Source organism: Argopecten irradians, unplaced genomic scaffold (assembly GCF_041381155.1).
Source record: "Argopecten irradians isolate NY unplaced genomic scaffold, Ai_NY scaffold_0482, whole genome shotgun sequence".
NCBI classification, from domain to species: Eukaryota; Metazoa; Mollusca; class Bivalvia; order Pectinida; family Pectinidae; genus Argopecten; species Argopecten irradians.
Window position 1 is genome coordinate 1 of NW_027187949.1, and position 54921 is coordinate 54921.

General features: G+C 39.3%; 1 pseudogene; it reads right to left on the reverse strand.

The window, feature by feature from the left end:
• Positions 1 to 6231: 6231 nt before the first annotated feature.
• On the reverse strand, positions 6232 to 48541 carry LOC138312823 (uncharacterized; annotated as a pseudogene).
• Between the last annotated feature and the right edge of the window lie 6380 nt (positions 48542 to 54921).

Sequence of the window (54921 nt, forward strand, 5' to 3'; positions counted from 1 at the left end):
GATCGCTTCAAACAACCTCCAAATAAAACTACGCCCAATGACAAGCACTCTTGGTTTAGAAGTAGTCATGCATGCATAAAAGTTTGAAAATTTATACTTAAATGCCAATCTTAGAAGAATGCATTGTCCGTGAAAAATTCCACCATTAGATCCGTGTCCAGAGAAGTGGCCTTCGATTTTCGTGCATTTTTTTTTTACACTTTTAGGCAGTATCATGAACAACGAGGAACTAACGAAAGTATGTAGTATGATAGTATTAGCCACGCCACATCTACTGGAACTGTATAAATCATCACAAACTTTCAAAATTGTCCCATACACTTAAATTCGTTTTACACAAAGAATTTTGTCTTTCTTTTATAAATAATAGACAGAGAAATTTGCGCATGCGCCATCTAAACCTAGACCTAAATTTATTGGCCAATCAGAGTCTCCAGAATCATTTATATACCCAAAAAATATTGCTTATATTAAAGATGCTTACCCCACAAACCACTTTTAAAGCAACCCAAGTTTTTAAGATTCTTATAAAAAAACATTTCGACAACATGCCTACACGCAGGCAGGCGAATTATACGCTTCCTAAACATATTATTTAATGTTTTCTCATCTTATCTTATACTCATATCAACGCAACGCTCATCGTTCATCGACATTATGCATGAGTTTTCTTATGTGTTTTAGGCAAAACTATTTTATCCTATGCAACTCCTTTTATTAAATCAACATTTACAATTTTGTTTAAGTTTTTACTTGCCTTTTTCTTATCCTGATCTTTTAGATACAGTCCTTGTTTATATGCTAATCCCTGCCTTGGAGTTTGGCCCTAAATAACCTTAGTTGTCGATGGGCCGTAAAACTCAAACAAACAAAACAAACAAACAAATAAAGAAATGTTTATAAGCATTCTTAAGTTTTCGTAAACACAAATTAAGCTTATAAATTAGCTGCCTTCTATACACACTTGATGTCGAATTTTGAAGCAGAGAAATCATCCTTTCACCACGCAGGTGCAAATGTGTATAAACAAATACGGATACAATATCAGAAGGTACTACTAATGCTAGCATAGGTTATAATATACCTGTATAATGACACACCTCCTGTACTAACACACAGTATTCAGTGATAGATAGTTAATACTGATATTCATATGATGTGGAAACCCACGAGAAGATCATAGATAGGCAATTGGTCATTTGATTAAAATGCAAAACAGCACTCCTGATACTTTGCAAATATTTATGACCATCATCCAGTCATTGTAATTGTCAGCATTGTCAGTATAATGTCATACGGGTGGGGTGTGTTGCTTGGTGTCTAAGGCATAGGGAGCGGGGCGACATGCTTCAAGCTTCAGCGATATAGCACTATAAAACGGGCAAACAGTTCCACTATACAACGCAAAGACACAACACGTACATACCGCTGTCTCGCAACACACAAGAAGACACACTCGTTGCTCTTCACGCACATCGCTACACGCGACACTACATGCATGGGGAGGCCGTCCTTACATGACCCTGGCTGTTAATAGGACGTTTAAAATAATCGAACAAACAAACCCATCATCACATATACACTAAACGGACGCCATCCTGGGGGTCGAAGTGGGACAATTGCTTGGTTCTCAAAACCACGATGATGCCAGAATGAAATGCTTGAAGAACAATGTTCATTAGCCCCTGATTCCAACAACTGATTGTTGAGGTCATGCACCCTATCATTATATTGAGGTGACGTCGCCCAAGGCTGACGACGGAGCTGTCCAATAATAACATGATCAAATCCTATACCATGGCGGGGAAATACCGCACCGGACAGTATATCGAGACATAGTTTATGGGTTGAAAGTCTCTCATCGCATAAATGGCTAGTTGTAAAAATACTATGGAACACACCAGATTGGAAAGGAAAACTTGAACAAAGAAGAGTCGCGCAAAAGTTTATTCTTATACTTGCCTTGTAGTTTGGCCCTAAATGACCTTAGTTGTCGATGGGCCCGTAAAACTTAAACAAACAAAAAAATAGTTTACAAATGTTAAGACCACCCTTTAGCCCGAATCACATCAAAATCATTACTGACGTTAGATAAGTTGAACGGAACGGAGTGGTTAAAAGGATCTGTATTTCAATCAGTCCCAGTAGTAGAATGTCATATTTGTCACACATCTTGATCCCAAAAAAGAACTATGTGTTTAAATATACCGTAAACAAATACTATGTTTTTAAACACACAAGATGGCGCGCACCATCCATAACAAATGATCGAATTACGAACCCATAGAAGGTCTTAAAGGTCCAACAACAACCTGACAAATCTACAAAATTACTAAACCGTTGGATGTAAGAATTTCTCAAGCAAACTTCTTATCAATAACAAAAGACCTTCTCCAAAAACAGGCGCTTCTTTGTCTTAGTGTGTGATCTAATTATAGCTTGCTCGGGAGAGGCTAATATATATCGTTCAACGGTTTAAACCTCCGCTGTAGCAAGGGAAGAAACTCGTGTTGTCTAAAGTCAACAATCTTAGAAATAAATGAACAAAGATCACACAAAATTAATTATCTACGCTACGCTACATAGTTTTCATTTATCCCTAACCTCCACACTTCCTGGAATAGGCGAGACTCATACTTCCTTCACTGGTCGAAAGATAACTCCCAATGTATTCCATAGCGAAAAATGAAGTTTAGAAAAATATTATAATCACCGTAGTCCTCGCAGTTTGATCACCAATAACTTGGACCTCAAAAAACCTAGTAAACTGATCCATTACCAATATAATGTTATTATTCCTGTTTTTAGCACCGGAAATGGCCCTAATACATTCGTAGTGCTGGATGACAGGGGTTTCTTCTTTTCTTTTTATTTCATTGGTTTTCATGGGGAGTACAGGGTTCTGCAGTTTGATCGAAACGAATTCTACAAACCAATTTATAAAATAACAATTTGAGGCTAGGAATCGTTCAACCAGGTAGCAGAATTTGAGCTAACACACCGCCATATCCCTCCCGTATACCACACATTGTTTTGAACCGAAAGTGTTTTATAGGCTCCCTTGTTGATCGCTTCAAACAACCTCCGAATAAAACTATGCCCAATGACAAGCATTCCTGGTTTAGAAGTAGTCATGCATGCATAAAAAGTTTGTAAATTAATGCATTGTCCGTGAAAAGTCCCACCATTAGACCAGTATCCAGAGAAGTGGCCTTAGATTTTCGTGCATTTGTTTTTTAACAAGGGCAGGGCCGGTGAGCTTATGTCATGGCGCGGCGTCCGTCGTCCGTCGTCCGTCCGTCCGTCCGTCGTCCGTCGTCCGTCCGTCAACATTTCCTTTAAATCGCTACTAGTCATAGAGTTCTGCATAGATTGTAACCAAATTTGGCCACAAACATCCTTGGGGAAAGGGGAACAGAATGTATAAATTTTGGCTCTGACTCCCCGGGGGCAGGAGGGGCGGGGCCCAATAGGGAAAATAAAGGTAAATCCTATAAAACGCTACTTGTCCTAGAGTTCTGCATGAATTGTAACCACATTTGGCCACAAACATCCTTGGGGGAAGGGGAACAGAACTTGTATAAATTTTGGCTCTGACCCCCTGGGGGCAGGAGGGGCGGGGCCCAATAGGGGAAATAGAGGTAAATCCTATAAAATCGCTACTTGTCCTTGAGTTCTGCATGGATTGTAACCATATTTGGCCACAAACATCCTTGGCGGAAGGGGAACAGAACTTGTGTAAATTTAGGCTCTGACCCCCTGGGGGCAAGAGGGGCGGGGCCCAATAGGGGAAATAGAGGTAAATCCTATGAATCGCTACTTGTCCTACAGTTCTGCATGGATTGTAACCAAATATGGCCACAAACATCCTTAGGGGAAGGGGAACAGAACTTGTATAAATTTTGTTCTGACCCCCTGGGGGCAGGAGGGGCGGGGCCCAATAGGGGAAATAGAGGTAAATCCTATGAATCGCTACTTGACCTAGAGTTCTGCAGGGATTTTAACCAAATTTGGCCACAAACATCCTTGGGGGAAGGGGAACAGAACTTGTATAAATTTTTGCTCTGACCCCCTGGGGGCAGGAGGGGCGGGGCCCAATAGGGGAAATAGAGGTAAATCCTATAAAACGCTACTTGTCCTAGAGTTCTGCATGGATTGTAACCAAATTTGGCCACAAACATCCTTGGGGGAAGGGGAACAGAACTTGTATAAATTTTGGTCTGACCCCCTGGGGGCAGGAGGGGCGGGGCCCAATAGGGGAAATAGAGGTAAATCCTATAAATCGCTACTTGTCCTAGAGTTCTGCATGGATTGTAACCAAATTTGGCCACAAACATCCTTGGGGGAAGGGGAACAGAACTTGTATAAATTTTGGCTCTGACTCCCCCGGGGGCAGGACGGGCGGGGCCCAATAGGGGAAATAGAGGTAATCTTATAAATCGCTACTTATCCTAGAGTTCTGCATGGATTGTAACCAAATTTGACCAGAAACATCCTTGGGGAAGGGGAACATAACTTGTATAAATTTTGGCTCTGATCCCCTGGGGGCAAGAGGGATGGGGCCCAATAGGGGAAATAGAGGTAAATCCTATAAATCGCTACTTGTCCTAGAGTTCTGCATTGATTGTAACCAAATTTGGCTAGAAATGCATCCTTGGGCTAAGGAGAACAAAAAATTGTATAAATTTTTGGCTCTGACCCCCTGGGGGCAGGAGGGGCGGGGGCCCAATAGGGGAAATAGAGGTAAATCCGATAAATCGCTAATAGCCATATAGTTCTGCTTGGATTTTAACCAAATTTGGCCCAGAAATATCCTTGGGGTTAACAGAATTTGTATAAATTTTGGCTTTGACACCCTTGAGCAGAAAGAGTGGGGCCCAATAGGGGAAATTAGAGGTAAATATTCAAATTCCTTCAGAAAAGAAACAATGTAACTTGTTATTCAGAAACATTCCTAGGCAATTACAAACCAGGTGAGCGATACAGGCCCTCTAGGGCCTCTTGTTTAACAAAGGGCCGGTGAGCTTATGTCATGGCGCGGCATCCGTCGTCCGTCCGTCAACATTTCCTTTAAATCACTACTAGTCACAGAGTTCTGCATGGATTGTAACCAAATTTGGCCACAAACATCCTTGGGGGAAGGGGAACAGAACTTTTATAAATTTTTTGGCTCTGACCCCCCGGGGGCAGGAGGGGTGGGGCCCAATAGGGAAATTTGATGTGAATATTCAAATTCCTTCAGAAAAGAAACAATGAACCTGTATTCAGAACATTACTTTGCATTACAAACCAGGTGAGCGATACAGGCCCTCTGGGCCTCTTGTTTACATTTTACGACAGTATCGTGAACAACGAGGAACTGACACAAGTATGTTTTATGATAGTATTAGCCACGCCACATCCACTGGAACTGTATAAATCAGCACAAACTTACAAAATTGTCCCAAACACTAAAATTCGTTTTACAGAAAGAATTTTGTCTTTCTTTTATAAATATAGACAGAGAAATTTGCGCATGCGCCATCTAAACCTAAACCTAAATTTATTGACCAATCAGAGTCCTCCAGAATCATTTATATCCCCCAAAAATATATATATATATTTATTATCATGAAGAATCAAAACAATAACATGACGACATCAGAACAAATCGTTTTTCACTCAAAAAGTAATTTGAAACTACATTACCATTACCATAGCTGTTAATAGGACGTTAATAAATCAAACAAACAAACAAAACAAACAAACATTACCAAACACTATTACAATTGGCTCTAGTGGGGTTGTAAAAATCCGCCACAAAAGTGTGTATCTGCAACATAACAAGTTAGAATTACACTCAAAACATAACCCTGCTATTTATAACTGATGTAAATTTTAACTAGAAAGTCTGTAATAGGGGAGTATCCTGTGGAGAGATAGATTGTGTGTCAGGGAATACATACATCATTCTGTGTACCAAAGAACACATGAGAATTCTACATGACACGTATCTCCAATTATCTAAAGAGCACCCCTACAGGAAGACTTTAAGATATACCAAAGCAATCAGAAAAATGTGAAAAACGATTCGATTCAATAAGTTATAAACACTGCCTAAAGGAACATGAATATTCAAAGAACATGACACAAAATTGACCTAAGTTTGGACGTCTTGATGTCCCACTTAGTAAAAGTGTATTCTGCCGACCAATACCCTGAAAGACTACCGGCACAAGCAAGTGTTTTCCTTTAATGGCTGAGCAAGTTCCATTTCAACAAAATTAAAAAGACGACCTTAAAAGAGGAGCTTAAGTGACAAAATGACAGACATGGATGTAGTTTACGATCAAAATAAGACCTTGGAACGGGTTTTTTTGTTAAGGAGGCAAAAAAGGGGACCATCCCCTTCAGGTCTGAACTTCAAATAGGAAGACAGCGCTACAACCGCAGATACCTTGGTAGGTCCATGTGCGAAAGAAACAGCGTGACAGATGTGATCGATATTATGCTTGAAATCATAAAAACGAACCTGAACTTCAACTGTGTCGTGAGACGATATGAAAGACACATTTTGAAATTTAATCAAATTGGGTGACTGAAGTGGACCAGCTATTTCACCCAATCTTGTCAAGGCATTGAAGGCAAGAAGGAACATTGCCTGAAATAATGACTTTTCAAACACATTGTCAGATAGGTGAGTCAACGCCTCAATCAGTTTGTCCAATACAGGAACAGTGATTGGTAAACGCATATCAACTGCTGGCTGCAAACGGTAAGCCCCAGCAATCAGCTTCTTTACCAGAAAGAATTAGCTGAGTCAATGTTATGTATTAATTTGTAAACATATGACACTGCTGACAAATAAGTTGACATAGTTTAAGGAGAACAGCCTAGCTCATGCAAATGAGCAACAAACAATGCCATGTGATGAGGTGATATACACTGAGTAAAAGGTTGAAATTGGTATTGATATGCAAAATTACTAAATATCCCCATGCCTTCTTGTAGGTGCTTTTACTAGAGGGAGCTAGAGACGCATTTAGAGAAGTCTTTCAAAGTGTGGAAGAAGTTGACTGTAAGGAATTCCTGCGGTACAGTCATTGGTTCCTTCCGTGCCTCTGGTGCGAGCCTGTGAAAGGTTGGTACCTGTAAGCGAGAAAGAGAGTGCTAGAGTATTGGTAATACCTGGTCCATGTTTTGCCTTAAAGACTAAGTTCAATTTCAAGCACCGTAAAACGAGCCACCTTACCATTTAAAGTAGAGTGGTCTCCCGAGCAGTTTGCTTATTAATAACTGGAACCAATGAGGCATTATCTGTTAAAAATAGAATAGCATGATTTGCCCACATATGACCCCACACTGCAATGGCAAGTAGAATCGGATAAATTCCAGTTTTTAGGAAAGGGACCATTGAACCACATATCTCCATAAATGGCGCCGTAACCTAGGGAACCTGCTGCATCAGTGTGCAACCTGATCATGTCACTAGATAAAAACTTCAATAAAAAAAAAATAATAATAAAATAAAAAATGCTCTACCATTATGCTCGTCCAAAAATTTTAGCCATACTTTTAAGTCGGCTTTAGTATCAAGAGAAATACGTATGTGATGATAGGATTTCTGAACCCCGATTGTTAAATCGATTAAGCGGCGTAAAAATGGTCTACCTGGTACTATTGCCTTGCAAGCAAAATTAAGAAGTCCAATGAGAGACTGAAATTCTTGTAAAGTACATTTGTCCCTTTTCAAAAAGTTGGAAAGAGATGCTCTACATTTGGTCAACTTATCAAAGGGGAGTCTAGCTTCCAACTTAACTGTATCTAGTTCAATACCCAAAAATTCCATAACCTGAGAAGGGGCAAAAGTTTTATCCTGAGCAATTGGAATACCAATCTTTTCACAAGTAGCGATGAAACGAGCTAATGATGTCTCCGCTAAGCTTTGACTCTGTTCCACTAGTAGAAAATCATCGAGGATGTGTACTACATGAGAACAACCAAGTTTGTTACAAGCAATCCAATCTACTGCAGTAGAAAAGGTTTCAAAAATATTGCATGAGGAGGAGCAACCCATAGGTAAACAACTGTCATAGTAATACTTCCCTGCCCATTGTATGCCCAAAAGTTCATAGTCATCAGGATGAACTGGTATAATGCGAAACGCTGATTCTATATCAGTCTTAGCTAAAAATGATGCTTGACCGTATAATCTTATTTTTTTGATATAGCATCATCTACCGTACTGTATTTGCACAGTGGAAAAATCTGGGGATACACCCGAATTTACAGAAACCGAACCAGTTCTTTCAGGATATGAGAGATGATGAATTAAACGGAATTGTCCGGGTTGTTTTTTAAGGCACTAAACCTAGAGGACTGACTTTTAGATTAGGAAACGGCCTATTGTGAAAAGGGCCTCGTAATTCTGTTTTTACCTAATTTCTTTTGTACAAGGGTCTCCATGGGAAAAGTCTGGGTCCACGTACGAGACTGGGTGCACTGGTCGTCTTGCGTATGCACAACATACATTTTGGGCTGTTTCTGTTGTGTTGTGCCGTCCCGCGTGATATCAGGTGTAGCTGAAGGGCTTTCTACAGTAGCTCCAATTTGAGCCAACCTGTTTGCCGTTGGGTTGCATCTCGTATCCGGGGAGAAGAAGGTCCTGGTGGTTGAATAGTTATTGCCGTCTTTTTTCTTCCTTTTTTTACTGCTACTACACTACTTTGGTTTCAGACTCCGGTTAGACGAGAAAGGTAAGATATAGGCCCTGTATTTTTTTTTATCAATCGGCTGGGTCATGGCCGAGCACCTGGTCTGTATGATTTTCCATGAGAGGCGGTGGCTTGAGGGTCAATCGTTGAGTTTAATGTTGGATTGTCCTGATTCTGATCGGAGCGTTGTGGGTGTACCAATCTTGCGAGCGTGCTGTCGCCTGGCTTGATTTGAATTAATGTTCGTTCGAAATATCCTTCCGAGTATACTATCTGTGTATAACCCTGGCACTTTTGACACTGGATATCCATGTCATCATGAGTGTCCCCCTGTTTGGCTCCGAGTGTGGTGTGGGGCACAGCTAGCGAATAGTATAAACTCTTAAAGATGGCTTCCCAAAACAAACAAAATGAACTACATCCAAAATCTCCCCAAAAGGAATCAACCACAAATCAACAAACAAAAAGCGGTACAACAAACACATTCCCACAGTTTCTGGTCATGTCCTCTACACAGAGCGGCAAGACCACTGCAGGTTTATCACCCTTAATATTGCGAAAGGGCATCAAAGGCATTGCCGGCGATGTCAAATCTGTTAAGCCTTTGGGATCGGGTGATCTCCTAATAGAGGTTTTCCGCAAGCAACAAGCGGAGAACCTCCTTGGAACCACCAGTTTTGCCGGCCTCACTGTGTGTGTAAAACCACACTCATCATTAAATTGCAGCAAGGGGGTAATCAGGTGCCCAGCCTTGCGCAATGACAATGAGGCCGACATACTGTCATACTTCCAAGAGGAGTGCATTCCGGTCACGTACGTGAAGAGAATCATGACCAGAAAGAGTGGGAACTTGGTCCCAACACACACTTTCATATTGACGTTCGCAACACCAACGTTACCGCAGAGCGTAACTGTTGGTTACCAGCGTTATGCTGTTACTGTCTACATTCCAAATCCATTGAGGTGCCGTAACTGCCAGAGGTACGGCCATCATGAGAGCAATTGTAGACGGAAAATGGTATGTCAGTACTGTGGCCGTGAAGGTCACGATGAAAAAGACGAATGTGACATTGTCAACCGTCACTGCGTCAATTGCGGGGGTGACCATGCTGCGTCTGCTCGCACCTGTCCTGCCTGGACTCGGGAGAGGGAGATATTACGGGTCAAATATACCCAAGGTGTCTCTTTCCCCGAGGCTAGGAGGATAGTCGAGCGTTCAGACCTGAATGTGGCAACCTATGCTCAGATAACTCGCGCAAAGACGCCTGTTGACAGTGTCATCGTCAAACATGCATCAGTCCAGGCCTTGGTTGACGAGCCTAACTGGGACAATGATGTCCCAGATATGGCTGATGCTAAGACCTGCAAAATAATCATGGGGGACCCGAACAGGTTCAAGTCTGGTCCATCTAAGCCACAACACAAACCACAACAAAGACCACAACAAAAACCACCTGGAGCTAAAACGCCAATCCCACCGGCCTCTCCAGGACTTACACAATACCAAACACCGAACATTAGAAAAAAAGTTACCGCCGCTCGTCATAGACGTGCTATATCTTCACCGTCTATTGACGTAAAAAAACTCCCTGAGAAAGCCAAGCGACCAGCAAATACACCACCGCAGGAGCAACGCCAGACAAAAACCACCAAGGTAAAGCTGGCGAGGCTCCCTGCACTAAACAACAAACCCAGTAAGGGATCAGATGACCCTATCCTTGGACGGAACATCTATGATGTTCTATCGGACGACAGCGAGTTTGGTGACAACACATTTATCGCCACCAAACAACCTACTTCAAGTAGTCCTGTCGGTCCGACAAACTATCCTCAGGACCAACATAGAGACAAACACTATCATACAATGGAACATACGCGGATTTAAAGCGAACATAGAAGAATTAAAACATCTTATACAAACAAAAAACCCATCCATATTCTGCCTTCAAGAAATAATGCTGAAAGACACCATCAATCTCAGACAATTTACACTATACACCAAAACTCCAACAACAGGCGGCCGGGCATCAGGTGGTGTGGCGGTGGCGGTGCATGAAAACGTCCCCCACAGACACATCCAGCTCAATACCACCCTACAAGCTGTTGTCGATTATCTTCTAAAACTCAAATTACTTATCTCTGGATTCCCAGTCATGTGGGTATAAAGGGGAATGAACAGGCTGATGAAGCAGCTAAGACTGCTCTTCGCCTAGCAAAAACAGATTGGAAACTACCATACACCGACATCAAACCTTCAATTCAGTCAGCCATCAAACACCATTGGCAACAAAGGTGGTCTACCGAAACAAACAATAAACTGTTTAAAATTCAACCTACACTTAATCCTAAACTGTCCAGTCGGAGAGACCGCAGAGAGGAAGTTGTTCTCTCTCGGCTCCGAACTGGACACACACATTTTACACATTCCTATCTATTGAGAGGGGAGGATCCTCCTACATGCCATGCATGTGATTCTCCTCTCACAGTGGAGCATATTTTATTGCATTGTATTGATTTTAAACACATACGAGATAAATACTACGATGTCTCCGACGTGTACACTTTGTTTCATGCCGTGAGACATAATCGTATTTTTAATTATCTCAAAGAGATCGGTATTTTAAGCAAAATATGAACGTTTTCTCATCATACATCGTATCAACTCAACATTTCATCGTTTCATCAACATTGTGCATGAGTTTTCTCATGTGTTTTAGCCAAATTTATTTTATCCCATGCAAACCTTCTTTTTTTTATCAAATTAACGTTTACAATCTGTGTTTTAGTCCTTACTTGCTTTTTCTTACCCTGAACTTTTATCCTGATATTAATGCATGATTTGTAGTTTGGCCCTAAATGACCTTAGTTGTCGATGGGCCGTAAAACTCAAACAAACAAACAAACAAACTGTTGCCGTAAGTGCAACTCTTCACCGAAAAATAACAATCTGTTCTATATATTTACCTCCAAATACTCCATTTAGTTGTGATGAACTGAGTTACATCGTATCACAACTACCAGTGCCATATATTATCATGGGTGACTTTAACGGTCATAATAGCCTCTGGGGCTCCCCAGGTACTGATGATAGAGGTAGACGTATCGAAGAGTTTATTGATAAAAACAGCTTATGTCTTTTTATAACACCAATGCCCCAACATATTTACACTCTGCCTCTGGCTCGCTTACCCACATTGATCTATCGTTGTGCCATCCATCAATTCTTCTGGATTATAATTGGATGGTCAACGATGATCTTTGTGGGAGCGATCACTTTCCAATTATACTTAAAAACATAGGGTCACCAAAACTTGAGGAGCCTATTCCTCGTTGGAATCTACATAAGGCGGACTGGGTTCAATTTAAAAATTTGTGCGCAGAGGAGCTCATTGAGGATAAATTTTTGAACCTCGATGACCCCATTAAAATTTTCACAGAAGCGCTCACTTCTATCGCTACAAAAACCATACCAAAATCCGTGCCAAAACCTACAAAGTTTCGTCTCTCAAATGATTCATTTATCAATAGATCTGGTAGAAATTCCGCTCTGAGGCGGTACTTGGCTTCGCCAACCGTCTCAAACTATAACAATTTTAAAATTTGGAGAGCAAAAGCTCGAAGGTCTATCAAATCCGACAAGAAAAGTACTTGGAAAGAGTACGTCTCAAAAATTAATTCCAATACATCTTCGAAGAAGGTTTGGGAAATGATTGGTAAAATCAGTGGGAAAAGAAAAGCATCACCATCCTCCCACCTCATTAACAAAAATAAAATATTTTCTTCAAAATCCGAAATAGCTGACGCCTTTGCCAAAAATTTTGCTAAAAATTCATCCATCAAAAATCATTCCAAAAAATTTCAAAAATTTAAAAAGGAAAAGGAAAAGAGACGTCTTAATTTTAAATCCTCCAATAGTGAAAGTTACAATAGGCCTTTCGAGATACCAGAATTGCTCGAGTCCCTTGAGAAATCAAAGGACTCGGCAGCTGGACCAGACGAAATTCCATATATGTTTTTAAAACAATTACCAGACTCTTCACTAAAATGTCTTTTAACTATATTTAATCAAGTTTACTCTTCTGGCAAAATTCCCGAGTCTTGGAAGGAATCTACTATTATACCCCTTCCGAAGCCCGGGAAAGATGCTACTGATGCCAATAACTATCGTCCTATTTCATTGACGAGTTGTATTTGTAAAACTCTAGAACGTATGATAAATACTAGATTAGTTTGGTTCCTGGAATCAAACAATATTTTAAGTCCTTTGCAAAGCGGCTTTAGAAACCGCAGGGGAACGGTAGACCACTTAGTTAGACTAGAAACATTTATACGAGAAGCATTTGCCAAGAAAGAACATCTTGTGGCCGTATTCTTTGACCTTGAAAAGGCATACGACACAACTTGGCAATATGGAATCATGAACGATCTCCATGACATCGGTATACGTGGTAATTTGCCAAAGTTTATATCAAATTTTATATCTGACAGGCATTTCAAAGTTCGAACGGGTTCAACTTATTCAGAAACAGAAACACAGGAGATGGGCGTCCCTCAGGGTGGTATCCTTGTCCGTCACACTTTTTGGACTAAAAATTAACAGCATAACTAAATGTCTTGGCCAATCTACGGAAGGGTCTCTATTTGTGGATGATTTCTTGATCTGTTACAGATAAAAAAAACATGCACACTATAGAACGACAACTACAACAATGTTTAGGCAAATTACAAAATTGGGCTGACGAAAATGGCTTTAGATTTTCAAGATCAAAAACTGTCTGTATGCACTTCTGTCAAAAACGAAAACCACACAATGATCCTGACCTCACACTCAATGGAATTAAAATTCCAGTAGTTGAACAAACTAAATTTCTTGGACTAATATTTGATTCGAAACTGTCCTTTGTTCCACATATCAAACATCTGAAGGATAAGTGCTCGAAGGCGCTGAACATTCTACGTGTTCTGTCCCATTCTGATTGGGGTGCAGACCGTGAAATGCTTCTACGTATCTACCGGGCACTTATTAGATCAAAACTTGACTACGGCTCGATTGTCTATGGATCGGCTCGCAGCTCCTATCTACAGATGCTTGACCCTATCCAGAATCAGGGACTGCGTCTGGCACTTGGAGCTTTTCGAACAACACCTGTGAAGAGTCTCCATGTGGAAGCTAATGAGCCATCTCTAGACGATCGACGAAAGAAATTATCCTTACAGTATGCTGCCCAACTGAAATCCAATCCCAAAAACCCCGCATTCGATCTTGTATTTAATCCACAACACCAGGACATATTCAGACAAAATCAAAAGCTCATACCAACATTTGGCATCAGAATTTCAAAGTTTTTGCAGGAACTAAATATAAATTTCGACGCCATTGACGAGTACACCATATCGGATGTACCACCATGGCTCATTCAAACACCTGATATCAATTTATCTTTGCATGAGAGGGCAAAGTCCAGTGCATTACCCGAAGAACACAAATCCTCCTTTCGGGAGTGCATTAGGGCTTTCCCTGACCATGTTCAGATCTACACTGACGGATCAAAAGATGGTGATAATGTTGCAGCAGCATGCTGTACATCTAATCACTGTTCCTCTATCCGACTTCCAGATGTTGCCTCCATTTTCTCTGCGGAAGCTTGTGCTATCGGTCTGGCGCTTGACCACATCGAAGAACACCGCATTGAAAAGGCAATCATCTGTTCAGACTCTCTTTCGGTTCTTCAGGCTTTGAAATCAAGAAGCCCTAGAAATACTCTAATCCAAAATCTTTTAATCCGAACATTTCGATTATCTTCTAAAACTCAAATTACTTATCTCTGGATTCCCAGTCATGTGGGTATAAAGGGGAATGAACAGGCTGATAAAGCAGCTAAGACTGCTCTTCGCCTAGCACAAACAGATTTGAAACTACCATACACCGACATCAAACCTTCAATTCAGTCAGCCATCAAACACCATTGGCAACAAAGGTGGTCTACCGAAACAAACAATAAACTGTTTAAAATTCAACCTACACTTAATCCTAAACTGTCCAGTCGGAGAGACCGCAGAGAGGAAGTTGTTCTCTCTCGGCTCCGAACTGGACACACATATTTTACACATTCCTATCTATTGAGAGGGGAGGATCCTCCTACATGCCATGCATGTGATTCTCCTCTCACAGTGGAGCATATTTTATTGCATTGTATTGATTTTAAACACATACGAGATAAATACTACGATGTCTCCGACATGTACACTTTGTTTCATGCCGTGAGACATAATCGTATTTTCAATTATCTCAAAGAGATCGGTATTTTAAGCAAAATATGAACGTTTTCTCATCATACATCGTATCAACTCAACATTTCATCGTTTCATCAACATTGTGCATGAGTTTTCTCATGTGTTTTAGCCAAATTTATTTTATCCCATGCAAACCTTTTTTTTTTTTTATCAAATAAACGTTTACAATCTGTGTTTTAGTCCTTACTTGCTTTTTCTTACCCTGAACTTTTATACTGATATTAATGCATGACTTGTAGTTTGGCCCTAAATGACCTTAGTTGTCGATGGGCCGTAAAACTCAAACAAACAAACAAACAAACAAATAAACTATACCACTCAAAGCTTGACTACGGCTCGATTGTCTATGGATCGGCTCGCAGCTCCTATCTACAGATGCTTGACCCTATCCAGAATCAGGGACTGCGTCTGGCACTTGGAGCTTTTCGAACAACACCTGTGAAGAGTCTCCATGTGGAAGCTAATGAGCCATCTCTAGACGATCGAAGAAAGAAATTATCCATACAGTATGCTGCCCAACTGAAATCCAATCCCAAAAAACCCGCATTCGATCTTGTATTTAATCCACAACACCAGGACATATTCAGACAAAATCAAAAGCTCATACCAACATTTGGCATCAGAATTTCAAAGTTTTTGCAGGAACTAAATATAAATTTCGACGCCATTGACGAGTACACCATATCGGATGTACCACCATGGCTCATTCAAACACCTGATATCAATTTATCTTTGCATGAGAGGGCAAAGTCCAGTGCATTACCCGAAGAACATAAATCCTCCTTTCGGGAGTGCATCAGAGCTTTCCCTGATCATGTTAAGAGTAATCATTGGGGACCCGAACAGGTTCAAGTCGGGTCCATCTAAACCACAACAAAATCCACCTGCTGGGCCACCTGGAGCTAAAACGCCAATCCCACCGGCGTCTCCAGGACTTACACAACACCAAATTCAAACACCGAACATCAGAAAAAAAGTTACCGCTGCTCGTCATAGACGTGCTACATCTTCACCGTCTATTGACGTTAAAAAACTCCCCGATAAAGCAAAGCGTCCAGCAAATACACCACCGCAGGAGCAACGCCAGACCAAAACCACCAAGGTAAAGCTGGCGAGGCTCCCTGCACTAAACAACAAACCCAGTAAGGGATCAGATGACCCTATCCTTGGACGGAACATCTATGATGTTCTATCGGACGACAGCGAGTTTGTGACAACACGTTTATTGCCATCAAACAACCTGCTTCAAGTAGTCCTGTCGGTCCGACAAACTATCCTAAAGGATCAATATAGAGACAAACACTATCATACAATGGGAAACTTGACGCGGATTATTAAGCGAACATAGAAGAATAACAACAATCTTTATGACTAACAAAAAAACCCATCCATTTTCTTCCTTCCAAGAAAAATAATTCTAGAACAGACTCCACCCACATCACCGCCAAATAACACTAACCAACCAAAACACAAAACAACCGTGGCCGCCTCAACATTGTAGGAGATGCGGTTGGCTGTGCATAAAGAGAACGTTCCTCACAGGACCCAATTTCAACTAGAATACCACCATAGCAAGAGCAGAAGCTATATAAGAGCTACACTACAACGATAACATAACAGTATCGTATCTAATTATTTAACTACTAATACTCCGCCAATAGGTGTGTGATGAACTGAGTAAACTTCGCTATCTCAACTACCTGTGCGCATAATATAATCATTGGTTGACTTTAACGGTCATAATAGCCTCTGGGGCTCCCCAGGCACTGACGATAGAGGTAGACGTATCGAAGATTTTATTAATAAAAACAGCTTATGTCTTTATAACACCAATGCCCCAACATATTTGCACCCTGCCTCTGGCTCGCTTACCCACATTGATCTATCGTTGTGCCATCCATCAATACTTCTGGATTATGATTGGAGGGGTCAACGATGATCTTTGTGGAAGCGATCACTTTCCAATTATATTAAAAAACATAGGGTCACCAAAACTTGAGGAGCCTATTCCTCGTTGGAATTTACATAAGGCGGACTGGGTTCAATTTAAAAATTTGTGCGCAGAGGAGCTCATTGAGGATAAATTTTTGAACTTCGATGACCCCATTAAAATTTTCACAGAAGCGCTCACTTCTATCGCTACAAAAACCATACCAAAATCCGTGCCAAAACCAACAAAGTTTCATCTCTCAAATGATTCATTTATCAATAGATCTGGTAGAAATTGCGCTCTGAGGCGGTACTTGGCTTCGCCAACCGTCTCAAACTATAACAATTTTAAAAATTTGGAGAGCAAAAGCTCGAAGGTCTATCAAATCCGACAAGAAAAGTACTTGGAAAGAGTACGTCTCAAAAATTAATTCCAATACATCTTCGAAGAAAGTTTGGGAAATGATTGGTAAAATCAGTGGGAAAAGAAAAGCAACACCATTCTCCCACCTCATTAACAACAATAAAATATTTTCTTCAAAATCCGAAATAGCTGACGCCTTTGCCAAAAATTTTGCTAAAAATTCATCCATCAAAAATCATTCCAAAAAATTTCAAAAATTTAAAAAGGAAAAGGAAAAGAGACGTCTTAATTTTAAATCCTCCAATAGTGAAAGTTACAATAGGCCTTTCGAGATACCAGAATTGCTCGAGTCCCTTGAGAAATCAAAGGACTCGGCAGCTGGACCAGACGAAATTCCATATATGTTTTTAAAACAAATTACCAGACTCTTCACTAAAATGTCTTTTAACTATATTTAATCAAGTTTTACTCTTCTGGCAAAATTCCTGAGTCTTGGAAGGAATCGACTATTATTCCCCTTCCGAAGCCCGGGAAAGATGCTACTGATGCCAATAACTATCGTCCTATTTCATTGACGAGTTGTATTTGTAAAACTCTAGAACGTATGATAAATACCAGATTAGTTTGGTTCCTGGAATCAAACAATATTTTAAGTCCTTTGCAAAGCGGCTTAAGAAACCGCAGGGGAACGGTAGAACCACTTAGTTAGACTAGAAACATTTATACGAGAAGCATTTGCCAAGAAAGAACATCTTGTGGCCGTATTCTTTGACCTTGAAAAGGCATACGACACAACTTGGCAATATGGAATCATGAACGATCTCCTATGATATCGGTATACGTGGTAATTTGCCAAAGTTTATATCAAATTTTAATATCTGACAGGCATTTCAAAGTTCGAACGGTTTCAACTTATTCAGAAACAGAAAACACAGGGAGATGGGCCGTCCCCTCAGGGTGGTATCTTGTCCGTGACTCACTTTTTTGGACTAAAAAAAAAATTAAACAGCATAACCAAAATGTCTTGGCCAATCTACGGAAGGGTCTCTATTTGTGGATGATTTCCTTGATCTGTTACAGATCAAAAAACATTGCACACTATAGAACGGCAACTACAACAATGTTTAGGCAAATTACAAAATTGGGCTGACGAAAAATGGCTTTAGATTTTCAAGATCAAAAACTGTCTGTATGCACTTCTGTCAAAAACGAAAACCACACAATGATCCTGACCTCACACTCAATGGAATTAAAATTCCAGTAGTTGAACAAACTAAATTTCTTGGACTAATATTTGATTCGAAACTGTCCTTTGTTCCACATATCAAACATCTGAAGGATAAGTGCTCGAAGGCGCTGAACATTCTACGAGTTCTTTCCCATTCTGATTGGGGTGCAGACCGTGAAATGCTTCTACGTATCTATCGGGCACTTATAAGATCAAAACTTGACTACGGCTCTATTGTCTATGGATCGGCTCGCAGCTCCTATCTACAGATGCTTGACCCTATACAGAATCAGGGACTGCGTCTCGCACTTGGAGCTTTTCGAACAACACCTGTGAAGAGTCTCCATGTGGAAGCTAATGAGCCATCTCTAGACGATCGACGAAAGAAAATTATCCTAACAGTATGCTGCTCAACTGAAATTACAACCCCAAAAATTCCTGCTATTTAACCTTGTATTCAATCCACAATATCTAAAGAAATATTTTACACAAAATCAAAAGCTTCATACCAACATTTGGCATCTGAATTTCAAATTGTTGTTGGAAACTTAATATAACTTTCGACACCATTGGACGAGTACACCGTAATCGGATATTACCACATGGCTCATTCCAAACACCTGAATATCTTATTTTATCTCTACATGAGAGGGCAAAATCCAGTGCATTACCCGAAGAACACAAATCCTCCTTTCGGGAGTGCAATTAGGGCTTTCCCTGACCATGTTCAGATCTAATACACTGACGGATCAAAAGATGGGTGATATACGTTGCGGCAGGCATGCTGTTGCTTCTGGTCGCTGCTCCCTCTGTCCAGACTCCGGATGTTGCCTCCATTTTCTCTGCGGAGGCGTGTGCTGTCGGTCTGGCGCTTGACCATATCGAAGAACACCGCATTGAAAAGGCAATCATCTGTTCAGACTCTCTTTCGGTTCTTCAGGCTTTGAAATCAAGAAGCCCTAGAAATACTCTAATCCAAAATCTTTTAATCCGAACATTTCGATTATCTTCTAAAACTCAAATTACTTATCTCTGGATTCCCAGTCATGTGGGTATAAAGGGGAATGAACAGGCTGATAAAGCAGCTAAGACTGCTCTTCGCCTAGCACAAACAGATTTGAAACTACCATATACCGACATCAAACCTTCAATTCAGTCAGCCATCAAACACCATTGGCAACAAAGGTGGTCTACCGAAACAAACAATAAACTGTTTAAAATTCAACCTACACTTAATCCTAAACTGTCCAGTCGGAGAGACCGCAGAGAGGAAGTTGTTCTCTCTCGGCTCCGAACTGGACACACATATTTTTACACATTCCTATCTATTGAGAGGGGAGGATCCTCCTACATGCCATGCATGTGATTCTCCTCTCACAGTGGAGCATATTTTATTGCATTGTATTGATTTTAAACACATACGAGATAAATACTACGATGTCTCCGACATGTACACTTTGTTTCATGCCGTGAGACATAATCGTATTTTTAATTATCTCAAAGAGATCGGTATTTTAAGCAAAATATGAACGTTTTTCTCATCATACATCGTATCAACTCAACATTTCATCGTTTCATCAACATTGTGCATGAGTTTTCTCATGTGTTTTAGCCAAATTTATTTTATCCCATGCAAACCTTTTTTTTTTATCAAATTAACGTTTACAATCTGTGTTTTAGTCCATACTTGCTTTTTCTTACCCTGAACTTTTATCCTGATATTAATGCATGACTTGTAGTTTGGCCCTAAATGCGACCTTAGTTGTCGATGGCCGTAAAACTCAAACAAACAAACAAACAAACAATATTATGCATTAAACATTATATTCCAGTGTTCACCAACGATATGGGGAAAAAATAATGAAAAAAATAAAATAATAGAAAAAGTATTTCCGATCATTGTATACTATTTTATTTTATGGCGCATTTATAGTTTTTTTCCCTTCTACCTATAGAATCCCTGAAGTAAGACATGTACAGTTTACACTTTGACATTAAACCTTTTCTTTTCATTTCCATCATAATTTCTTCAGGAAGCATATCCCCAGGATGATTTGCAAGAATTTCCTCCAGATGTTTTCCTTCTTCTATCAAAGCTTCTCTGTTAACTGCAAAACATCATAGCTTATTATTAACAATCATGCATGACATTTCTTTTACAAACAAAAGTGCGTCTCACATCAATATCAAATAAATTAATAGACAAATATAAATGTGCTAAAGCGAGTGTTAATGTTAACCTACCCGAATCTATTTAAAGTTATATGTGCCGTAATTTTCATTACTCATGAATCAAGAAGAGCTTTTAATATGTTATTCACACCCAAATGTTACTAACATTTTGAGAATTACAATACTTATAATGCATAGGTTTTTAATTTTACACATATAAATAAGAGCTCAAAATGAATTTTGGCAGTACTGCCAAAAATCATGATATTTTCGTCGATAGTGCAGTGAAATGAGTGCATACGGTCTGATTATGAAGCCAAGTTGTTTGTCTACAATTTTTATTTCACATTTTTACAGTGTTTGTTAGTAATTGTTCAGTGACTTCTTCCGATATGTTGCCATATAAGTATACATAACGCATAAATACCTGAACTTTTTAAGTGTATAATTTCTGTGTTGTAAACTAACGTTTATGATGCAGCATGCATGTTTGTCTGTGCTTTTGAATGATTTTCAAAGCTTAATTCATCAAAACCTATTGTTTTCAATCGATTACTGAAGAAAAAATAGCATGTCAAAATTTTCGCGCAGTTACGGCACATATAGCTTTAAATATGCTTATTACACCAATCTAGTAATGCCCCATATTAACCAAATTACAACTTCAGACCAAATTTGAACCCATTTTTTTTTTAGTAAAACTTAAGAAAATGTCTATGAGCCCCAGCTTCCCTAAACCACTAGAATGTGAAAGGTATTCCCTTACTGTAATAACTTTGAAGTTTGATGAAAATCCATCATTCCATGAATGTGTTTAACACTGATTCAGGACACAACAGGACAGACAACATGGGAAACACTTATAATGACCCCCCTCCCAACACACACACTTTAATTCATGTTGATGGCATAAAAAACGAAGATATAGGCTATATTATTCACGAGTTATAAGCTTGCAAATCTGCCGTTGTCTTCCGTTAAAATCTCAGAGATGCCCTGCCTATAGGATATCTAAATTGACTAGAAAATAATTAGAATATAACTTTTAGGAATTTATATATATTCGTCCAAATACATAAAAAAGTTATGATAAGAGGTGAAAAAAGTTCTTTTATTTTTTTCCGAATTTTATGTAAAATATGTCATCAAGCACAAGATTTGGTTAAGAAATATTTAGATTTAGGTAAATTGTCCTGAATCTTAAACACATAGTTACCCAAACTTTTTTCTTTAACTAAATATTTCCCTAACAAATTTTCTTCGGAGAATAATCTGAGCAATAGAAATTAACGAAAACATTACCATCATGATCAGGAGCAACGAGGAATACTTTACTTGCAAACATGTCATATTTTTAAAAAAAAAAATTGTCCAGAGATGATGCAAAGAAAAAAACATTTGAAAAGATGTAAAAATGCATGAATATATATATCAGAACATGACATATTATACTCAATTTTATCTTTGATTCAGGACTCAGCGGCCGGGTTCGAGATTTTGCGCGATTAAATTTTCTTTACCAAAAAAAAATCGAATTCGTCATTCGCCATGATTCGGGACTTCTTTCAAAAATCTTATAACATAATATTGAACTCATCAAACATAATATCGGAACTCATCAGAATTTCAGAAATACTGGTATCGACTAATCGTATAAAATTACTATAAAAATCTCCGATCCCCCCATGGGACATAAAACGCCAATCCCACCGGCGTCTCCAGAACTTACACAACACCAAATACCGAACATTAGAAAAAAAGTTACCGCCGCTCGTCATAGACGTGCTACATCTTCACCGTCTATTGACGTAAAAAAACTCCCTGAGAAAGCCAAGCGACCAGCAAATACACCACCGCAGGAGCAACGCCAGACAAAAACCACCAAGGTAAAGCTGGCGAGGCTCCCTGCACTAAACAACAAACCCAGTAAGGATCAGATGACCCTATCCTTGGACGGAACAGCTATGATGTTCTATCGGACGACAGCGAGTTGGTGACAACACATTTATCGCCACCAAACAACCTACTTCAAGTAGTCCTGTCGGTCCGACAAACTATCCTCAGGGACCAACATAGAGACAAACACTATCATACAATGGAACATACGCGGATTTAAAGCGAACATAGAAGAATTAAAACATCTTATACAAACAAAAAACCCATCCATATTCTGCCTTCAAGAAATAATGCTGAAAGACACCATCAATCTCCGACAAAGGTCTCCATGAAAGCTGGGTCCACGTCCCGAGACTGGGTGCACTGGTCTCTTGCGGATGCACACCACTTTTGGGGGTGTGATGTGCGTCCGCGTGATATCAGTGTAGCTGAAGGCTTTCACAGTAGCTCCAATTTGAGCCAACCTGTTTGCCGTGGGTTGCATCTCGTATCCGGGGGAAGAAGGTCCTGGTGGTTGAATAGGTTTTGCTCTTTTTTCTTCCTTTTTTTACTGCTACACACTACTTTGGCTTCAGACTCCGGTTAGACGAGAGGTAATATGGGCCCTGTATTATCAATCGGCTGGTCATGCCGAGCCCTTGGTTCGTAGATTTCCAAGAAGGCGGTGGCTTAGGGTCAATCGTGAGTTTAATTTGGATTGTCCTGATTCTGATCGAGCTTGTGGTGTACAATCTTGCGAGCGTGCTGTCACAGGCTTGATTTGAATTATGTTCGTTCGAAATATCCTTCCGAGTATACTATCTGTGTAACCCTGGCACTTTGACATTGGATATCCATGTCATCATGAGTGTCCCCCTGTTGGGCTCCGAGGTGGGTGGGGGCACAGCTAGCGAATTGTAATTAACTCTAAAAGATGGCTTCCAAAAACAAACAAAATGAACTACAACCAAAATCTCCCCAAAAAGAATCAACCACAAATCAACAAACAAAAAGCGGTACAAACACATTCCCACAGTTTCTGGTCATGTCCTCTACACAGAGTGGCAAGACCACTGCAGGTTTATCACCCTTAATATTGCGAAAGGGCATCAGAGGCATTGCTGGAGATGTCAAATCTGTCAAGCCTTTGGGATCGGGTGATCTCCTAATAGAGGTTTTCCGCAAGCAACAAGCGGAGAACCTCCTTGGAACCACCAGTTTTTGCCGGCCTCACTGTGTGTGTAAAACCACACTCATCATTGAATTGCAGCAAGGGGGTAATCAGGTGCCCAGCCTTGCGCAATGACAATGAGGCTGACATACTGTCATACTTCCAAGAGGAGAACATTCCGGTCTCCATGTTAAACGCATCATGACGAGAAAAAGGGGGAGCTTGGTCCCAACACACACTTTTATCTTAACATTCGCTACACCAACATTACCACAGAGCGTAACTGTTGGATACCAACGTTACAATGTCACTGTCTACATCCCTAATCCATTGAGGTGCCGTAACTGCCAGAGGTACGGCCATCATGAGAGCAATTGTAGACGGAAAATGGTATGTCAGTACTGTGGCCGTGAAGGTCACGACGAAAAAGACGAATGTGACATTGTCAACCGTCACTGCGTCAATTGCGGGGGTGACCATGCTGCGTCTGCTCGCACCTGTCCTGCCTGGACTCGGGAGAGGGAGATATTACGGGTCAAATATACCCAAGGTGTCTCTTTCCCCGAGGCTAGGAGGATAGTCGAGCGTTCAGACCTGAATGTGGCAACCTATGCTCAGATCACCCGCGCAAAAACGCCTGTTGACAGTGTCACCGTCAAAACATGCGTCGGTCCAGGCCTTGGTTGACAAGCCTAACTGGGACAATGATGTCCCAGATATGGCTGATGCTAAGGCCTGTAAAGTAATCATTGGGGACCCGAACAGGTTCAAGTCGGGTCCATCTAAACCACAACAAAATCCACCTGCTGGGCCACCTGGAGCTAAAACGCCAATCCCACCGGCGTCTCCGGACTTACACAACACCAAATTCAAACACCGAACATCAGAAAAAAAGTTACCCGCCGCTCGTCATAGACGTGCTACATCTTCACCGTCTATTGACGTTAAAAAAACTCCCTGATAAAGCAAAGCGTCCAGCAAATACACCACCGCAGGAGCAACGCCAGACAAAAAACCACCAAGGTAAAGCTGGCGAGGCTCCCTGCACTAAACAACAAACCCAGTAAGGGATCAGATGACCCTATCCTTGGACGGAACATCTATGATGTTCTATCGGACGACAGCGAGTTTGGTGACAATACATTTATCGCCACCAAACAACCTGCTTCGAGCAGTCCTGTCGGTCCGACAAACTATCCTCAAGGATCAACATAGAGACAAACAAACACTATCATACAATGGAACATACGCGGATTTAAAGCGAACATAGAAGAATTAAAACATCTTATACAAACAAAAAACCCATCCATAGTCTGCCTTCAAGAATTAATGCTGAAAGACACCATCAATCTCCGACAATTTACACTATACACCAAAACTCCAACAACAGGTGGCCGCCCATCAGGTGGTGTGGCGGTGGCGGTGCATAAAAACGTTCCTCAGACACATTCAGCTAAATACCACCTTACAAGCTGTTGCTATAAGCGCAACTCTTCACCGAAAAATAACAGTCTGTTCTATATATTTACCTCCAAATACTCCATTTAGTTGTGATGAACTGAGTAACATCGTATCACAACTACCAGTGCCATATATTATCATGGGTGACTTTAACGGTCATAATAGCCTCTGGGGCTCCCCAGGCACTGACGATAGAGGTAGACGTATCGAAGATTTTATTAATAAAAACAGCTTATGTCTTTATAATACCAATGCCCCAACATATTTACACCCTGCCTCTGGCTCGCTTACCCACATTGATTTATCGTTGTGCCATCCATCAATTCTTCTGGATTATGATTGGATGGTCAACGGTGATCTCTGTGGGAGCGATCACTTTCCAATTATACTTAAAAACATAGGGTCACCAAAACTTGAGGAGCCTATTCCTCGTTGGAATCTACATAAGGCGGACTGGGTTCAATTTAAAAATTTGTGCGCAGAGGAGCTCATTGAGGATAAATTTTTGAACCTCGATGACCCCATTAAAATTTTCACAGAAGCGCTCACTTCTATCGCTACAAAAACCATACCAAAATCCGTGCCAAAACCTACAAAGTTTCGTCTCTCAAATGATTCAATTATCAATAGATCTGGTAGAAATTCCGCTCTGAGGCGGTACTTGGCTTCGCCAACCGTCTCAAACTATAATAATTTTCAAATTTGGAGAGCAAAAGCTCGAAGGTCTATCAAATCCGACAAGAAAAGTACTTGGAAAGAGTACGTCTCAAAAATTTATTCCAATACATCTTCGAAGAAAGTTTGGGAAATGATTGGAAAAATCAGTGGGAAAAGAAAAGCAACACCATCCTCCCACCTCATTAACAACAATAAAATATTTTCTTCAAAATCCGAAATAGCTGACGCCTTTGCCAAAAATTTTGCTAAAAATTCATCCATCAAAAATCATTCCAAAAAATTTCAAAAATTTAAAAAGGAAAAGGAAAAGAGACGTCTTAATTTTAAATTCTCCAATAGTGAAAGTTACAATAGGCCTTTCGAGATACCAGAATTGCTCGAGTCCCTTGAGAAATCAAAGGACTCGGCAGCTGGACCAGACGAAAATTCCATATATGTTTTTAAAACAATTACCAGACTCTTCACTAAAATGTCTTTTAACTATATTTAATCAAGTTTACTCTTCTGGCAAAATTCCTGAGTCTTGGAAGGAATCTACTATTATACCCCTTCCGAAGCCCGGGAAAGATGCTACTGATGCCAATAACTATCGTCCTATTTCATTGACGAGTTGTATTTGTAAAACTCTAGAACGTATGATAAATACCAGATTAGTTTGGTTCCTGGAATCAAACAATATTTTAAGTCCTTTGCAAAGCGGCTTTAGAAACCGCAGGGGAACGGTAGACCACTTAGTTAGACTAGAAACATTTATACGAGAAGCATTTGCCAAGAAAGAACATCTTGTGGCCGTATTCTTTGACCTTGAAAAGGCATACGACACAACTTGGCAATATGGAATCATGAACGATCTCCATGATATCGGTATACGTGGTAATTTGCCAAAGTTTATATCAAATTTTATATCTGACAGGCATTTCAAAGTTCGAACGGGTTCAACTTATTCAGAAACAGAAACACAGGAGATGGGCGTCCCTCAGGGTGGTATCTTGTCCGTCACACTTTTTGGACTAAAAATTAACAGCATAACCAAATGTCTTGGCCAATCTACGGAAGGGTCTCTATTTGTGGATGATTTCTTGATCTGTTACAGATCAAAAAAACATGCACACTATAGAACGACAACTACAACAATGTTTAGGCAAATTACAAAATTGGGCTGACGAAAATGGCTTCAGATTTTCAAGATCAAAAACTGTCTGTATGCACTTCTGTCAAAAACGAAAACCACACAATGATCCTGACCTCACACTCAATGGAATTAAAATTCCAGTAGTTTGAACAAACTAAAATTTCTTGGACTAATATTTGATTCGAAACTGTCCTTTGTTCCACATATCAAACATCTGAAGGATAAGTGCTCGAAGGCGCTGAACATTCTACGAGTTCTTTCCCATTTCTGATTGGGGTGCAGACCGTGAAATGCTTCTACGTATCTATCGGGCACTTATTAGATCAAAACTTGACTACGGCTCTATTGTCTATGGATCGGCTCGCAGCTCCTATCTACAGATGCTTGACCCTATACAGAATCAGGGACTGCGTCTGGCACTTGGAGCTTTTCGAACAACACATGTGAAGAGTCTCCATGTGGAAGCTAATGAGCCATCTCTAGACGATCGACGAAAGAAATTATCCTTACAGTATGCTGCTCAACTGAAATCCAACCCCAAAAATCCTGCATTTAACCTTGTATTCAATCCACAACACCAAGAAATATTTACGCAAAAATCAAAAGCTCATACCAACATTTGGCATCAGAATTTCAAAATTTTTGCTGGAACTTAATATAACTTTCGACACCATTGACGAGTACACCGTATCGGATGTACCACCATGGCTCATTCAAACACCTGATATCAATTTATCTCTACATGAGAGGGCAAAATCCAGTGCATTACCCGAAGAACACAAATCCTCCTTTCGGGAGTGCATTAGGGCTTTCCCTGACCATGTTCAGATCTACACTGACGGATCAAAAGATGGTGATAATGTTGCGGCAGCATGCTGTACATCTAATCACTGCTCCTCTATCCGACTCCCGGATATTGCCTCCATTTTCTCTGCGGAAGCATGTGCTATCAGTCTGGCGCTTGACCATATCGAAGAACACCGCATTGAAAAGGCAATCATCTGTTCAGACTCTCTTTCGGTTCTTCAGGCTTTGAAATCAAGAAGCCCTAGAAATACTCTAATCCAAAATCTTTTAATCCGAACATTTCGATTATCTTCTAAAACTCAAATTACTTATCTCTGGATTCCCAGTCATGTGGGTATAAAGGGGAATGAACAGGCTGATGAAGCAGCTAAGACTGCTCTTCGCCTAGCACAAACAGATTTGAAACTACCATACACCGACATCAAACCTTCAATTCAGTCAGCCATCAAACACCATTGGCAACAAAGGTGGTCTACCGAAACAAACAATAAACTGTTTAAAATTCAACCTACACTTAATCCTTAACTGTCCAGTCGGAGAGACTGCAGAGAGGAAGTTGTTCTCTCTCGGCTCCGAACTGGACACACATATTTTACACATTCCTATCTATTGAGAGGGGAGGATCCTCCTACATGCCATGCATGTGATTCTCCTCTCACAGTGGAGCATATTTTATTGCATTGTATTGATTTTAAACACATACGAGATAAATACTACGATGTCTCCGACATGTACACTTTGTTTCATGCCGTGAGACATAATCGTATTTTTAATTATCTGAAAGAGATCGGTATTTTAAGCAAAATATGAACGTTTTCTCATCATACATCGTATCAACTCAACATTTCATCGTTTCATCAACATTGTGCATGAGTTTTCTCATGTGTTTTAGCCAAATTTATTTTATCCCATGCAAACCTCCTTTTTTTTTTATCAAATTAACGTTTACAATCTGTGTTTTAGTCCTTACTTGCTTTTTCTTACCCTGAACTTTTATCCTGATATTAATGCATGACTTGTAGTTTGGCCCTAAATGACCTTAGTTGTCGATGGGCCGTAAAACTCAAACAAACAAACAAACAAACAATATTATGCATTAAACATTATATTCCAGTGTTCACCAACGATATGGGGAAAAATAATGAAAAAATAAAATAATAGAAAAAGTATTTCCGATCATTGTATACTATTTTATTTTATGGGCGCATTTATAGTTTTTCCCTTCTACCTATAGAATCCCTGAAGTAAGACATGTACAGTTTACACTTTGACATTACCTTTTCTTTTCATTTCCATCATAATTTCTTCAGGAAGCATATCCCCAGGATGATTTGCAAGAATTTCCTCCAGATGTTTTCCTTCTTCTATCAAAGCTTCTCTGTTAACTGCAAAACATCATAGCTTTATTATTAACAATCATGCATGACATTTCTTTTTTACAAACAAAAGTGCGTCTCACATCAATATCAAATAAATTAATAGACAAATATATAATGTGCTGAAAGCGAGTGTTAATGTTAACCTACCCGAATCTATTTAAAGTTATATGTGCCGTAATTTTCATACTCATGAATCAAGAAGAGCTTTTAATATGTTATTCACACCCAAATGTTACTAACATTTTGAGAATTACAATACTTATAATGCATAGGTTTTAATTTTACACATATAAATAAGAGCTCAAAATGAATTTTGGCAGTACTGCCAAAAATCATGATATTTTCGTCGATAGTGCAGTGAAATGAGTGCATACGGTCTGATTATGAAGCCAAGTTGTTGTCTACAATTTTATTTCACATTTTTACAGTGTTGTTAGTAATTGTTCAGTGACTTCTTCCGATATGTTGCCATATAAGTATACATAACGCATAAATACCTGAACTTTTTAAGTGTATAATTTCTGTGTTGTAACTAACGTTTATGATGCAGCATGCATGTTTGTCTGTGCTTTTGAATGATTTTTCAAAGCTTAATTCATCAAAACCTATTGTTTTCAATCGATTACTGAAGAAAAAATAGCATGTCAAAATTTTCGCGCAGTTACGGCACATATAGCTTTAAATATGCTTATTACACCAATCTAGTAATGCCCCATATTAACCAAATTACAACTTCAGACCAAATTTGAACCCATTTTTTTTTAGTAAAACTTAAGAAAATGTCTATGAGCCCCAGCTTCCCTAAACCACTAGAATGTGAAAGGTATTCCCTTACTGTAATAACTTTGAAGTTTGATGAAAATCCATCATTCCATGAATGTGTTTAACACTGATTCAGGACACAACAGGACAGACAACATGGGAAACACTTATAATGACACCCCTCCCAACACACACACACTTTAATTCATGTTGATGGCATAAAAACGAAGATATAGGCTATATTATTCACGAGTTATAAGCTTGCAAATCTGCCGTTGTCTTCCGTTAAAATCTCAGAGATGCCTGCCTATAGGATATCTAAATTGACTAGAAAATAATTAGAATATAACTTTTAGGAATTTATATATATTCGTCCAAATACATAAAAAAGTTATGATAAGAGGTGAAAAAAGTTCTTTTATTTTTTTTCCGAATTTTATGTAAAATATGTCATCAAGCACAAGATTTGGTTAAGAAATATTTAGATTTAGGTAAATTGTCCTGAATCTTAAACACATAGTTACCCAAACTTTTTTCTTTAACTAAATATTTCCCTAACAAATTTTCTTCGGAGAATAATCTGAGCAATAGAAATTAACGAAAACATTACCATCATGATCAGGAGCAACGAGGAATACTTTACTTGCAAACATGTCATTTTTAAAAAAAAAAATTGTCCAGAGATGATGCAAAGAAAAAAACATTTGAAAAGATGTAAAAATGCATGAATTATATATCAGAACATGACATATTATACTCAATTTTATCTTTGATTCAGGACTCAGCGGCCGGGGTTCGAGATTTTGCGCCAAAAAAAAAAGATTAAGATTTTCTTTACCAAATGAGAATGTTAAAATCGAATTCGTCATTCGCCATGATTCGGGGACTCATCTCACTTTCAAAAATCTTATAACATAATATTGGAACTCATCAGAACATAATATCGGAACTCATCAGAATTTCAGAAATACTGGTATCGACTAATCGTATAAAATTACTATAAAAATCTCCGATCCCTCCATGGGACATAAAACGCCAATCCCACCGGCGTCTCCAGAACTTACACAACACCAAATACCGAACATTAGAAAAAAAGTTACCGCCGCTCGTCATAGACGTGCTACATCTTCACCGTCTATTGACGTAAAAAAACTCCCTGAGAAAGCCAAGCGACCAGCAAATACACCACCGCAGGAGCAACGCCAGACAAAAACCACCAAGGTAAAGCTGGCGAGGCTCCCTGCACTAAACAACAAACCCAGTAAGGGATCAGATGACCCTATCCTTGGACGGAACAGCTATGATGTTCTATCGGACGACAGCGAGTTTGGTGACAACACATTTATCGCCACCAAACAACCTACTTCAAGTAGTCCTGTCGGTCCGACAAACTATCCTCAGGGACCAACATAGAGACAAACACTATCATACAATGGAACATACGCGGATTTAAAGCGAACATAGAAGAATTAAAACATCTTATACAAACAAAAAACCCATCCATATTCTGCCTTCAAGAAATAATGCTGAAAGACACCATCAATCTCCGACAAAGGTCTCCATGAAAGCTGGGTCCACGTCCCGAGACTGGGTGCACTGGTCTCTTGCGGATGCACACCACTTTTGGGGGTGTGATGTGCGTCCGCGTGATATCAGTGTAGCTGAAGGCTTTCACAGTAGCTCCAATTTGAGCCAACCTGTTTGCCGTGGGTTGCATCTCGTATCCGGGGGAAGAAGGTCCTGGTGGTTGAATAGGTTTTGCTCTTTTTTCTTCCTTTTTTTACTGCTACACACTACTTTGGCTTCAGACTCCGGTTAGACGAGAGGTAATATGGGCCCTGTATTATCAATCGGCTGGTCATGCCCGAGCCCTTGGTTCGTAGATTTCCAAGAAGGCGGTGGCTTAGGGTCAATCGTGAGTTTAATTTGGATTGTCCTGATTCTGATCGAGCTTGTGGGTGTACAATCTTGCGAGCGTGCTGTCACAGGCTTGATTTGAATTATGTTCGTTCGAAATATCCTTCCGAGTATACTATCTGTGTAACCCTGGCACTTTGACATTGGATATCCATGTCATCATGAGTGTCCCCCCTGTTGGGCTCCGAGGTGGGTGGGGGCACAGCTAGCGAATTGTAATTAACTCTAAAAGATGGCTTCCAAAAACAAACAAAATGAACTACAACCAAAATCCCCCAAAAAGAATCAACCACAAATCAACAAACAAAAAGCGGTACAAACACATTCCCACAGTTTCTGGTCATGTCCTCTACACAGAGTGGCAAGACCACTGCAGGTTTATCACCCTTAATATTGCGAAAGGGCATCAGAGGCATTGCTGGAGATGTCAAATCTGTCAAGCCTTTGGGATCGGGTGATCTCCTAATAGAGGTTTTCCGCAAGCAACAAGCGGAGAACCTCCTTGGAACCACCAGTTTTGCCGGCCTCACTGTGTGTGTAAAACCACACTCATCATTGAATTGCAGCAAGGGGGTAATCAGGTGCCCAGCCTTGCGCAATGACAATGAGGCTGACATACTGTCATACTTCCAAGAGGAGAACATTCCGGTCTCCCATGTTAAACGCATCATGACGAGAAAAAGGGGGAGCTTGGTCCCAACACACACTTTTATCTTAACATTCGCTACACCAACATTACCACAGAGCGTAACTGTTGGATACCAACGTTACAATGTCACTGTCTACATCCCTAATCCATTGAGGTGCCGTAACTGCCAGAGGTACGGCCATCATGAGAGCAATTGTAGACGGAAAATGGTATGTCAGTACTGTGGCCGTGAAGGTCACGACGAAAAAGACGAATGTGACATTGTCAACCGTCACTGCGTCAATTGCGGGGGTGACCATGCTGCGTCTGCTCGCACCTGTCCTGCCTGGACTCGGGAGAGGGAGATATTACGGGTCAAATATACCCAAGGTGTCTCTTTCCCCGAGGCTAGGAGGATAGTCGAGCGTTCAGACCTGAATGTGGGCAACCTATGCTCAGATCACCCGCGCAAAAACGCCTGTTGACAGTGTCACCGTCAAACATGCGTCGGTCCAGGCCTTGGTTGACAAGCCTAACTGGGACAATGATGTCCCAGATATGGCTGATGCTAAGGCCTGTAAAGTAATCATTGGGGACCCGAACAGGTTCAAGTCGGGTCCATCTAAAACCACAACAAAATCCACCTGCTGGGCCACCTGGAGCTAAAACGCCAATCCCACCGGCGTCTCCGGGACTTACACAACACCAAATTCAAACACCGAACATCAGAAAAAAAGTTACCGCCGCTCGTCATAGACGTGCTACATCTTCACCGTCTATTGACGTTAAAAAACTCCCTGATAAAGCAAAGCGTCCAGCAAATACACCACCGCAGGAGCAACGCCAGACAAAAACCACCAAGGTAAAGCTGGCGAGGCTCCCTGCACTAAAACAACAAACCCAGTAAGGGATCAGATGACCCTATCCTTGGACGGAACATCTATGATGTTCTATCGGACGACAGCGAGTTTGGTGACAATACATTTATCGCCACCAAACAACCTGCTTCGAGCAGTCCTGTCGGTCCGACAAACTATCCTCAAGGATCAACATAGAGACAAACACTATCATACAATGGAACATACGCGGATTTAAAGCGAACATAGAAGAATTAAAACATCTTATACAAACAAAAAACCCATCCATAGTCTGCCTTCAAGAATTAATGCTGAAAAGACACCATCAATCTCCGACAATTTACACTATACACCAAAACTCCAACAACAGGTGGCCGCCCATCAGGTGGTGTGGCGGTGGCGGTGCATAAAAACGTTCCTCACAGACACATTCAGCTAAATACCACCTTACAAGCTGTTGCTATAAGCGCAACTCTTCACCGAAAAATAACAGTCTGTTCTATATATTTACCTCCAAATACTCCATTTAGTTGTGATGAACTGAGTAACATCGTATCACAACTACCAGTGCCATATATTATCATGGGTGACTTTAACGGTCATAATAGCCTCTGGGGCTCCCCAGGCACTGACGATAGAGGTAGACGTATCGAAGATTTTATTAATAAAAACAGCTTATGTCTTTATAATACCAATGCCCCAACATATTTACACCCTGCCTCTGGCTCGCTTACCCACATTGATTTATCGTTGTGCCATCCATCAATTCTTCTGGATTATGATTGGATGGTCAACGGTGATCTCTGTGGGAGCGATCACTTTCCAATTATACTTAAAAACATAGGGTCACCAAAACTTGAGGAGCCTATTCCTCGTTGGAATCTACATAAGGCGGACTGGGTTCAATTTAAAAATTTGTGCGCAGAGGAGCTCATTGAGGATAAATTTTTGAACCTCGATGACCCCATTAAAATTTTCACAGAAGCGCTCACTTCTATCGCTACAAAAACCATACCAAAATCCGTGCCAAAACCTACAAAGTTTCGTCTCTCAAATGATTCAATTATCAATAGATCTGGTAGAAATTCCGCTCTGAGGCGGTACTTGGCTTCGCCAACCGTCTCAAACTATAATAATTTTCAAATTTGGAGAGCAAAAGCTCGAAGGTCTATCAAATCCGACAAGAAAAGTACTTGGAAAGAGTACGTCTCAAAAATTTATTCCAATACATCTTCGAAGAAAGTTTGGGAAATGATTGGAAAAATCAGTGGGAAAAGAAAAGCAACACCATCCTCCCACCTCATTAACAACAATAAAATATTTTCTTCAAAATCCGAAATAGCTGACGCCTTTGCCAAAAATTTTGCTAAAAATTCATCCATCAAAAATCATTCCAAAAAAATTTCAAAAATTTAAAAAGGAAAAGGAAAAGAGACGTCTTAATTTTAAATTCTCCAATAGTGAAAGTTACAATAGGCCTTTCGAGATACCAGAATTGCTCGAGTCCCTTGAGAAATCAAAGGACTCGGCAGCTGGACCAGACGAAATTCCATATATGTTTTTAAAACAATTACCAGACTCTTCACTAAAATGTCTTTTAACTATATTTAATCAAGTTTACTCTTCTGGCAAAATTCCTGAGTCTTGGAAGGAATCTACTATTATACCCCTTCCGAAGCCCGGGAAAGATGCTACTGATGCCAATAACTATCGTCCTATTTCATTGACGAGTTGTATTTGTAAAACTCTAGAACGTATGATAAAATACCAGATTAGTTTGGTTCCTGGAATCAAACAATATTTTAAGTCCTTTGCAAAGCGGCTTTAGAAACCGCAGGGGAACGGTAGACCACTTAGTTAGACTAGAAACATTTATACGAGAAGCATTTGCCAAGAAAGAACATCTTGTGGCCGTATTCTTTGACCTTGAAAAGGCATACGACACAACTTGGCAATATGGAATCATGAACGATCTCCATGATATCGGTATACGTGGTAATTTGCCAAAGTTTATATCAAATTTTATATCTGACAGGCATTTCAAAGTTCGAACGGGTTCAACTTATTCAGAAACAGAAACACAGGAGATGGGCGTCCCTCAGGGTGGTATCTTGTCCGTCACACTTTTTGGACTAAAAATTAACAGCATAACCAAATGTCTTGGCCAATCTACGGAAGGGTCTCTATTTGTGGATGATTTCTTGATCTGTTACAGATCAAAAAACATGCACACTATAGAACGACAACTACAACAATGTTTAGGCAAATTACAAAATTGGGCTGACGAAAATGGCTTCAGATTTTCAAGATCAAAAACTGTCTGTATGCACTTCTGTCAAAAACGAAAACCACACAATGATCCTGACCTCACACTCAATGGAATTAAAATTCCAGTAGTTGAACAAACTAAATTTCTTGGACTAATATTTGATTCGAAACTGTCCTTTGTTCCACATATCAAACATCTGAAGGATAAGTGCTCGAAGGGCGCTGAACATTCTACGAGTTCTTTCCCATTCTGATTGGGGTGCAGACCGTGAAATGCTTCTACGTATCTATCGGGCACTTATTAGATCAAAACTTGACTACGGCTCTATTGTCTATGGATCGGCTCGCAGCTCCTATCTACAGATGCTTGACCCTATACAGAATCAGGGACTGCGTCTGGCACTTGGAGCTTTTCGAACAACACCTGTGAAGAGTCTCCATGTGGAAGCTAATGAGCCATCTCTAGACGATCGACGGAAGAAATTATCCTTACAGTATGCTGCTCAACTGAAATCCAACCCCAAAAATCCTGCATTTAACCTTGTATTCAATCCACAACACCAAGAAATATTTACGCAAAATCAAAAGCTCATACCAACATTTGGCATCAGAATTTCAAAATTTTTGCTGGAACTTAATATAACTTTCGACACCATTGACGAGTACACCGTATCGGATGTACCACCATGGCTCATTCAAACACCTGATATCAATTTATCTCTACATGAGAGGGCAAAATCCAGTGCATTACCCGAAGAACACAAATCCTCCTTTCGGGAGTGCATTAGGGCTTTCCCTGACCATGTTCAGATCTACACTGACGGATCAAAAGATGGTGATAAAGTTGCGGCAGCATGCTGTACATCTAATCACTGCTCCTCTATCCGACTCCCGGATATTGCCTCCATTTTCTCTGCGGAAGCATGTGCTATCAGTCTGGCGCTTGACCATATCGAAGAACACCGCATTGAAAAGGCAATCATCTGTTCAGACTCTCTTTCGGTTCTTCAGGCTTTGAAATCAAGAAGCCCTAGAAATACTCTAATCCAAAATCTTTTAATCCGAACATTTCGATTATCTTCTAAAACTCAAATTACTTATCTCTGGATTCCCAGTCATGTGGGTATAAAGGGGAATGAACAGGCTGATGAAGCAGCTAAGACTGCTCTTCGCCTAGCACAAACAGATTTGAAACTACCATACACCGACATCAAACCTTCAATTCAGTCAGCCATCAAACACCATTGGCAACAAAGGTGGTCTACCGAAACAAACAATAAACTGTTTAAAATTCAACCTACACTTAATCCTTAAACTGTCCAGTCGGAGAGACCGCAGAGAGGAAGTTGTACTCTCTCGGCTCCGAACTGGACACACATATTTTACACATTCCTATCTATTGAGAGGGGAGGATCCTCCTACATGCCATGCATGTGATTCTCCTCTCACAGTGGAGCATATTTTATTGCATTGTATTGATTTTAAACACATACGAGATAAATACTACGATGTCTCCGACATGTACACTTTGTTTCATGCCGTGAGACATAATCGTATTTTTAATTATCTGAAAGAGATCGGTATTTTAAGCAAAATATGAACGTTTTTCTCATCATACATCGTATCAACTCAACATTTCATCGTTTCATCAACATTGTGCATGAGTTTTCTCATGTGTTTTAGCCAAATTTATTTTATCCCATGCAAACCTTTTTTTTTTTATCAAATTAACGTTTACAATCTGTGTTTTAGTCCTTACTTGCTTTTTCTTACCCTGAACTTTTATCCTGATATTAATGCATGACTTGTAGTTTGGCCCTAAATGACCTTAGTTGTCGATGGGCCGTAAAACTCAAAACAAACAAACAAACAAACAATATTATGCATTAAACATTATATTCCAGTGTTCACCAACGATATGGGGAAAAATAATGAAAAAATAAAATAATAGAAAAAGTATTTCCGATCATTGTATACTATTTTATTTTATGGGCGCATTTATAGTTTTTCCCTTCTACCTATAGAATCCCTGAAGTAAGACATGTACAGTTTACACTTTGACATTACCTTTTCTTTTCATTTCCATCATAATTTCTTCAGGAAGCATATCCCCAGGATGATTTGCAAGAATTTCCTCCAGATGTTTTCCTTCTTCTATCAAAGCTTCTCTGTTAACTGCAAAACATCATAGCTTTATTATTAACAATCATGCATGACATTTCTTTTTTACAAACAAAAGTGCGTCTCACATCAATATCAAATAAATTAATAGACAAATATATAATGTGCTGAAAGCGAGTGTTAATGTTAACCTACCCGAATCTATTTAAAGTTATATGTGCCGTAATTTTCATACTCATGAATCAAGAAGAGCTTTTAATATGTTATTCACACCCAAATGTTACTAACATTTTGAGAATTACAATACTTATAATGCATAGGTTTTAATTTTACACATATAAATAAGAGCTCAAAATGAATTTTGGCAGTACTGCCAAAAATCATGATATTTTCGTCGATAGTGCAGTGAAATGAGTGCATACGGTCTGATTATGAAGCCAAGTTGTTGTCTACAATTTTATTTCACATTTTTACAGTGTTGTTAGTAATTGTTCAGTGACTTCTTCCGATATGTTGCCATATAAGTATACATAACGCATAAATACCTGAACTTTTTAAGTGTATAATTTCTGTGTTGTAACTAACGTTTATGATGCAGCATGCATGTTTGTCTGTGCTTTTGAATGATTTTCAAAGCTTAATTCATCAAAACCTATTGTTTTCAATCGATTACTGAAGAAAAAATAGCATGTCAAAATTTTCGCGCAGTTACGGCACATATAGCTTTAAATATGCTTATTACACCAATCTAGTAATGCCCCATATTAACCAAATTACAACTTCAGACCAAATTTGAACCCATTTTTTTTTAGTAAAACTTAAGAAAATGTCTATGAGCCCCAGCTTCCCTAAACCACTAGAATGTGAAAGGTATTCCCTTACTGTAATAACTTTGAAGTTTGATGAAAATCCATCATTCCATGAATGTGTTTAACACTGATTCAGGACACAACAGGACAGACAACATGGGAAACACTTATAATGACACCCCTCCCAACACACACACTTTAATTCATGTTGATGGCATAAAAACGAAGATATAGGCTATATATTATTCACGAGTTATAAGCTTGCAAATCTGCCGTTGTCTTCCGTTAAAATCTCAGAGATGCCTGCCTATAGGATATCTAAATTGACTAGAAAATAATTAGAATATAACTTTTAGGAATTTATATATATTCGTCCAAATACATAAAAAAGTTATGATAAGAGGTGAAAAAAGTTTCTTTTATTTTTTTCCGAATTTTATGTAAAATATGTCATCAAGCACAAGATTTGGTTAAGAAATATTTAGATTTAGGTAAATTGTCCTGAATCTTAAACACATAGTTACCCAAACTTTTTTCTTTAACTAAATATTTCCCTAACAAATTTTCTTCGGAGAATAATCTGAGCAATAGAAATTAACGAAAACATTACCATCATGATCAGGAGCAACGAGGAATACTTTACTTGCAAACATGTCATATTTTTAAAAAAAAAAAATTGTCCAGAGATGATGCAAAGAAAAAAACATTTGAAAAGATGTAAAAATGCATGAATTATATATCAGAACATGACATATTATACTCAATTTTATCTTTGATTCAGGACTCAGCGGCCGGGGTTCGAGATTTTGCGCCAAAAAAAAAAGATTAAGATTTTCTTTACCAAATGAGAATGTTAAAATCGAATTCGTCATTCGCCATGATTCGGGGACTCATCTCACTTTCAAAAATCTTATAACATAATATTGGAACTCATCAGAACATAATATCGGAACTCATCAGAATTTCAGAAATACTGGTATCGACTAATCGTATAAAATTACTATAAAAATCTCCGATCCCTCCATGGGACATAAAACGCCAATCCCACCGGCGTCTCCAGAACTTACACAACACCAAATACCGAACATTAGAAAAAAAGTTACCGCCGCTCGTCATAGACGTGCTACATCTTCACCGTCTATTGACGTAAAAAAACTCCCTGAGAAAGCCAAGCGACCAGCAAATACACCACCGCAGGAGCAACGCCAGACAAAAACCACCAAGGTAAAGCTGGCGAGGCTCCCTGCACTAAACAACAAACCCAGTAAGGGATCAGATGACCCTATCCTTGGACGGAACAGCTATGATGTTCTATCGGACGACAGCGAGTTTGGTGACAACACATTTATCGCCACCAAACAACCTACTTCAAGTAGTCCTGTCGGTCCGACAAACTATCCTCAGGGACCAACATAGAGACAAACACTATCATACAATGGAACATACGCGGATTTAAAGCGAACATAGAAGAATTAAAACATCTTATACAAACAAAAAACCCATCCATATTCTGCCTTCAAGAAATAATGCTGAAAGACACCATCAATCTCCGACAAAGGTCTCCATGAAAGCTGGGTCCACGTCCCGAGACTGGGTGCACTGGTCTCTTGCGGATGCACACCACTTTTGGGGGTGTGATGTGCGTCCGCGTGATATCAGTGTAGCTGAAGGCTTTCACAGTAGCTCCAATTTGAGCCAACCTGTTTGCCGTGGGTTGCATCTCGTATCCGGGGGAAGAAGGTCCTGGTGGTTGAATAGGTTTTGCTCTTTTTTCTTCCTTTTTTTACTGCTACACACTACTTTGGCTTCAGACTCCGGTTAGACGAGAGGTAATATGGGCCCTGTATTATCAATCGGCTGGTCATGCCGAGCCCTTGGTTCGTAGATTTCCAAGAAGGCGGTGGCTTAGGGTCAATCGTGAGTTTAATTTGGATTGTCCTGATTCTGATCGAGCTTGTGGGTGTACAATCTTGCGAGCGTGCTGTCACAGGCTTGATTTGAATTATGTTCGTTCGAAATATCCTTCCGAGTATACTATCTGTGTAACCCTGGCACTTTGACATTGGATATCCATGTCATCATGAGTGTCCCCCTGTTGGGCTCCGAGGTGGGTGGGGGCACAGCTAGCGAATTGTAATTAACTCTAAAAGATGGCTTCCAAAAACAAACAAAATGAACTACAACCAAAATCTCCCCAAAAAGAATCAACCACAAATCAACAAACAAAAAGCGGTACAAACACATTCCCACAGTTTCTGGTCATGTCCTCTACACAGAGTGGCAAGACCACTGCAGGTTTATCACCCTTAATATTGCGAAAGGGCATCAGAGGCATTGCTGGAGATGTCAAATCTGTCAAGCCTTTGGGATCGGGTGATCTCCTAATAGAGGTTTTCCGCAAGCAACAAGCGGAGAACCTCCTTGGAACCACCAGTTTTGCCGGCCTCACTGTGTGTGTAAAACCACACTCATCATTGAATTGCAGCAAGGGGGTAATCAGGTGCCCAGCCTTGCGCAATGACAATGAGGCTGACATACTGTCATACTTCCAAGAGGAGAACATTCCGGTCTCCCATGTTTAAACGCATCATGACGAGAAAAAGGGGGAGCTTGGTCCCCAACACACACTTTTATCTTAACATTCGCTACACCAACATTACCACAGAGCGTAACTGTTGGATACCAACGTTACAATGTCACTGTCTACATCCCTAATCCATTGAGGTGCCGTAACTGCCAGAGGTACGGCCATCATGAGAGCAATTGTAGACGGAAAATGGTATGTCAGTACTGTGGCCGTGAAGGTCACGACGAAAAAGACGAATGTGACATTGTCAACCGTCACTGCGTCAATTGCGGGGGTGACCATGCTGCGTCTGCTCGCACCTGTCCTGCCTGGACTCGGGAGAGGGAGATATTACGGGTCAAATATACCCAAGGTGTCTCTTTCCCCGAGGCTAGGAGGATAGTCGAGCGTTCAGACCTGAATGTGGCAACCTATGCTCAGATCACCCGCGCAAAAACGCCTGTTGACAGTGTCACCGTCAAACATGCGTCGGTCCAGGCCTTGGTTGACAAGCCTAACTGGGACAATGATGTCCCAGATATGGCTGATGCTAAGGCCTGTAAAGTAATCATTGGGGACCCGAACAGGTTCAAGTCGGGTCCATCTAAACCACAACAAAATCCACCTGCTGGGCCACCTGGAGCTAAAACGCCAATCCCACCGGCGTCTCCGGGACTTACACAACACCAAATTCAAACACCGAACATCAGAAAAAAAGTTACCGCCGCTCGTCATAGACGTGCTACATCTTCACCGTCTATTGACGTTAAAAAACTCCCTGATAAAGCAAAGCGTCCAGCAAATACACCACCGCAGGAGCAACGCCAGACAAAAACCACCAAGGTAAAGCTGGCGAGGCTCCCTGCACTAAACAACAAACCCAGTAAGGGATCAGATGACCCTATCCTTGGACGGAACATCTATGATGTTCTATCGGACGACAGCGAGTTTGGTGACAATACATTTATCGCCACCAAACAACCTGCTTCGAGCAGTCCTGTCGGTCCGACAAACTATCCTCAAGGATCAACATAGAGACAAACACTATCATACAATGGAACATACGCGGATTTAAAGCGAACATAGAAGAATTAAAACATCTTATACAAACAAAAAACCCATCCATAGTCTGCCTTCAAGAATTAATGCTGAAAGACACCATCAATCTCCGACAATTTACACTATACACCAAAACTCCAACAACAGGTGGCCGCCCATCAGGTGGTGTGGCGGTGGCGGTGCATAAAAACGTTCCTCACAGACACATTCAGCTAAATACCACCTTACAAGCTGTTGCTATAAGCGCAACTCTTCACCGAAAAATAACAGTCTGTTCTATATATTTACCTCCAAATACTCCATTTAGTTGTGATGAACTGAGTAACATCGTATCACAACTACCAGTGCCATATATTATCATGGGTGACTTTAACGGTCATAATAGCCTCTGGGGCTCCCCAGGCACTGACGATAGAGGTAGACGTATCGAAGATTTTATTAATAAAAACAGCTTATGTCTTTATAATACCAATGCCCCAACATATTTTACACCCTGCCTCTGGCTCGCTTACCCACATTGATTTATCGTTGTGCCATCCATCAATTCTTCTGGATTATGATTGGATGGTCAACGGTGATCTCTGTGGGAGCGATCACTTTCCAATTATACTTAAAAACATAGGGTCACCAAAACTTGAGGAGCCTATTCCTCGTTGGAATCTACATAAGGCGGACTGGGTTCAATTTAAAAATTTGTGCGCAGAGGAGCTCATTGAGGATAAATTTTTGAACCTCGATGACCCCATTAAAATTTTCACAGAAGCGCTCACTTCTATCGCTACAAAAACCATACCAAAATCCGTGCCAAAACCTACAAAGTTTCGTCTCTCAAATGATTCAATTATCAATAGATCTGGTAGAAATTCCGCTCTGAGGCGGTACTTGGCTTCGCCAACCGTCTCAAACTATAATAATTTTCAAATTTGGAGAGCAAAAGCTCGAAGGTCTATCAAATCCGACAAGAAAAGTACTTGGAAAGAGTACGTCTCAAAAATTTATTCCAATACATCTTCGAAGAAAGTTTGGGAAATGATTGGAAAAATCAGTGGGAAAAAGAAAAGCAACACCATCCTCCCACCTCATTAACAACAATAAAAATATTTTTCTTCAAAATCCGAAATAGCTGACGCCTTTGCCAAAATTTTTGCTAAAAAATTCATCCATCAAAAAAATCATTCCAAAAAATTTCAAAAATTTAAAAAGGAAAAGGAAAAGAGACGTCTTAATTTTAAATTCTCCAATAGTGAAAGTTACAATAGGCCTTTCGAGATACCAGAATTGCTCGAGTCCCTTGAGAAATCAAAGGACTCGGCAGCTGGACCAGACGAAATTCCATATATGTTTTTTAAAACAATTACCAGACTCTTCACTAAAATGTCTTTTAACTATATTTAATCAAGTTTACTCTTCTGGCAAAATTCCTGAGTCTTGGAAGGAATCTACTATTATACCCCTTCCGAAGCCCGGGAAAGATGCTACTGATGCCAATAACTATCGTCCTATTTCATTGACGAGTTGTATTTGTAAAACTCTAGAACGTATGATAAATACCAGATTAGTTTGGTTCCTGGAATCAAACAATATTTTAAGTCCTTTGCAAAGCGGCTTTAGAAACCGCAGGGGAACGGTAGACCACTTAGTTAGACTAGAAACATTTATACGAGAAGCATTTGCCAAGAAAGAACATCTTGTGGCCGTATTCTTTGACCTTGAAAAGGCATACGACACAACTTGGCAATATGGAATCATGAACGATCTCCATGATATCGGTATACGTGGTAATTTGCCAAAGTTTATATCAAATTTTATATCTGACAGGCATTTCAAAGTTCGAACGGGTTCAACTTATTCAGAAACAGAAACACAGGAGATGGGCGTCCCTCAGGGTGGTATCTTGTCCGTCACACTTTTTGGACTAAAAATTAACAGCATAACCAAATGTCTTGGCCAATCTACGGAAGGGTCTCTATTTGTGGATGATTTCTTGATCTGTTACAGATCAAAAAACATGCACACTATAGAACGACAACTACAACAATGTTTAGGCAAATTACAAAATTGGGCTGACGAAAATGGCTTCAGATTTTCAAGATCAAAAACTGTCTGTATGCACTTCTGTCAAAAACGAAAACCACACAATGATCCTGACCTCACACTCAATGGAATTAAAATTCCAGTAGTTGAACAAACTAAATTTCTTGGACTAATATTTGATTCGAAACTGTCCTTTGTTCCACATATCAAACATCTGAAGGATAAGTGCTCGAAGGCGCTGAACATTCTACGAGTTCTTTCCCATTCTGATTGGGGTGCAGACCGTGAAATGCTTCTACGTATCTATCGGGCACTTATTAGATCAAAACTTGACTACGGCTCTATTGTCTATGGATCGGCTCGCAGCTCCTATCTACAGATGCTTGACCCTATACAGAATCAGGGACTGCGTCTGGCACTTGGAGCTTTTCGAACAACACCTGTGAAGAGTCTCCATGTGGAAGCTAATGAGCCATCTCTAGACGATCGACGGAAGAAATTATCCTTACAGTATGCTGCTCAACTGAAATCCAACCCCAAAAATCCTGCATTTAACCTTGTATTCAATCCACAACACCAAGAAATATTTACGCAAAATCAAAAGCTCATACCAACATTTGGCATCAGAATTTCAAAATTTTTGCTGGAACTTAATATAACTTTCGACACCATTGACGAGTACACCGTATCGGATGTACCACCATGGCTCATTCAAACACCTGATATCAATTTATCTCTACATGAGAGGGCAAAATCCAGTGCATTACCCGAAGAACACAAATCCTCCTTTCGGGAGTGCATTAGGGCTTTCCCTGACCATGTTCAGATCTACACTGACGGATCAAAAGATGGTGATAAAGTTGCGGCAGCATGCTGTACATCTAATCACTGCTCCTCTATCCGACTCCCGGATATTGCCTCCATTTTCTCTGCGGAAGCATGTGCTATCAGTCTGGCGCTTGACCATATCGAAGAACACCGCATTGAAAAGGCAATCATCTGTTCAGACTCTCTTTCGGTTCTTCAGGCTTTGAAATCAAGAAGCCCTAGAAATACTCTAATCCAAAATCTTTTAATCCGAACATTTCGATTATCTTCTAAAACTCAAATTACTTATCTCTGGATTCCCAGTCATGTGGGTATAAAGGGGAATGAACAGGCTGATGAAGCAGCTAAGACTGCTCTTCGCCTAGCACAAACAGATTTGAAACTACCATACACCGACATCAAACCTTCAATTCAGTCAGCCATCAAACACCATTGGCAACAAAGGTGGTCTACCGAAACAAACAATAAACTGTTTAAAATTCAACCTACACTTAATCCTTAAACTGTCCAGTCGGAGAGACCGCAGAGAGGAAGTTGTACTCTCTCGGCTCCGAACTGGACACACATATTTTACACATTCCTATCTATTGAGAGGGGAGGATCCTCCTACATGCCATGCATGTGATTCTCCTCTCACAGTGGAGCATATTTTATTGCATTGTATTGATTTTAAACACATACGAGATAAATACTACGATGTCTCCGACATGTACACTTTGTTTCATGCCGTGAGACATAATCGTATTTTTAATTATCTGAAAGAGATCGGTATTTTAAGCAAAATATGAACGTTTTCTCATCATACATCGTATCAACTCAACATTTCATCGTTTCATCAACATTGTGCATGAGTTTTCTCATGTGTTTTAGCCAAATTTATTTTATCCCATGCAAACCTTTTTTTTATCAAATTAACGTTTACAATCTGTGTTTTAGTCCTTACTTGCTTTTTCTTACCCTGAACTTTTATCCTGATATTAATGCATGACTTGTAGTTTGGCCCTAAATGACCTTAGTTGTCGATGGGCCGTAAAACTCAAACAAACAAACAAACAAACAATATTATGCATTAAACATTATATTCCAGTGTTCACCAACGATATGGGGAAAAATAATGAAAAAAATAAAATAATAGAAAAAGTATTTCCGATCATTGTATACTATTTTATTTTATGGGCGCATTTATAGTTTTTCCCTTCTACCTATAGAATCCCTGAAGTAAGACATGTACAGTTTACACTTTGACATTACCTTTTCTTTTCATTTCCATCATAATTTCTTCAGGAAGCATATCCCCAGGATGATTTGCAAGAATTTCCTCCAGATGTTTTCCTTCTTCTATCAAAGCTTCTCTGTTAACTGCAAAACATCATAGCTTTATTATTAACAATCATGCATGACATTTCTTTTTTACAAACAAAAGTGCGTCTCACATCAATATCAAATAAATTAATAGACAAATATATAATGTGCTGAAAGCGAGTGTTTAATGTTAACCTACCCGAATCTATTTAAAGTTATATGTGCCGTAATTTTCATACTCATGAATCAAGAAGAGCTTTTAATATGTTATTCACACCCAAATGTTACTAACATTTTGAGAATTACAATACTTATAATGCATAGGTTTTAATTTTACACATATAAATAAGAGCTCAAAATGAATTTTGGCAGTACTGCCAAAAATCATGATATTTTCGTCGATAGTGCAGTGAAATGAGTGCATACGGTCTGATTATGAAGCCAAGTTGTTGTCTACAATTTTATTTCACATTTTTACAGTGTTGTTAGTAATTGTTCAGTGACTTCTTCCGATATGTTGCCATATAAGTATACATAACGCATAAATACCTGAACTTTTTAAGTGTATAATTTCTGTGTTGTAACTAACGTTTATGATGCAGCATGCATGTTTGTCTGTGCTTTTGAATGATTTTCAAAGCTTAATTCATCAAAACCTATTGTTTTCAATCGATTACTGAAGAAAAAATAGCATGTCAAAATTTTCGCGCAGTTACGGCACATATAGCTTTAAATATGCTTATTACACCAATCTAGTAATGCCCCATATTAACCAAATTACAACTTTCAGACCAAATTTGAACCCATTTTTTTTAGTAAAACTTAAGAAAATGTCTATGAGCCCCAGCTTCCCTAAACCACTAGAATGTGAAAGGTATTCCCTTACTGTAATAACTTTGAAGTTTGATGAAAATCCATCATTCCATGAATGTGTTTAACACTGATTCAGGACACAACAGGACAGACAACATGGGAAACACTTATAATGACACCCCTCCCAACACACACACTTTAATTCATGTTGATGGCATAAAAACGAAGATATAGGCTATATTATTCACGAGTTATAAGCTTGCAAATCTGCCGTTGTCTTCCGTTAAAATCTCAGAGATGCCTGCCTATAGGATATCTAAATTGACTAGAAAATAATTAGAATATAACTTTTAGGAATTTATATATATTCGTCCAAATACATAAAAAAGTTATGATAAGAGGTGAAAAAAGTTCTTTTATTTTTTTCCGAATTTTATGTAAAATATGTCATCAAGCACAAGATTTGGTTAAGAAATATTTAGATTTAGGTAAATTGTCCTGAATCTTAAACACATAGTTACCCAAACTTTTTTCTTTAACTAAATATTTCCCTAACAAATTTTCTTCGGAGAATAATCTGAGCAATAGAAAATTAACGAAAACATTACCATCATGATCAGGAGCAACGAGGAATACTTTACTTGCAAACATGTCATATTTTTAAAAAAAAAAAATTGTCCAGAGATGATGCAAAGAAAAAAAACATTTGAAAAGATGTAAAAATGCATGAATTATATATCAGAACATGACATATTATACTCAATTTTATCTTTGATTCAGGACTCAGCGGCCGGGGTTCGAGATTTTGCGCCAAAAAAAAAGATTAAGATTTTCTTTACCAAATGAGAATGTTAAAATCGAATTCGTCATTCGCCATGATTCGGGGACTCATCTCACTTTCAAAAATCTTATAACATAATATTGGAACTCATCAGAACATAATATCGGAACTCATCAGAATTTCAGAAATACTGGTATCGACTAATCGTATAAAATTACTATAAAAATCTCCGATCCCTCCATGGGACATATGCATGATATGGAGACGACGTGTATTCATTTTTAGTACGAACTACGAACATCGATATAAATCTTTTTTTTCTATAAATAATTTCTTACGTGGCTTTCTGGCAGACCACCGATCTTTTTAAGTGGACTGAACATTATTGGGAAATTTTTTTTGAATCGTGTAGGAAATGGAGCATAGTTTATAATTATGACCACTTACCGTCGATTTCAACCAGCAAAGCTGGATATGCAATGCCGCAAAATTTGGCCTTTACTATATCCCCTTTTCGGTAAAACTCGCCGTATTTCTTCTTGGGCTCCAAAACAGTGCCAAGGGATTGCACCGAGTAATTTTTTTCTAAGTACCAACACATTAACGCCGACATTGTTCGATATTGGAACGCTTCTATTTAAATCTTGGAAATACTTCGGCGCCAATGACAGCTATCGTTAATGACCAATGACAGCGTCTTATACGGATGCTGTTGTGGAACTGACCAATGAAAACGTATAAGAGATACTCACGCTGGATCCATCACTAAATCTCGTTCACCGAGAAAAATATATGTTATATTATTAGTATATTTCAGTCAATCTATAGGTCAAAGAAAAATCTGATAACCGTAATATTTTCAAAACAACTGATCCGGTATGAAAACAAAATGCGTCCATTCCATTTCAAAACTGATGCTTTCGGCTACTTCCGGTATCGAGGCTAGACAGTCAGAGAATCATGCATGTGTTATGGAGTCAACAAAACGTGATTTTCTCAGACGAAAAAGCAATGGGAAGTTTTCATGTACAATATGCAGTGCAGAGTTATCTACAAAACAGCGCATTTTGACACATCTTCATAAAAAACATAATCTGAGTAAGTACATCGAAGACGTTACTATAGTGTGGCTCTAGACGGTATATTTGGATAAATCGCCCCAGAGAAGTCCAGTCTAGGTATTTTATATGAAGCTATGTAATCTTTTGTCTGATTGACCTGATCTTCGGTCTGTATAAGCTAAAAACAGCTTCTGGACCACCTATTTGTCGTTTTTATTTTATGGTCAAAAACGGCCCCACTTTTATATAGGCAAGTAGGTAATGGATTGATATTACTATTAAAATTAAAGAAAGAAAGAAATGAAGTGTTTGCTGGTTATTCCTATATTTGTTTGTTAATTTACCTACATAATCATACGTTTCATTTATATAGTAATACATATATAACTTAAAGTTAGAAAATATATATGAAGAAGAAAGAAAATCTTCTTATTTATACTTTTTTGCGGTTTCATATATAACATTTAATTTTATGAATGGATTTATTAAATCATACATAATCCAATACAATCAGCTTTACTGAAAAGCTTAAAAGACATACATGTTTTGTGGTTTTCTTTCAAAGTATGCGACAATGTTGTATAAATCCATTACCTACTTGCCTATACAAAAGTGGGGCCGTTTTTGACTTTAAATTCTATATAGATGGGCCTAAAATATACCATAAATCCTTGAGATTGTGTATTTTAAGAGTGTATAAACAAAAGTAAATTTTACAATGAAAATCAAGGCAATGCTGATAATGGGGGATATCAGTAATGACATTTCCACACATTTTTTACGTTTAGTACGAGAAGGAAACATTGTGTAATGGATATATATAAAGTAACAATCTGTTTTGATTATGATAGGAACTGCAAAGATTAAAGAGATGAAACATTTAACTTAGTCAAGAGTGTGATTTTCTTAAATGTATGTATTCAGGTTAATATCAATTTCATATTTTTGATTAGAAGTATCTTTATCAGATTATTTTCTTTTTATACTTGCAGCTCCTGTGAGGAGAGAGAAGAAATTATATTTGGACAATACCGATATACCTGTTCCTCGCTCTACATCATACAGGTGGAAGAAACAACAAATTAAGGGACAATCGGTAGCACCTTCGAAAAAAAAACTTTTTGAATGTGATGGAGGGTAACCATAAAACTTACAAATTAGCTTTCAAAAAAGTTTAAGAACCTGGTAAACTTTAAATCATTTTAAAGTATTGCAAGAACAAAATCCTTGTTTTTTAATTAATCATATAAGCATGATGGTATATTTCCATATTTTTATTGTATACATTAACTGTAAGTTTGTAACTGTGATGTCCAATACTAAAGTTTTGTTTGTAACTCGCTTGTTATGTGGAAATACTGATTGGACAAACATTGCGGTCGGATGGCCCGCCAAGAACCTCTGTCTATTTCTTGTATTTTAGAGATCTAATAAAAACAGTAACAAACCAATGAGAAATCTGATTTATGCCATTTATGAATTCTGATGTACGGAACACCGGACCACAAAGTCACGCAAGTCATTATACCAGAAACTCCGCTCTCGTTAATATCTCACTATGATCTCAGCGGGCACATGACACGGTAGGTTTCAGAACAATTTTATTTCCTCATCATTAGTGTCTTAAACATGCTGAAGAAATAATATTCAATCATAATGATAGGGTATGTGCTGTCTGTGTTTTTGATATCCTTGCCTCTATACATCAGCTATCCATGATTTAAAACTTCACCACCAATACCATTAACAAGCATCCCCACTATGAAGATCTACTCATGCTTAACTGTATAATACATCATAGTAATCAAGCCTTCAAAAGGTAAAGGGATAACGATCCCTTGAGTCCTGTCTTCATTCAAGATAACTAGCGTGATTCACGGCATAACTATCATAAAGAAAAATCTCTGTTTCTCTTTCTGCAGGCAAAATTACTCGAAATCAAGCCATGAGTGGTAACCATCATTTCTCTGCGCGAGATGGAACGATCTCAACACCTGACATATCTGACGACACGGGACTTGTCATGCCAGGCAGTCAGCAACTCAGCGATCAGGTACAGATGAGAATGAAACTGATGACAGATACGGTCCAGTCTGAAGTTAGCTCTTCTTCTGGAATCACCGCAAAAAGTACACTACTGCAGACTTACAATGATGAGACCATTTCAAAAGAATCTGCAATGAAACAAATGAGTTTCTTTGTTTGTTACTTGCGGGTGTGTGTTTGTTGGGGGGGGTTGTTGTGTCTGTTGTCGTGTGTGTGTGTTTCGATAGCAGAAATTTCCATGGAAAAAATCTTGTCAGGACTAATGCAACACTGGAACTTCAGATTGCACTTCATATGACACTCAGATGACACTGTGTCCAATCAAATTATCTAGCCCCTCCGCCCAAGCCTATACATACAGAATCTCATTCTGGCTCTGGTTGATAGTGACTAGGCATCCAGTCTCTTGCACAAACTTAATGGTCAAGATGAAGATCGCATTGAACACCAGGTATGGACAAAGGGTTACCAGTCCCTTTCTCTTCTTGTCCCTTTGTTTTCGAGGAATCAGATTATCTGTAAGTGAAGGTAAACAGATCTTATCTTGAAACTCCTGAAGATAAAAATTTCCAACAACTCAGAAAGACGTGAACTGACATGAGACTGTGTAACAAATGAGTATATCTCACACATTGACTGGCACTTCACTAAAAGAATTTCTCAAAGTCTTATGCATATTGTGTCAGCAACGTTTTTCCCACAAAGATGATAGACATGCATGTTTCGTTGTCCAAAGTCGTGAAGCGCTTCAGTTATTCAAAGGATCCTTAGGTAAACACGCACGAGCGAGATCAAGGCAGCCAAGACAGAGTTTTGTGTTTGTCAGCAGTAGCATAAAGCAGTTAGACGTTATCTACGCTTAAAACACTGGTAGAATATCTTAACATTAAAAACAACATCGTATTTAAATTTATCTATATCTACATTAAAATTGGTTGCAAAAGAGAAAACAAGAGATTATTCAGAAAGGACCGATGATACATGACTGATTTACACCGAAGGAACACTTTTACTCAATCTGAGATATCTTTTTTTTTTTTTTTTTTTTTGTATGAAAAAATACACTCAAGCTTATAGAGCTGAATCTAGGGAAATTTAATAAACTTTTATATTATTTTGAAATGTTCATTTTCTCGCCTGGATACTCAGGGCACAATATATAACCAATCTATACATGTCTTGGGTTTCATTTGGAAAGTGGGTCCTTTTTAAGGATAGTGATCTTAATCTCGGTTGGGATTTCTTTATGCTATTTTCATATTTTATTTTGTTTTCTATTTAAGGTTTTCTTCCTTTAATCATTCTCTCATTCCCCATAGAGGTTTTTATTCCTTTGCAATATATCATATTTGTTATATTGGGAAACAACCTGAGACAGCCATCCAGAGTGAAACTCTTATAGTTGATGTATAACTCCTTACTTTGGCTAAGTTACACAGTTTTAAATACATTTAAAACATGAAGCTAGTGCCAATTTATTAATGCACTTCAATACCCATTTTTAGGCCCCACCATCTTGCAGATGGTGGGCTCTTTCACACATCACCTGTTGCATTGTCTGTCCGTCCATGAACAGATTTTGTTATATTGCTATTTCTCAGTACAGAAAGGATCTTTTCTTAAAGTTTACTCAAATTCACATGTGAGTTTCGGGGACTTGGTAATTAGTTTTGAGAGTTGAATTCTGTTCTGGCTTTTTTTTTTTCAGAACCGATTCTTCTTAGATTATTAATCGAGGAAAAGTAGGCAAAAAGATCAGTCTTAACCATAAAACCAATTGGATGATTTTTATTGGTTCTTATGTTAAGACTGATCTTTTTCCTCCTACATTTTCCTTCTTAACTAATCAGGATAACAAGGGGAACCCCCATATTATTTCTAAGTCTAGATCTAAGAAGACCCTTTCTGAAAAAATAGAAGAACAGAATTCACTTTACATCTGGTTTCATTAGCATGTATTATTTTCACGGTAGTTACTTGTAATATCAACCAATTTCAATCAAGTTAATATACCATATTTTCACTGTTTACAGCACTATGGGCAAGAGAATTCCGCCACCCTAAAGGCAAGCCATAATGGACGATTGGAATATGGATACAAGGCATTTTACCACGAATTTTTGTAGCTGGACAATGAATCCAGATCAGTTGATGAAAACTGTTTTCTAAACAGGAAAGCTAACCAAACTGACAGACATCATTAATCTTCATGATGGAGTCATACATGGTCATATCGTACCTCGTAAAAAAGCACTCATTGTTCGCCTATATACTTGGCTAGACACATGAAAACGGTTCTTTCCAAGAGAATACCCTTCTATATTCGGGCTGAAGCAGGGACAGGAAAAACCACCTTTTTCATGGAATTATTTCATACTATTTTCCCCGATGATATCGCTGCATAAACATTTATTCCTCGGGTGTAGAAGTTACTACTGACAATGTGAAAATGCCACTGTGTACAGTATCACACGTAGTGTTCGGTGGTTATGGATTTAACCAATCCAAGGCGGAGTTGCACCACATGTCCCTACTTCAACTGGTACATCTCCCTTAGTCTATCACGTTAGGATACGATGGTGCAAAATGTTCAAAACATGGTAAAGGAACTGAGCAATGCTTCCATATCACACCATCAAGGCGCACCTCAGCGCAAGCAAAGAATGCATGAATTTCGATTCATGAAGAACCTGAGGAGTCTGGCAGTCCCAATACACCGTTCTAAAGAACTTCAGGCAGACATGGTGGGCTCTGTATCTTCAAAGATTTTTTGATCTTGAGATGGGAATCGTCCCGGCCTACATGTATCATGGAGTCTGTATAAGTGTCACCAAAGCACTCAAGTGCTAAAAGTTCTCCCTAAAGAGAAAATCTAGAGGACTACTTCCGTAGGTTGCTCACATATAGGAGGTTTCTACAAGGAATGGCTCAATTTTCAAAACAAACTACCCAGTAATTGACAAGACTTTCCCAGCAATCTTGACACACCCACGATCACTGTTTTTAACGCTACGGGAATTCTACAACCTGGGTTTGTGTGGTAATAATGTACATTTCCTTGTGTTAGAGGACTTTCTAACGGCTGAGTATTCCTTGAAAAGTTCTCAGTAGTCGTTTCTGAAGGGATCCACATTCTTCTGGCGGATGCATTCTCGGTATCTCACGCCACATTGATCAAGGCCACGAGATCTAATCAGATCCGTTTTTTGCTCTCATTTCCAGGGCATCTACGGCATGAAGGGATCGTTGCTGGTTTTGCGACCATTCACAACTACTGGGTTCAACTTATGTGACTATGTAAAACTTTGGGGGCTCGTTTGGCGTTGAGCGTAGTTTTCCTTTCGTACGGCCATTAATGCACATGCTTCTACAATTCAATTCCATGGTAACCGGTAGTTGTGATTGAAGCAGGTTATGCATTTTCGTCAGTCGCAGATGTGCATTAGAAGGAGAGGACTTCAGCTTAAAAAGGATGATGGCTGGAAAATTCAGCCACAGAGCAGCACATTGTGATGGTAAGCCAGGGCCATGCAGCCTTTTATATCAGAATGAATTAGCAGATTCATGTGGAAAATGCAATTGTCTCGGTAAAATAATCCTGGAAGAAATGCACTGAAGAAAGTGACACAGGATTGTTGTAAACAAGAAAGCTCCGTTTTACTCGAGAGCAGTACATTGCGCATTGCGCAAAAGAGAACATATGATATAACGGTTCGTGTTGCATGGAAATCATGAATTTACAAACATTAAATACTTTATCTTATGTGCAACAACAAGGGTTGGTGTACGCAGTTATCTGACTAAATTACCACAAAGTTCCGCCAACAATGACATAGAAGGAGCAAGATTGGCCACAATAACTATTCGGTTGTTTAGCAATACACAT